Source organism: Neophocaena asiaeorientalis, unplaced genomic scaffold, assembly GCF_003031525.2.
Source record: "Neophocaena asiaeorientalis asiaeorientalis breed wild unplaced genomic scaffold, Neophocaena_asiaeorientalis_V1.1 scaffold432, whole genome shotgun sequence".
Lineage (NCBI taxonomy): Eukaryota > Metazoa > Chordata > Mammalia > Artiodactyla > Phocoenidae > Neophocaena > Neophocaena asiaeorientalis.
The window spans coordinates 147,656-219,494 of NW_020174549.1; the positions used below are offsets into that span (position 1 = coordinate 147,656).

The window sequence follows — 71,839 nt, forward strand, 5'->3', positions numbered from 1 at the left end:
CTGATAGTTTTAGAGATCTGGACAGAGTCCCCTGAAGTAAAGGCATGATTTGAGAAGACAGTTACTTGGGGGGTTTCAAGATTTTAATGAACAAGAGAAACAGGGAAGTTACAAAGTGACAGCAAAGAAGGCAGTGGAAGGTCTGTAATGGACATCTGTGAAACAACAGACGCTGGTCCAACGTTCATTCGTTCCTCCTCCTTCTAGGAGGAGCATCCCGACTTTGCTTTGGAAACCACCTCCTTCCTCCCCAGGCACAGAGAGGGCTTCCAAAATACTGGTAAGAGTCTATGCCTTAACTGTATGTGTGTTCATTTTATTATTCTTTAAACTGTATAGATACATTTTATTAATACAGATGCATTTCTATACTTCACATATTTATATTTCACAGTTAAAACATACACACAAAAACTTCCCTTCTCCACCCTCCAAAGATAAGGACCTGGTCCAGGCCTTTGGGCAGTCAGTTACAAAGACTGGCTTCAGCACCTGACCCAATTTAGGCCCAGGAGACACTAGCCCAGCGCTTTTGCTGGAATTATCAAGAAAGAGGTGCTCTCTTTCTGCTGGAGTTGCAAAGCTATATCCCTTCACCGGCTTGAGAACAGAGCTAACACAGAGAGGAGAAAGAGTCAAGAGATGAAAAGTGACAGACTCCCAGCATCATTTGAATACCTAGTTCCAGCCATTCCGGAAACCAAAATACCTGGGGCTTTTCAACATGAGCCAATAGATTTTTTTCTTTTCTTCAGCCAGGTTGCATTGGATTTATGTGTTTTTGACGGAAAAGAAACCTAATTCAGTGGAATAGTCAAATAAAGGATTCTCAATTCAACAGCCTGTGTGATCCTTTCAACACATAAATCACACAGTCCTTCTGCTCAAGTCCCTGCAATGGCACTCAAAGTAAAGGCCGAAGTTCCCAGAGTGGCCCCAGACCATCTGGCCCCCTTCCTCCCAGCCCTTGGCCAAGGACTCCCCATTGCTCACTCTGCCCCAACCACACTGGCTTCTAGGGTAGTCCCCGTCACAGCGGGCAGGAGCTGCCAGGCCTCTGCTTTGGCCATTTCTTCCACCAGGACACTCCTCCAGACATCCACTCGCCAATTGCCTCACCTCCTTCAAGTCTTTGCTCAAATCTCAAGTTCTCAGTAGGGTCTAACTGAAGCTGCCTCCCTTCAGCCAGTGATCCTGAACACTCCCTCCCCCCCCCCAACTTTTTCTTCCTTTCACAGCATTTATTACATAAAATAGTACGTACTCACTAAAATATACCCAATGAGGGCAGGGGTTTTCAACTGGTGCATTTGAGTTCCTAAAACAGTGCCTGGCTCGTAGGAGGCCCTCAAATATTTGCTGAGTGAGTAAATACAATGACATGAGCCTCAAAGGGGCAGCACTTGATCATTAAAAGGCAGTGGAGAGGACTTCCCTGGTGGCGCAGTGGTTCAGAATTCGCCTGCCAATGCAGGGGACACGGGTTCAAGCCCTGGTCCGGGAAGATCCCACATGCCACAGAGCAACTAAGCCCATATGCGCCACAACTACTGAGCCTGCGCTCTAGAGCCCGCGAGCCACAACTACTGAGCCCACGTGCCACAACTACTGAAGCCTGTGCACCTAGAGCCCGTGCTCTGCAACAAGAGAAGCCACCGCAATGAGAAGCACGCACACCGCAACGAAGAGTAGCCCCTGCTCGCCGCAAATGCAAATAGAGAAAGCCCGCGAACAGCAACAAAGACCCAACATGGCCAAAAAAAAAAAAAAAAAAAAAAAAGGCAGTGGAGAGAAAGGACACTAACCCGCATCTCCTGAACCTGAAATAAGTGGAGTGTAGGAGGAAAAGGCACCTCCATTTTGAAGACTTCAGGGGAAGCAGTGACTTAAGGGGGCAGGAAGTAGGTGGAAGAGTTCAGTGAAGAGACTGAGGATGTGGGTAGAGGTGTTAACCACAGGTGGGGCTTGAGAGGGCTTGGTGTTAAGCTTTGGGAGGTACACAGGAGTTAGAGGCTGAGTCAGGGGAGAAGCAAGCCCAAAGTGGTTTGCAGATGAAAGTAAAAAAAGACAGAAAGGGCCAAGTGGTGTATTTACATTTCAGGTGGAGATGAAAGATACAGGGCTAGAAGGCCTGGGGAGTATAGCCAGCATCAAAAGAATTCCTAGCAACCCTTGGTGGATAGAAAAGATTCTTCTCTTCACACCATGGTTTGAATGATTTTCAATTTTGTGGATGAAGAGGCCATGACATTTGGTCTTTTCCTCCTTCCCAGAACCCCAGAGGCCACTGAGAAGTGTCCGCTGGACCGAGACGAAAGGCTTTCCTGTTCCTGGCACCTCAGCAATTCCCCTCTGCATAATACAATAACCCTGTACTATGAGCAGCCTGTCAAACCCTCAGAACTGACTCTGAATCAGGCATCCAGGATCACAACCCCAAGGTCCATTATAAAAGTCAAGAAGACACAGGCTTCTTTTCAAAGACAGACCATAGCACTCAACGCTCCTACCTCCCCTCCAGTGAACCCCACACTGCCTGGGCAAGAGAAGGAGCAAAGGGAAGGCTTCCTTCCACTGGTCCTGACTCACCTCTGTTGCTTGGTAGCTTCTCTCTGCAGAAATTTCTCCAGAGTTACGAGAACATATGTGTATGCCAAGTTTCAAGGAAAATGTTACTCCCAGTCAGAGGAAGAAATTATACTGCCCTCTAAGGAAAAGTGGCTAACTATAAATCAGGCCTTTGGGAGTCATGTCATTTTGATGCTCCTCACAGCTCTAAGGATACTTATTAAATATTCAATAATTAATAATAATGCCTTCAAGACCATCTCTCTCATGGAACTGTCCCTGTGAAGGAAGCCAGAAGTAATTAGACTTAGGCTCGACTTCCTGTCCAACAACTAGATCTCAGGGATACAGGGCATCTGTCCTCCCAGTACTTAGTAGCAAAATGCCCACACTTCTGCATCAGGTGTCCTCCAAGAATGGATCATTAAGCAGATACTTAAAAGAGCCATCTGTAGCAGGCAGCTTCCAAGATACCTCGATGATTCCCACTTCCTGGTATTATTCATACCTTCTTCCCAGGTTGTACCAGTGATGGCCAGTGTGACCAACAGAATACGGCAGAGATATGTCGCTTCCAAGACTAGATTACACAGGGCTGTGGTTTGAGTCTTGGGATCTCTCCATCTCTTGGATCACTTGCTCTGGGGGAAAGCAGTTGCCACATCAAGAAGCCCTATGGAGAGGAACTAAGGCCTGCCAACAGCCAAGAGAGTGAGCTTGGAAGAGGACGTACCCCCAACCCAGTCTTCAGTGACTGCAGCCCTAGTCAAAGTTTGAATGCAAGCTCATTAAAGACCTGAGTCAGAACCACCCAGATTTAAGCTGCTTGCAGATTTCTGGCCCACAGACACTATTTTCAGATGATAAATGTTGCAGTAATTGGTTACACAGCAATATATAATTAATTCACTATCCTACACAGAGCTGAGAAAAAAATTATAAGTTTAACCTCAATTCCTATCCTACATGCACATAGGACCAAGTTCTCTGTACATAAGAAAGCAAATTGGGCTTCCCTGGTGGCGCAGTGGTTGAGAGTCCACCTGCCGATGCAGGGGACACGGGTTCGTGCCCTGGTCCGGGAAGATATCACATGCTGCGGAGCGGCTGGGCCCCGTGAGCCATGGCCGCTGAGCCTGCACGTCCGGAGCCTGTGCTCCGCAACAGGAGAGACCACAACAGTGAGAGGCCCGCGTACCGCAAAACAAAAACAAAAACAAAAAAAAAGAAAGCAAATTATTCATTCAACAATTACTTATTGAGTGTCAAATATGGGCAAGGTATTTCCAAGCGACTCAAGCCTTCATATAGTCTATAATCGTCTATAAAATAAAGAGACTTACAAAGACACACACACACACACACACACACACACACACACACACACACACACACACACACACACACACACACACACACACACACACACCCACACTCTCACACACACACACACACACACACACCCAGCTGCTCAATCCATTGGTTTTATTAGCTTTTTAAAGTTTACTTGCTACTAATGCTTTGCCTCCCCCCCCACAACTTGCCCCACTCTTTGCTTTCACAAACCCTCTTGGGAAGGTACATCAAATCCCACTTCCTGGCTAATTTGACTGCTCAGTGCACTCACACTCATTTTTACTGTACCACATGCCCTCCCATCTAAGGGGGAAAGAAATTTGGGTCCCCTGATTCCATTCAGTATTGGGACAAGGAGGCCTTCACTTAGTATTTTACTAAGAGGCATTCACTTAGTATTTACACCTGATCACAGGTGTGGATAACAATTCTAATTTCTGCAATTATTGACTAAGTGGCAACAGCAGCGCTGATACAATCAGCTCAAGTCCTGATCACAGCTGAAGTGGCAACGGGGCGGCGGGGAGGAAGGGAGATGCCGCCCCTAACCCCTCACTGTCTCTCAAAGCAGCAGGAGGGTCATATGCTGCTCTAAGAAAATCAGGAGCCCCCCTCTACGCAAAAAAGGTCAAAGGGCGACCTTTCTTCCCTTCAGCCACAAAACCAGCCTCTGCCAAACCTAAACAGCGTGGGAGACAGTGAGAGGTAAATGGAGCCCCAGACAGAAAACCCCAGGGCCACTCTCCTCCCGCTGCCGGCTGGGGTCGGAGTCAGGTGACTCCTCAGGGCACAAAGCAAACCTAAACAAAGATCACTGCCCCCATGACAGACAGGGGTAAGAAGCCTCTGGCAGTAAGACCATGGAAAACCTTTAACTCTTGCTTCTTTGCAGTCGCAGCAAACTGGAGGAGCTACAAGTGACTCGGCAGCTCAGCCTTCAGAGATGCACCTGGAGGAACCGGGACCCCATCCCAGGACACAGGCTCTGAGCACTGCACGCACGCCTCCAGCCACAACGGGCAGGCGGGACCCCTCCCCACCAGCTGTCACTGGCCTCGCGACCAGTCACAGCCGGGCAAGCCCGTCCCCTCTGGCCGCTCCGCCGGAGGCTGCGACCCCGCGGGGGCGGTAGGGAGGAGACGCTTTTTCCCCAAGGCTCTGGGGCAAGGGCACGCCTGTCCCCCGGAAAGGGGCGCCAGAGTGGGCGCGGCCCGGTGCCCAGCGGGGCTCCAGATCCCTCATCCCGCTCGGGAGCGAAACGAGCCTCCCAGTCCCCAGCCCCGCGCGCCCCACCTTGTCGCCGAAGCTGCGGGCCGTCAGCAGGTCTGGGCTGGGCGTGCTGTCGCCGCCCACGGCCTCCTCGCTGCTGGAGCCGGCCAGCGGGTGCGGCATGTCGCGCAGGGACTGGGGCCCAGTGGACGGCAGGGCCTTGGGGGGGCCGCCCGCCGTGCGCTCTCGGCCCTCCGCCGCTGTCCACCGAGAGTCCAAGCTCGCCTCCTGGCCCGTAGGGGGCTGCGCGCAGACCCCGGAGCTAATGTTTAACGGAAATCAGAGGTGGAAAAAGACGTTGGAGGATCCTGTTCCATTCCACCCGCGTTTACTGCTGCGCCCAGGTGCAGCCACGCTTGGGGCTGGGGGCTTTAGGACACGCACGTGAGTCGGGATCTTCTGGCCTTTGAAATAACCCAGGATAAGAGGAGTTATGACACATTTTATAAGAATGGCGTAAAAAGGTTATGAGGCTCCCAGGAGATAGAGACATCAGGCGGGGAACCTAGAAGGAAACTCAAAAGACGCAGTGTGGAGTTTCTTCAAATGCACGCTGAGATCCCATGCCATCTTGCTTCTGCAGTTCACCGGGTTTATGTAAGGTTAAACCTCGGAAGAGTGAGCATCAGTAAATAAAGAGGGAGTGCTACACATGATCTATGACTCTTTAACTCACACCTTGACCAAACTGCCGTTTGAAAGAGTCGTGAGGTTCCCGTTTTTATTTTTCATGCTTCTGTGCTTCCTTTCCAGGTCTTTGGCTGGGCTGGATTCTGAGCTTTATTTGCTAGCAGAATGGAGATAGTCAAGGCGTTACTTGGCTATTTGAGGGTGGAAGTTCACCTCTTTTTTCCACCTTACCTGGCTTCACAGCTTCTGTGCCCAGGGCCAAGTCAGTAGAGGCCATCAGCCCATGTAAGAACAAGTTGATACTAGAAGAGTAATGGGGAGGAGGCCCGCTGTAAGGGAGCACATTTTCCCAATCTATTCCCAAACTCTTTAGGTTCGTCCAGTTTTACCTGACTAATCTTGAAGTCGGGATTCACTGTGGTCTCCACCACCCTTTTCTTCTAAAGAAACAAGTGATACTTCAGCAGGAGGAGAATGCCAAGAGTTGAAGCTGACCCAAAATATCATCCAGGGATTCACTGAACTTCAGAGACCTTCCCTTATTTCCCCTGGTCTAAGTCATCCGGCCTCAGTCCTCAAGTTATCTTTTCTCTCCCCCACGTGGGTCTGCCCTGGTTGGGGAAAATAGAACTCAGAGGACACTGGGAACAGTTTTTTAAATGCTGCATCTACCTCACAGGAATGCCAGTGTCCGGTCCTCTTGGAGTTGAGTAAAATTAATACTTTTATATTCAAGGGCTGCTTACAACTACAACAGACCCTATTATCTGTTCTTCTGATTAAAACAAATAGCATGAATATAACTAGAAATGAGTGTTCTATAGATGTATAACATAGGTATTTTTTTATTGAATGATGTTGTTTATTTTAATAGCCAGGCCACCTTCCCACAACTGAGATCTCATTTTATTAAGACTCCACACAGCTTTCTCCTCAAGATGCCAGGGAAGAGTGAAAAGAGAGCCACATCTGAATTCCTGATTGCTAAATATAAGTGGGTGATTAGCAAGTTACCTAAACGAACCTGCTTCCTGACCCAAAAAGAAGGACAGAGAGCAGGTAATAATATTTACCTTACTTGGTGGTTGTGAGAACGAAACAGCCTTCGGTATGTAATATTCCCAGCCAAATGCTGCCATGGAATAGATGCTCCCTGGATGTTAATTCCCTTCCTTTCCCTCTCTCTCATGCTTTCTCTACTATTCTTATGAAATGATAATCATAAAGTTTTCATAAATAAACATGCTCCCTCCAAACTCCTCATTTTGGGTCAGAGTATCATTTTTCTATGCTCCCACCGTTTAAAAAACAAAAACAAAACAGAGTTCCTGAAAGGCCATATGAAAGTTCATTTTCCAGTTTCCTCGTTGGTCAATGGCATGTGGCCACAATGATCCAGTGGGTAGTCATCAAAACTAAAGAAAGTGAATTTCTATGGAAAACATTTTAGGATAAAGTTTCCACCAGTCAAATTTAGCCCAGGACTGCCTATTCATATTCACTATTTCCTGTTGTATTTCAGTGTTCCTTGTGGTGGGAACTTGTCACTGAAACAGAGCAAGCGTCCCAGACTATGTGACTGTGCTTTTACTAAAAGTTTTCAAAGCAACACGGTGGTGAGGAGGAAACGTGAAGTTTCTGTATCAGAGCAAAATGTTGTAGTGTTTATTGGAAGGTATGGAGGGAAGCTTGGGTTTCTAGGGCTCATCTCTGAGGAAAATGCACCAGTTGTGTGTATATGGGGTACAGGGAGATGCCACCAGAACCCAGGAACACAGCATGGGCCCTTCCCCCACCTCCCAACCCCCCATTCCTGTCCACAAGGAACCTTAGGCACTTAGGCTGGAACCTTTAAGAAGACAGGGCCTTGGGCCCCAGAATTCAGTAAGTATGCCAAGCCAGAATCCCAAAACCTCATAGCGAGTCTATCAGGGCTTTGCATGAGACCCAGACCTTAAAAACAAAGCAGAGTCACAACGAAGCATTCTTTCTTTCTCTCTCCTGGTACAGCATGTGTCTAGGCCTTATTCATGTTTGTGTTAGCTGCTTATCCTCTTCTGGTTTTTAATACAATCATAGCTTTATTTTATGTGGCATCCCAAACCCTGCCTCAAAATAACACCACCACTTCTGAAGTGGACGGCTGATGAGGACAAAGGAGGTTTTCAAAGAGCATTCAGAGTGACATGTAGAAGGCCACAGAGGGCTGCCTCAAACAAGAGGGGCAACTGAGACGGCACTATCGCCAACAGAGGCAAAATTGTGTGCACAGTTTAATTCAGCCAGTGACGTTCCGGGAAAAAGCAAAAGCCAGCAGTTCCACTTGAGGCCAGGATCTGAGGAGTTTTGCAAACAAGAAATTAGAATTTGCCCCAGAACCGGCAGAGAGGCTTGTGGGTAAGTGATAGGATCGTTTTACCTTTCCATGTAGAAGCTCCTCCCCTGAAAGCATAGAGACCCTCTAAGGTGGGGAATGCGATACAGATCATGGAGTTGGTGCCGAAGAACCACCTGTGTGCTTGTTAAAATGCAAATTTCTAGGCCCACCTAAGAGATTCTGATTCAGGGATGGGAATCTGGAATCTGCCTTTTCTTAAACAACGTCCTAGCTGATGCTCATGATGATTCTGGTCTACAGACTATAAGAAATACTGTTCTCCACTCTACGACATAAATCACAGCAAGATCCTTTTTGACCCAGCTCCTAGAGAAATGGAAATAAAAACAAAAATAAAAGGAGGAGGAGATATGGGGATATATGTATATGTATAACCGATGCACTTTGTTATAAAGCAGAAACTAACACACCATTGTAAAGCAATTATACTGCAATAAAAATGTTAAAAAAAAGAGGACTAAACAAACCTTAAAAAACAAAATACTGTACTCATAGCTCCACCCATTTCTCTAAATCATAAATTGACATGCCCCTTATTGTCAATAGCACTTTTAAGTTCTTACTTTGGAAAATTTTCCTGTTTGCTGAAAAGTTGCTTAGATAGGCAGATTTCTCTTACAAAATTCTATTACTGGGTCCTTTTGCCCTAAACTTTTAGTGTTATTTTTATTGAGCAGTTACCAGGTGCTTACAGTTTGGGAGAAGATCTCAGATGAACTAAACGATCTTTTGACAGATTCACGTCATAGGTCTGGCTGTAAAGAGCCTCACAGTGGAGTAGATATTTTCCCAAGCCCCCCAGACTTCTTTGGCTGGCCCTGCAGGCTCCTAGGAGCTGAGCCTCACCTGGCCACAGAAATATAATTTGCTGCCAGCACCGAGGACTACCTGTTAACCTGGCTTTCTTCACAAGCCGCCTCTGGAGTGTGTGGCTGTGTGTATACTGCTTTGTGGTCACTATCCATTACAGAGGTTGGGCTGGAGAAGATACTGAGCTGACAAGTACTGGAAGCCTTGGCACTGAGTCTAATTAGTGAATCTTTGGATAGGATGGAAAGCCTGTTTATTGGCTGTGTGCCCCATGAGCGTGTTTGGTTCCATCACTTAGGAATGATCTTTAAAGGCATCTAGAAGATGAACATTCAGACATCATATGACCCAACATTTCCCACTCTCAGAACACAACAGAAATGCATATTATATTCATCAAAAGGTAGATTCAAGAATCTCCACAGCGGGCTTCCCTGGTGGCACAGTGGTTAAGAATCTGCCTGCCCATGCAGGGGACACCGGCTTGGAGCCCTGGTCCAGGAAGATCCCATATGCCACAGAGCAACTAAGCCCGGGAGCCACAACTACTGAGCCTGTGCTCTAGAGCCCACGAGCCACAACTACTGGGCCCACGTGCCACAACTACTGAAGCCCGTGTGCCTAGAGCCCATGTTCTGCAACGAGAAGCCACTGTGATGAGAAGCCCACGCACCGCAACAAGAGTAGCCCCTGCTCGCCATGACTAGAGAAAGCCTGCGTGCAGCAACGAAGACCCAACACAGCCAAAAATAAATGAAATAAATTTTTTAAAAAAATCTCCACAGCAGCAGAGATTTATAGTAACCAAAACTAGAAAAAACTCACATGACTGTCAACAGTGGTGTGGTCACACAGTAGAACATTATACAGCAAGACGAATGAAGAAACAACGTGCTGGGGAGTTCCCTGGTGGTCCAGTGGTTAGGATTCCGGGCTTTCAAGGCCGTGGCCCAGGTTCATTCCCTGGTTGGGGAACTGAGATGCCACAAGCTGCGTGTTGCCGCCAAAATAAAAACAAACAAACAAAACCAAAACGTGGTGAATGAATTACACAAATATAGTGTTGAGTGAAAAAAGGCTAGATACGACGAAAGAATGTCTCCCGCTGATTCTATTTGTATAAAATTCAAAAACAGGCAAAACTAATGTATTGAGCTAAAAGTCGACTAATGTTACCTTTGTGGGCGTTTCTGGGGTACTGATAATATTCTGTTTCTTAATGTGGGGCTGGTTCTTTGTAAAAATTCAGCAAGCAGTACATTTCTGATCTGTGAGCCTTTATGTGATACTTCAATAAGAAGTTTACATACATAAGGCATCTAGTCTGCGACCCTCACTTCTTAAGTGAGGAAGCTGAGGCCCAGCTGTGTTAAGTAACTTGCTCGAGGTTGGCCAGTTAGTTCTAATGCTGTGCTCCCTCCCACTCGGATGCGTACTGATGCAATGTGGGTTTGGGGAACGCTGGTTTGGGGGAAGCCAAAAGGTAAAGAAGTGAGGAAATAAGAGGGAGAGAAAGATGTGTGAGCAACTGTTAGTTGCCACCACTCCTTTGCCCCTCATGACTGCTAGTCGTCCCGTCTCTCTTCCTCCCTCACCCTTCAAATGTATCCTTGCGAGGCCCTGATGCCTGGAGCTGCTACAGCCATCTTGTGGCCACAAGAGAGACATTCCCAACTCCCTGAGTATAGCTGAGTGCATAAATGGAACGTGACCATGTCACTGATGGCGTCATTGAGCCACTGCACCTGACTCCAGACTTCTTAAATAAAAAATACACATCCCGGGCTTTCCGGGTGGTGCAGTGGTTGAGAGTCCGCCTGCCGATTCATGCCCCAGTCCGGGAACATCCCACATGCCGCGGAGCGGCTGGGCCCGTGAGCCATGGCCGCTGAGCCTGCGCGTCCGGAGCCTGTGCGCCACAACGGGAGAGGCCCGCGAACCGCAAAAAAAAAAAAAAAAAAAAACCACATCCCTATGGTCTCAGGCACTTTAATGGGGATCTCTGTTAACATGCAGCTGAACTCATCCATAGGGATTCAGAAGATGAGGAATACAAGCAGACAAAAGAAAGTCTAAGAAGAGAGTGCCCCTTTGTGGGAAGCAATGTTCCCAGCAGTGGCAGCATCCTTCAATAATGGGCATTCTCAGAAGGGGCAAGGTGAAACTGGTACTTGGGGTGGAGGTGAGGGGAGCAAAAAGGTCTTAGATATTACAGTGGCTGTCTGAAAAGTTCAGCTCCACCCAACAAAATCTGATTCGTTAGTATTTAATTTTTCTTGTTAGGGAAAATTTAAACCTAATTAACCTTTCCCACGTAGGAGCAGTAATATTGGGAAAGAAGAAGAAAAGGATGGAGAAACATTACTCTCTAAAGATGCTGGAAAACTCTAAAACCAAAGAGGAGCAGAGTTCCTGAGCCTTCCCAAGGCCTCTGAATTCCACCAGCTCTTCCCAGATCCTTGCCACTGTGGTAGCTCCGGGCAGCCCTGCTCTGCCCAGCCCCTTCTGTGCTTTGTAAATGGGGTGATACATGATCATGCAGGCCCACAGACTCATCCTCACTATACAGAGGTAGTGAGACCACACGGGCACAAGGCCTTGTCTTTCTGGGGTGGGCAGGGTAGCAAGATGGTGCTGGGGGCACAGCAAGAAAGTTCTACTCAGTACCCAGATTATAGGTACAGGTGAGGTGACTTGCTAAAGACAGGGCTTCTGCCCACCCCAGCTAGATAAGGCCCTTCATTGTGCTGGCATTTCGGGATTCTGTGATTGGCACAGCAGCTCGGGTCTTCCTGCGATGTGGCTGGCAGAACACCATTCCCACACTCATGAAGAAAACGGGAGATGCCTGAAGCGGCACTCACCACACAGCCATTAATCTGATTCTCTCGGCTTGCAGGAATAGCAGACTTTGAGCTGGGGCCCATACATGGACGCTTCTAGAAGTCTTATCTGTAGGAATATTCATTTTCTCTAAAATCAAACCCAGTCCTCTGTGAGACTTTTTTTTTTTTTTTTTGCGGTACGCGGGCCTCTCACTGTTGTGGCCTCTCCCGCTGCGGAGCACAGGCTCCGGACGCGCAGGCTCAGCGGCCATGACTCACGGGCCTAGCCGCTCCGCGGCATGTGGGGTCTTCCCAGACCGGGGCACGAACCTGTGTCCCCTGCATCGGCAGGTGGACTCTCAACCACTGGGCCACCAGGGAAGCCCTCTGTGAGACTTCTTAAACCACCCTGTCCTACAGTAGAATGGGGTTTGTTCAGCTCCCAGTTTCTAGTGCAAATGGGCTATCTTGGCTCCTCCACATTCACAACCTTGTCAAGTCTTCCAAATTAACTCATTCAACAGCTTCTTGTTATCAAGGCAAACCTAAGTGCCCTCTGGGAAAAGCCACACATTTAGTCACTCAGGATAGGATCTTTGGAGGTTATTGATGACACAAGTAATTTTTTTAAATTTTTTATTTATTTATTTATTTTTGGCTGTGTTGGGTCTTCGTTTCTATGCGAGGGCTTTCTCTAGTTGTGGCGAGCGGGAGCCACTCTTCATCGCGGTGCGTGGGCCTCTCACTATCGCGGCCTCTCTTGCTGCGGAGCACAGGCTCCAGACGCGCAGGCTCAGTAGTTGTGGCTCACGGGCCTAGTTGCTCCGCGGCATGTGGGATCCTCCCAGACCAGCGCTCGAACCCGTGTCCCCTGCATTGGCAGGCAGATTCTCAACCACTGCGCCACCAGGGAAGCCCCAAGTAAAGTAATTTAACACAAATGAGAGCAGAGCTCTAGCCTCACCTTGACTGCTGGATTTCCATACAGCCTCAGAATTAAGGTCTGCTTTGCTGACTTCAGTCCATCCATCAGCAACACTACTGCCCAGAACCCCCTGGAGTGTTGGTACCCAGGTACATGGCCAGGGATCAGGAAACTTAAGGGGACACCAGAAACTAAATCATGTCACTACTCGCTTAAAAATGATCCTGAACAGCATCTTGGGGGTTAGGGTTCGGGGGGCCTGTTGTCACTGTAAACCATGTGCTTTCTGGGATGGGATGCATGGAGTGTGGCCAGGACATCCAGAATCGACTGCTCTAGAAGGCTTCTCTCAGCTGACTGTGGGAATTTGGACAGGGAAATGACTTCTGAAATATTCCTTTCTGACCCGCGCACGTAATTTGTTCAAATTAAGCACTAGAGATACCAACTCTGTTGCTGAAGGCAGGATGCTTTCTTGGCCTTAGATATACTCCCTCAGGAAGGATGTGGCTAGCAAAAATATTTCCCCTCCACTTTAATTTAAACATTTTATTTTAGAATACTTTTTAGATTTATGGAAAAGTTGCAAACATAGTACAGAGAATTCTCACATACCCCTTACCCAAAGCCTCCTTTTGTTAACATCTTATATCATTATGGTACATTTGTCACAACTAAGGAGTTCAACGTTGGTACATTACTATTAACTGTACGCTTTATTGTATTTCACTAGTTTTCTCCTGGTGTTCTTTTTCTGTTACAGAATCCCATCCAGAATACCCACGATACATTTTATAGTCATATCTCTCAGCCTCCACTATTTTGTGGCACTTTCTCAGACTTTCCTTATATATAATGACCTTGAAAGGTTTGAAAAGTATTGATCGGGCATTTTATAGAATGCCCTTCATTTGGGTTTGTCTGGTATGTTTCTCATGGTCACACCGGGGTTATGGGTTTGGGGGAGGAAGATCACAGAGGTAAAGCGCCCTTCTCAGCATATCGTATCAAGGCTACATAGTATCAACATGACTTGTCACTGATGATGTTAACTTTGATCACCTGGTCCAGGTGCTCTTTGCCAGGTTTCTTCGCTGTTGTTACTCCTCCCCTGGCACCCCCTCCTCTCATACTGTAGTCTTTGGAAGCCTGTTGCTTAGGGCAGTTTGGCTCCTTTTTGACCATTGCTTTTAGGATCCCATTTTCAACGATTTATTTGAAAGAGAAAGCCCTGTGGTCAAGGCAGGTATCAAAAGCACCCCGTGAGCAGGCATGATGTGCCCCGCAGCAACCACCTGGCCTGATTGGGACCCTGCCTTGTACGGACGCTCCTCCTCCTTGCTCCTGCCCTTTGGGCCTGGCCCTCGAGGGTTTACCTCCCCCAAGTCTGTTGAAAGAGAAACTTCTCTCTCGTTAGGTACAGTAATTTTGTCCTGAAATCTAGTCAAGAAGTGGGGGTCAGGCTTCCCTGGTGGCGCAGTGGTTGAGAGTCCACCTGCCGATGCAGGGGACACGGGTTCGTGCCCTGGTCCGGGAGGATCCCACATGCCGCGGAGCGGCTGGGCCCGTGAGCCATGGCCGCTGAGCCTGCGCTTCCGGAGCCTGTGCTCCACAACAGGAGAGGCCACAACAGTGAGAGGCCCACATACCGCAAAAAAAAACCCAAAACAAATTATAGTACATCCACACCATATTATGCAGCAATAACAAATGAATTAGAGCTCTCTATACGTTGGGAGGTCTATGATACATTAAATTTAAAAAGGCAAGTTGTATACATCAGAAATTAACACAACATTGTAAATCAACTATACTTCAATAAAATAAATTTAAAAAATAAAAAAGGCAAGTGGTAAAGTAATATGTATAGTGGGATCACTACATATGAACATATATATGTGTATATGTTTATATGAGAGTAGGAAAATGCATGATAGTATATGAACTGGACTATTTAGGTTTATATCTTCGGGTGATGGGACAGCAGGGCAAGGGCAGGCCAGATTAACATTATCTTTCTACAACTTCGTTTGTTTCCTTTCACGCATTACAGTGAGCATTTATTTCTTTTGTAATTTAAAAATTCTAATCAGGAAAAATTTTAAATCAAAACATATGAAACATCCGAGTTAAATATATTTACAATGTTTCCTACTTCTTTTCCAAGACTAAGCAACATTCTGTTATAAGCCAATGTTTTGCTTACCTTTCTCCACTCCTAAAGTGATACAATTACAAGAAGAATTTTAAGAAATCTCCATTATGGGACTTCCCTGGTGGCGCAGTGGTTAAAGACTCTGCACTCCCAGTGCAGGGGGCCCGGGTTCAATATCTGGTCAGGAAACTAGAGCCTGTGAGCCGAAACTAAGGAGCCCACGTGCTGCAACTAAGACCTGGTGCAACCAAATAAATAAATAAACATTTAAAAAAAAACCCTCCATTATACCCCAATTAACAGGCCTTAGCACTTAAAAAAAAAAAGACTTTATCACGTATCACTTTCTATTTCAAATTATATTTATATGCTATACAACAGCAACAAAGACATTTTTCAGGCACAATCCTAGACGTCTACCTTACGGCTATGCTCCCCCCACTCCTTTTTGTCCTAGCTTCACTTTTGTCAGATGTGTCTTGAGACACGTGTTAACAAGCAAAGTTGAATTCATGTCATATATTCTGAGGCACACTACAGAAGCATTTATAATTTTAGAAAAAATTTCAATATTACTTCTTATTAGAATTTTTTTTTACACTTCAGAATTACGTGTCCCTTTGCTAATAACTGTATATATAATGTGTAATTTTACTGGAACTTATATGTTCCCAGCATTTTCATTTTGATGATGATCTTAAGTTTTTTTAATATTCTGAATACATTCTGAATATAAAACAGAACATAGCATATTCTGAGTTGTCTGGATGACCACCATTTAATTGACTAACGAAATAGATATCAGTTCCCTATATTTACATTTGTTTAAGCTCAAGAAACTACCAAATATTTCAACATCAGTTTCCTTACGTGAATGACAAATGAATAGCAACGGTCTTAATACATGGAAACTTGTGCCCAGTCAGGCCCATCTGAGCATCTGTAGGGCCTGAACCAGAGTACAGATGCGGGCTTACATTCCATACATCTAAATATTTAAAAGTTATACATCCAGCTAACAAATATGTGTAAAGCTATGGCTTTGAAATGACTGAAAGCTGGCTAAATATCAAAGACAACTAACTTTATTTTTCATGTCTGGGTGGTCTGTTGATATTTGGTATGAGTGATAAAATAAATATTGACACATAAACAGTTCATAAAATTTATTTTTCTTGCCTTGATAGCAGCAAAATAATTATTTACATTATAAGATTATAAGATTTTTCACATAAATGGTGTGTTCAAAGATAAACTAAGGCATATTAAAAATTGTAAGAGCTTATTTGAGGAAAAATCAATTTGAAGCAGGCAGTGACAAACCAGAAGTGGTTAGGAGCGCTCCACGGACAGGAGCTGGGGAGAGACTTTTGTAGAGAAAGGGTGGAAATAAAGTAAAGAAATGATGGATTGTCTATAGGATAAAGCCTACTTGGCTGTTAGTGACTGGTTGTTCAATTTCATAACCTTGAGTTATTTACAGGCTTAGGTTTGGGCTTGTCACAGCATCAGAGCCACCTCAGTCTAATGGCTTCCTTGATTAATTAAACAACAGTAATGTCAGACTGGACAAAGTTCTTAAGTGATTGTACTTCTTAGATAGTTTTTTATTACTTTTAATTTAGAGAAAATGTATTCTTTGGTAAGTAAACAACAACTGAAATTGCCAATTAAATTCTTAAAGTAATATTTAGATTCAGAAATAAATCACAAATTTTATATATCATATTAAAACACTGAAATAGGGATACATATGATAAATTATCATAGAATGTTAGAATATATTTTAATTTCATCATAAATTATCACTTATATTGCAATTTTTACCATCTCTTAAAGCAATATCTAGAGTCATACAGTAAAGAATCAGTATTATGCTTCACTCATGGTACATATAAACGGACATATATACAAATGAAAGGAAAATCAATTGTTTAATATTGCAGAAATGTTCCTCAGTCACCAGTCCAAATGTACTAATTCATGAGCAACTCCAGAATCACAGATGATAATAAGAAGAAAAGCAAGAAAATGGGCTTTCAGCACTAAAGAGAAAAATTGTTGGTTGTTCAAGAATTTATTGAATTCATCCGATCTGAGAGGTAGCATTTAGAATAATTAGTTTTTTCTCTTACCTAAGTACTTCTGCTGCTCAACTCTTCCTTGCACTAAAAAGCAGTGTCCATTTTTGACCTTGTGAGAAAATAGGAAAAATATATGTTGGTTTCTGCCTTCCATTCCCCACCTCATTCCTGGCACAGAGCCCCTGAAACTGTCATGAATTCCTAAGTGTTAAGAACATTAGGGGGCTTCCCTGGTGGCGCAGTGGCTAAGACTCCATGCTCCCAATGCAGGGGGCCCGGCTTCGATCTCTGGTCAGGGAACTAGATCCCACACGCATATCGCAACTAAGTTCACGTGCCACAACTAAGGAGCCCGCCTGCTGCAACTAAGACCCAGTGCAACCAAATAAATAAATATTTAAAAGAAAGAAAAAAGAACATTAGGAACCTCTTCTGTTCTAATAGTTGGGCTTTGAACCTGGCTTCTGAAACAGGGTTCCTAAATCCACTGGAACTTCCTGGGTAGCAGGAGTACTTTTTGTTCTAATGAGGCGATTCTGGGTGGGCTCCTGGATGGCAGCTAATCACCACCAGTAAGACCAAGTCATGATCAAAAGCTTGGAATTTTCAGCCCCATTCCCCAGTCTCCAGAGAGGGGAAAGGGGCTGGAAATGGAGTTCATGATCCATCCTGTCTACATGATGAAGTCTCACAAAAATCCCAAAGTATGGGGTTTGGAGAACTTCCAGGTTGGTGAACCTCCACATACCAGGACAGTGACACACCCCAACTCCACAGTGACAGAAGCTCCTGCACTTGGGGTCTCTTAGATCTCACCTCATGTGTGTCTTCATCTGGCTGTTCATCTGTATCCTTTATCCTATCCTTTAATGAACTGCTAAACATAGGTGTTTCCCTGAGTTCCGTGAGTCGTTCTAGCATATAATCGAATCCAAGTGGAAAGGAGGTCATGGGAACTTCCAATTTGTCGCCAAGTCAGATAGAAGTTGTGGGTGACCTGAGGATCTACTGCCTGCGGTTGACATGTGAAGTGGGGGTGGGCAGTCTCAGGGGCCTTAGCCCTCACCCTGTAGGATTTAACGCTATCTCCAGGTGGATGGTGTCAGAATTGAGTTAGATTGTAGGACGCTCAGCTGGTGCCTCAGAATTGTGTGGAACCATCCCCCACCTCTGGTGTCAGAGGGCTGTGTGATAGTAGTGTAAAGGAGACACACGGGAGGAAGACTGGGTTTCTACCCAACTCAGACCTCAATGGGTGCATAACCCCAAAACTTTTACAGCATTCCAACCCAGCTGCCTTTTGCTTTAAGAGCAGAGGGCGGGGCTTCCCTGGTGGCGCAGTGGTTGAGAGTCCGCCTGCCGATGCAGGGGACGCGGGTTCCTGCCCCGGTCCGGGAAGATCCCACATGCCGCGGAGCGGCTGGGCCCGTGAGCCATGGCCGCTGAGCCTGCGCGTCCGGAGCCTGTGCTCCGCAGCGGGAGAGGCCACAACAGTGAGAGGCCCAAGTACCGCAAAAACAAAAAACAAACAAACAAAAAAATAAAAAATAAAAAAAAATAAGACCAGTAAAGAATGACTTGCTTCATATGATTGAAGCATATCATGACCTCCTTACTGGCTTTGGTATGGGCTTAGAAAGAGACAAGTCAGAGAACAGATTAGAGAGCCCAAAAATAAAAGGGAGGGGCCCAAGTACCGCAAAAAAAAAAAAAAAAAAAAAAAAAAGAGCAGAGGGCAAGAGGTATGAAGTGTTTCCATCGGGCCTGAGTAGTGTTAGGAGCAGTTATTCAAGGTTCTAGGTTATGCTGGGCCAGTGCCAAGTGACAGAGGTTCTCATCTGTTCCTTAACAAGTGTGTGTGTGTGTGTGTGTGTGTGTGCGTGTACATGTGTTTTATGCAAGACACTCTAATATGTGGGGGAAGCAGCCCCTTTTGCTTGAGCCTAAGGGTAGTACTGGGCCGAATGAAAGCCAAATGACTTCACACAGCGCCATGCAGGTGAAAGTTTACAATTTTTAGTAGAGAAAACTGGTGGGAGAGGCAAGCAAGGTCAAAGAAATGCATGCTGTTGCTAAGGGCATCCTCTTCACACTGTGAATAGTGACCACGTTTGCCAAAACATCAGTGTCACATAAAATTTAACATTGATTTGAATGTATTAGTTTCGTGTTTTTTTGAGTGATTAAGTTGTAAACAATTCTTAATTTTGAGAAATATCGTATTTACCTTGAAAATCTTGTAAAGGTAAGTAGGACTTGTGTTGATTTACAGATGTTAGGAGTAAAATATAGAAAACGATCATTCCTATTGTTGCCAATTAAAAGATTTCTCAAAATAATAAAACAATGTTTTTAAAATGCCCTGGGAGAATCATATGCTTAAAATAAACCACAGTGTAACAAGAGAGACAGGCATGTTATTAATTCAAAGCTATAGTCACATATTTAGGTATTAGATGGTAGATACTGTGAAAGAAAAATCAAAATGGAGTCAGTATTGCTAAAAGACTTCTCTAAAATGCTGCCAGGGGAATTCCTTGGCTGTCCAGTGGTTAGGACTCCACACTTTCACTACCAGGGGCCCAGGTTTGATCCCTGGTCGGGGAACTAAAATCCCACAAGTCGCGTGGTTCGGCAAATAAATAAATAAATTAAATGCAGCTGGAAGGCCCCTGAGGAAATGTGACTTATGCACATCTCAGCCCAGAAGGAATCTGGCCTTTTGACCACTTATTGTCTTAACACAGACATCCAGAACATCTGCCCAATGTTCAGAAACTCAAGATACTTACTGCATCCTTACCCGAAAGCAACTTGCGACAGCCATCCCTTAAGGACTAATATTTCCTTTCTTCTATCAGAGTAGAGCCTCATGGCTTTTGCCTTTATAAGGCCCTGAACACTTCCCCAGAACACTCATTTGGTTTTACCCAAATCTGTGTCTCCAGAATTGCAATTCTTAAGACCCCAAATACACTCTTTTCTTATTTGCTACCTTCTGCGCTTATTGGGTTGACATTACTGAGTAGGAACCTTCCTTTAAAACAATGGGAAAATACTATAAGAGATTACATTTGTAGCTCTTTTAACAGGATTATGTTGGTGCAAAATCTTCCTGTCTGATTTGTCTTGTATCATCCACATTGCCCAATATGGTACTTTACATGTAGAAAGCACTCAAGGAAATAGCTCAGATAGTTAACAAAAAAGCAAATTGCAAAAGAATATATATACCAGATAGATAGAATATCAACATTTTTATAAAATTTTTAAACAATTTAATATATCTTAGGGATACAATGTAGCAAAACTTTAAAGATATGTACTGGAGCAATGACAACTAAATTCAGGAAAGTGGCTTACCTCTGAGGTGGAGCGAGAGGAACACGGTGGGGGAGGGGTGCCTGGGAGAACTCAAATGTACTTGAAATGTTTTGCTTTTTAGGCCAGGTAGTAAGTTCCACAGTGTCATTATATTATTAGTTATAGATTTTTGTAAGTCTGAACTATTTCATTAAAATGCAACCCAGACAAAAGTCTTTCCAGCATTTGTTTCTCAAGTACTCTCACACAAGCTCTGAGTGAGCTGTGAAATGTAATGTATTCAATATTAGTTTCTTATGGCAGCTGTAACAAATGACCACAGACTTGGTACCTTTAAACAACAGAAATTTATCCTCTCACAGTTTTGGAGACCAGAAGTCCAAAATCAGTTTGTGCTGAAATTAAGGAGGGGAGAATGTTCTTTCTTCTTCCAGCTCCTGGGAACTGCCAGCATTCCTTGGTTTGCAATTGCATCACTCCAGTCTCTGCCTCTGATCACACCATCTTCTCTTCTGCCTATGTCAAACCTCCCTCTTCCTCTCTCTTATAAGGACATTTGTGATTATCCAGGGCTCCCCTGGATAATCCAGGATAATCTCCCTACCTCAAGATCCTTAATCACATCTGCAAAGACCCTTTTCCCATATAAGGTAACATTTACAGATTCCAGGGTTCAGGATTAGGTCTTGATCACAAATGCCTTTGTCTCCAGTTACAATAGGAATACAATCCCTCCCTAAAGTCACAGTTGAATAAAATTGGCCCAAGGGTAGTAAATTAAAGGTACTAATGAATTTTACAGGAACTGGAAGAATGCTAGGGGATTCGGAGAAGCATAGGGCAGGCATTTCATCATTAATGATCTCAAATAAGAGTCTTTCAACAAATATGTTAAATTTAGAGATGGCACTGAACCTGGGGAGTAGTAACAGTGTTAGTGCAGTAGTTTAAGAAGAACAAACACCTTGAACTTTAATGGAACGGTACTGCTGAAGAGCATATTAGCGGCACACAGTGAGAGCCCACAAAGCATTATTTGACTAAAGGATTAGATCAGCTTTTAAAGCAGTGAAAAAACAAAAGTGAGATTCTGGCCTGCACACTTAAAAGCATCCTATAGACAAGGACAAATCATTCAGTTTGTATTTCCATTAAATGTCTATTGAATAAATGAATAAAAGGGCACATTTCAGCTTTCATAAGGGTTAAAAATCAATCAGCAGGTGTACCTACTTAGCACTCTTCTTGGTACTTTGAGGATACTGGCATGTAGTAGGAAGTTGGCCCTTTAGAGGTGACCAAATGAGAAGGAGCTGAGATGAAGCATTACATGGCACTCAGGTGGCCAGGGCCCCTGAGGGGTTTAATGCAGTGCAGTGAGTCCTCTTCATAGCCCACCAAAAAAGGTAGGGTTCAATCTATTTAATTAAAGGGACAAACCAGTGGCAAAATAAAAGTTACTTTTTTTTTTCTCTGTTGATTCAATTTTTTTTTACATCTTTATTGGAGTATAATTGCTTTACAATGGTGTGTTAATTTCTGCTTTATAACAAAGTGAATCAGTTATACGTACACATATGTTCCCATATCTCTTCCCTCTTGCGTCTCCCTCCCTCCCACCCTCCCTATCCTACCCCTCTAGGTGGTCACAAAGCACCGAGCTGATCTCCCTGTGCTATGTGGCTGCTTCCCACTAGCGATCTATTCTACGTTTGGTAGTGTATATATGTCCATGCCACTCTCTCGCTTTGTCACAGCTTACCCTTCCCCCTCCCCATATCATCAACTCCATTCTCTAGTAGATCTGTGTCTTTAATCCTGTCTTACCCCTGGGTTCTTCATGACATTTTTTTTCTTAAATTCCATATATATGTGTTAGCATACGGTATTTGTCTTTCTCTTTCTGACTTACTTCACTCTGTATGACAGACTCTAGGTCCACATCTGCATCTATTGAGATGATCATATGGTTTTTCTCCTTCAATTTGTTAATATGGTGTATCACGTTGATTGATTTGCGTATATTGAAGAATCCTTGAATTCCTGGAATAAACCCCACTTGATCATGGTGTATGATCCTTTTAATGTGCTGTTGGATTCTGTTTGCTAGTATTTTGTTGAGGATTTCTGCATCTATGTTCATCAGTGATATTGGCCTGTAGTTTCTTTCTTTGTGACATCCTTGTCTGGTTTTGGTATCAGGGTGATGGTGGCCTCGTAGAATGAGTTTGGGAGTGTTCCTCCCTCTGCTATATTTTGGAAGAGTTTGAGAAGGATAGGTGTTAGCTCTTTTCTAAATGTTTGACAGAATTCTCCTGTGAAGCCACCTGATCCTGGGCTTTTGTTTGTTGGAAGATTTTTAATCACAGTTTCAATTTCAGTGCTTGTGATTGGTCCGTTCATATTTTCTATTTCTTCCTGATTCAGTCTTGGCAGGTTGTGCATTTCTAAGAATTTGTCCATTGCTTCCAGGTTGTCCATCAATCTGTTAAACGAAACACTTCTAATCTAACCCTCACCCCTTCTTGCGGACCCCCTCTCCTTGCCCCACCTGAGAAGACACCTCTTTTCCTTCCCCCATGTATGAAGAAGCAGAGTGGCCTAATGCCTTGGTATCTGTGACACACAGACTTGGCTTGCAAACCATGGTCTAGACCTGACTCCACATGGGGAGTGGGTCTCAATCTGCACCAGGGAACCCCTCCCTCGCATTATTATCCTTGGCCATGGTTATAAATGCCAATGGCCAACTTCACCTAGTGGTTTAGTTCACTATTGTAATCAAAAAATGGTAGCATCTTGGACAAGTTTCAATGTATCCACATCTTTAAAATTGATAGATGATCATTGTATCCTTCTCAAAGGTGGGTCTTGAGATAATACATGCAGAGTCCTAGCATACAGCAAAGATTCAATGAAAAGATTCCCCTTAGGTTTCTAGAGGTTTCATTCCATGGTAAGCAAATTCTCCTTAACCAAACCATCGAATCACCTATGTCCTGACTTAATTGAAACCCACTTCTCCTTCAAGGGTAGCTTCCCTTGTATTTCTATAAGGTGGAAAATGCTCTTGTGTCCAACCAGACATATCATGGTAGAGGATGCTTTTATTACCCTGTTCCACAGATGAGGAAATTGAGGAACAGAGAAATAATTTGTCTAAGTGTTCACCCAGTAAGTGGCAAAGCAAGAATCTGAACCCAGAGAGTCTGGTTCTAGCGGCTGCTCTCTTAGCCAGTGGGCAATTCTGCCCCTTTTTGTAGGTAAAAGTCTCCTAGACTAAGTTCACTTCATTTTCTATTATAGGATCTGAAGTAAGAATACATTTTGTTTGAGCAATGTAGTTGTAGTAGCCAGCTTCTAGGATGGTCCCTGCTTTGGATTGAACGTTTGTATCCCTCCCACACCTACCTCAATCCTAATCCCCAATGTGATGGCCTTTGGAGGTGGGGCATTTGTGAGGTGATTAGGTCATGTAGGTGGGACTCCTCATAAATGGGATTAATGCCCTTGTAAATGAGACTCAGATCCCTCACCCCTGCAGCCATGTGAGGTTGCTGCAAAAAGACAGCCATCCATGAATGAGGAAGTGGGCCTTCACCAGAGCCCAACCAAGCTGGCACCTTGATCTTGGACTTCCCAGCCTCCAGAACTGTAAGAAATCAATTGCTGTTGTTTAGAAGCCATCACGTCTATGGTATTCTGCTGTAGCAGCCTGAATGCATAAAGCCAGCCCCAATGATCCCACCTCCTAGTAGGCACGGCCTTGTAATAGTTCCCTTCCACACTGTACCGAGGCTGGTCTGTGTGACACCCAGTATATGGCAGAAACAGTGGTATGTCACTTCCAAGATCAGGTTATAAAAGATACTGTTGCTTCTGACCTGATCACTGTCATATCACTTGCTCTGGCTGTGAGTTGCCATGTCATGAGCAACCCTATGGGAAGGGCTGCATGGTAAGGAATTGAAGCCTCCTACCCTTAGCCACATGAGTAAGCTTGCAAGTAAATCCTTCCACGTAGTTGACCTTCAGAATGACTATATCCCCTGCTAGCATCTTGACGCAACCTTAAAAAAGATCCTCGGCCAGAACTACCCCTCTGTGCTGCCTTGATTCCAGCTCCTCAGAAACTGTAAGAGAATAAATATTTGCTGTTTTAAACTGCCACGTTTGGGGATAATTTGTTACAAGCAATAGGTAAGTCATACACTAATTGTCTCAAATTCCTACCCAGTTTATTTTAAAGGCTGTCTGGCATAATGCATTTCCCATAAATATTTAATCATAAAATAGCACAAGAGGGTTAGGGTGGCTCTAGCTGGAACCTGAGGACTATTCTCAGCTCTCTACCTTGATACTGAAGGTCTGTAATAATCATGATGGCTTCAGGAGGAAGCACTTCACAGACTGCTACCTGGCATTTCCTTATCAGTTAACAGCGCCACAGGATGGTCACATGCATCCCTTTTGTCTTGGACTTTCCCCTAGTAGATATGTAGGCTCTGTCTACTTATCAGCTGACTTACTGATCAAGTAACAAGATATCCAGTAAAACACAGATCTTTCATAATTACCCCCATCATCACCATTCATCTCCAGAACTCTTTTCATTTTATAAAACTGAAACACTATTCCCATTAAATAACAACTCTTCATTGTCCCCTTCCCCCCAGCCCCTGGCAACCACCATTCTATTTCTGTCTCTATGATTGTGACTAAGTACTCTATATAAGTGAAATCACACAGTATTTGTCCTTTTGTGACTGGCTTATTTCACTTAGCATAATATCCTCAAGGTTCATGCATACTGTAGCATTATCAGAATTTCCTTCTTTTAAAAAGGTGAATAATATTTCATTGTATGTATATGCTACGTTTTGTTTATTCATTCATCTGTTCAAGGATATTTGTGTCGCTTCCACCCCTTAGCTATTGTGAATAGTTCTGCTATGAACACGGATGTTTACATACCTCTTGGAGGCCCTGCTTTCAGTTCTTTTGTGTATAAACCCCAAAAAAACCTTAATTTTTTGAGTAACTATTATACTGTTTTCCACTAGTGGCTGTATCATTTTACATTCACGAAGGTTCCAATTTCTCTGCCAACACTCATTATTTTCTGGTTTTTTTTTTTTTTTTCGATAGTAGCCATCTAATGGATATGAAGTGGTCACTCATTTATTTTTTTTTTCTTTTTACAGATGATAGAACTGAAGCATCAAACGATTAAGTGTCAGAGGTGGGATTTGAACCCAAGTAAATTGACCCACTATTAACTAATAGGTTAAAATTCTTGTGACACTGAAGTCCCGAAATCTCTCAAGGAGGAGACGGGGGTCCAAGAGCTAACACTCACCAAATAAAACAATCAGCAGCAAGTTAAATTTATCTTTCTCCTGATAATGTTCTGTGAATCCTGGGAGGTTGAATTTACTAGGAAATTACAAAATGTTGTTCCGGGGTAGAACTCTTCTTTTCAGCTTAAATAAGCTTGCTCAGGATGTCCATTTGGGACTTAGACTGGAGTTTTCTTATGCCCTAGTTTCTGTATTGTCTCGTCAGGCAACCTAAAACCAAAAAATTCTCCTAAGGTTCTGTCAGCCATATATATCCAAGTGATCATTTTCGTCAGGCCGGAACTCAGAAAGGTCTCTTAACTGAAAAGTTGTCCTGGCCAACTACCAAAATGCTCACTTTATATCTAGACTAAAGTAGTCAGCAGACTACTGAGCTCCCTGAGCTGGTCTCAGAGGAATTCCTTCCTCCAGAGCAGAGACAATGTGTGAGATTTAAGAACCTGGACCTTTGCATCTGACAGGATTTTAGTCGCTGAAATTCAACTAAAGACATAAAGTAAATGAACATTTCTGAGTCTGATATATAAATCATAAACACATATATAAATAAAGCATATGTAAGTATATAAATAAATACGAATCATATATAACTCAGGGAATGACAGGACCAGAGCTGATGCACAGGAAGCACCTCGTGCGTACAAGGCACTTAATAAATGCTTGGTAGTGTTACTATTTGTCATGGATCCATGCTCAACAAAATTGTGCATCATAAAAGTTTATTACTGAGCAAACATCGATTATTAAGAAGGACGTTAAGATGGTTAACGACCGCAGGACACGTGACACACATCAATACAAGGTTACTGTTCAACGTAGATACGTAGCTCTACTGTGCTGGAATCAGGCCTTCAGGCGATCCCACTAGGAGAGACAGTGTTCTGAGATGTGGCATATCCATTCCTTAAATACAGATTCTTGCACAGTAGTAAAAATTTCTACAAGTTTAGTGTATAATTATTTAAACTATAAAAGAAAATTATCACTGGGATTTGTGTACGTTAAGACGCGTAACCCGAGATGGTTGATAAAGCTCACTCTCCGGGTGCCAACCGCAGCTCTGCCTCACTCCCAACCGAAGTGGATTCACATCGTCGCAGAACCGGCTGAGTCGGTGACTTCGCCACTTGAAGAGCTAGGGACGCAGCCGGTCTCCGCCCCGCCCCTACCTAGCCGAGCCGGCAGGATACGTCACTGCGCAGCAGCCTGGACGAAAGAGCCAATTGCGGTGCCAGGGACCCAGCCGGTCTCTGCCCCGCACCGTTCGGGCTCCGCCCCCGATGGTGCGGCATGCAGGGTCCAGGAGCCTCTCTGGCTGCCACTCTTTGGAAGGGAAGTGGCGTATGCATTAGGTAGCAGTTAAAGTACGAATCGCCGTGAAGAGCAGCCGTTAGCAGGCGGGAATTCCGGTCCCTCGGGTGTAAGTCATCAGGAGGCGGAAGCGCAGCGGGGGCGGGAAGGTGGTAGAACGCGGCATTGAGCTTGGTTTGCCGGTCTTTAAGTGGTGCGCCCCCTTGGAGAACGCCACCAGAAGGCGAGGCGGTCCCGGGCTCTCTAGCCTCGCGGTAAGTAGGACAGCCTGGCGGTGCCGGGGATGAAGGTGTGTGGCCCCGGCGCCGACCCGCTGCCGCCGTTCCTTGTTACAGGGCAGTGGCCTCCCCGCCAGCCTTGCTTCCCAGCATTTCTCACTCCCCCTCCTCTCCTTGGTATCAGCCGCAGCCCCCGCCCTGCCTGCCCTCCACGCACGCCTCCCGCCCCGGGACCTTTCTGAGACGCAGGTCCAGGCCTATCACATCCCTGATTGACGTTCCCCGTCACAAGATGGCCCTCTTGTCCCTCCCGTCCTAAGCCGGCTTCGCTCGCTCTGTGCTTTGCTGCAGGAGACACCTAATATTATTTCGTTCCAAATCGACATCTGTTTGCTCGCTCTTGTACTTTCCCGCTTACCCCAGAAGGCATCCCTCGTCACGCCGGTAGAATCAGTTCATCTCTGCTTCCGGAGCACTGTTTACTCCTTGTAAAGAGCGCGTTTGTTAAACTTTTTTAGTACGGTTGCTTGAATGAGACTCTCTTTTTCCACCGGATTATATGTTTCTTGAGGGCGGGAGTAAGGTCTTCCTCATTTGGGATCCCCCCAGGGCCTAGTACAAAAGCACGAAGTTTGGAATCTAACAGTCCAAAGTTTTCGCACTAGCTTTGTGACCTTGGACACGATCTCCCTATCTATGAAGTGGTGATAAATAAAATAATTAATTTCAGTCATCTTACAGCTCTTGTATGGTGCAGAGTATGTACGCGATAAATATTCGGCTCTTTTTCCTTTCTAGCTTTCAGTATACACAGTAGTTGCTGGGTACGTTTTTAAAATGAATCGAGAGGCACTACAGATGAGTGATTTTTTTCCTAGCCCTGTGATTGTATTGATGCTATCAGTTAGTTGATACATTTGGTAGTATTTGGTAAACACAACCTAATGAAGTAATTAAAGACAGTAATGGTGAATGTTGGTATCAACATCTGCAAGAATAAGCATTTAACCTTCACTCTCTAATTAAATAACTTGAGGCGTTTGATTTAAGTCTGTGTGCCCTTCAGACAGATGTTTCTGAAGAGATGAAGGTATGTGTCTGCACATTATTTTTTACAGGTGATTGTAAAGTGCAGACCACTTGCCACGGAACATAGTTGAAACAGAAAATAGGAAGATGGCAGCAAACCCTTCAGGACAAGGTAAATGCTAGGAACTTTTTCCTCATACAGTAAAGTATTTTGATAGAAAATTTAGCATAGGGCTGTTACTAGAGCCAGAATTAAAAATGAATAGCCAAGTAAAACCCCATATTTGAAGCAAGTCCAACGTTTCATCAGATGTGTTTCATCAGATATGTAACATCCTTAATAGCTATTAATCCTATGTGTTAATCTTATTCACACTGTAAACCTTAAGTCCTCCTCGGACATTTGTGTTCTCATGCTCTTTTACTTGAGATTAGAACCACTTTTAAAGAAGTTATATTGTCACTAGGCAATATCCACTCCTTTATTTTCGTTGGCTCAAAAAACTTTTCATACACCTTTCACCTGTGTTAAGAGCTCTGTAAAGCAAGTCAAGTTAGATACATCCCAAATAAGGAGTTTTTATTTAAAAATAAGTTTCAAAAGTAAAATTTAATCTCTAGAAAGCATTAAATTCCACTTTGTAAGTTGTCTCCTGCTTAAGAACTTGAGGCAAACTTCTATTTCCTCTCCATATCAAGTCTAAACTCCTTATTTGATGCATCATAGTTTTTGATTAATCTTAGTCTTGTTTTATTTTAAACGTCATATAAACGTGTTTGTGTCCAGTTGTTTACACGCACTGCACTGTCTGTGAGAGTCATCCATGTTATGCCATGTACCAATAGTTCATTCTTTTTTATTGCAGACTAGCATTCCATTGTATGAATTTACCACAATTTATTTATTCATTCCTTTTTGGAGACTTTGGGGTTGTATCAGTTTTGGCCATTGTGAATGAAGCTGCTTTGAATATTCGTTTGTAAGTCTTTTTGCAGATATTTGGATGAATATCTAGGAATGGAGCAGCTGAGTGTACAGTTTACTTTATGGAAAACTGCCAAACCTTTTCCTAAAGTGAATGTACTTTACATTACCTCTAGTAAACTGTGAGAATTCTGGTTGCTCCATATATAGCATTGTTGGTCTTTTCAATTTTAGCCGTTTTAGAGGGTGTAAAGTGACATCTCATTGTAGTATTAATTTGGATTTCCCTGATGACAAATGTTGGACACTTTTTTATGTGCTTATTGGCCATTGCAGATCTTCCTTTGTGAAGTGTTTGTTCAAGCCTTTTTTAAAAATTTGGGTTATTTTTATTATCATTTTTTTTTAAGAGTCTAGATACTGGTCCTGTGTCACTGGTAATTGCATCATCTAGATCATCTTTCAGTTGGTTTCTGTTGACTGCATTTGTTTTTGAGAGTGAGTCACATTTTCCTTTTTCTTACTATATTTAGTGATTTGTAATTGAATACTGGATATTATGACTAATACATTGTAGAGACTCTGAATTCTGTTATATTCCTCTGAAATGTGATTTTCATTCTAGCAGATGGCTTGGCTAAACTCATACTCCAAACTCTTGTCTCCCTTATGTTGGGCAGCAGCTGAAATCTCTGCTCATTCTTTAAAGCTTCCAGTTGCTGCTTTAGTGCTTTATTTGTCTCCCCCATGTATGTGTAGTTTAGCAGAAAGCAAAAACCTTGGGTGGATTTTATAGGCATGTTTTAGGCTTTACTCCTTCTGCCTTTCCCTCTCAAGTCTCTCCCCTAATTTTCTGGTTACTCTGCCAGTCCTGAACTCTGTCCTCTGATACCTCAAGCCAGTAAGGTGAGGCTATACAAGCTGTTCGTGGATTGAGGAGTGCAAAAGGCCACCAATTCCCAAATTTCACCAGTTGCAGTTTCTGCCTGATTTTGGTCAGTCTCTAGTGCCTTCAAATAATGAATGTTTAGTATTTTTTCCAGAATTTATAATTATATTTGTGGCAGGATTACTCTAACCAAACTATTCTGCTAGTACTGGAAGTTGGAAGCCCACTGAATCTGTTTTAGTATATTAGTTGCATTTAGGACAGACTAAAGATTACATGAGTTTTATAGAAGTGTGGTATTGTAAAAAGCTAGCTCTGGTGATAGCTTTACTGGCTATAACCAGCTAATACAATTCTGTTCTCTCAAATAACCAAGTGTGATTTGTGTGCTCTATGGACTAATCACAGGTCAGTATTCCCCTATGGTCTTTGACCTCCTCTTTTCACCAAGTTATAAAGATTCAGATTAAAAATAATTTAATTCGGGGCTTCTCTGGTGGCACAGTGGTTGGGAGTCCGCCTGCCAATGCAGGGGACGTGGGTTCGTGCCCGGGTCCGGGAGGATCCCGCGTGCCGCGGAGCGGCTGGGCCCGTGAGCTGTGGCTGTGGCCACTGGGCCTGCGTGTCCGGAGCCTGTGCTCCGCAATGGGAGAGGCCGCAGCGGTGGGAGGCCCGCGTACCGCAAAAAAAAAAAAAAATCAATAAATAAAATAATAATAATTTAATTTGAACCGAAATGAAACTAAGAGAAATCTATTTTGGAGAGAAAATATGCTGCTAAAAATCACACAATGCAGTCCAAATGAAAACAAATTAAATATTTTTATCCCTCTGTTTTAATAGCACAAATATGCAAGATTTACAATTTGCTAGTTACTCTTTTTTTTTTTAAGCAGTTGCAATAAAGCACAATAATTTTTACCGTCACCTTTGATTGATCCATAGTCAAATCCACTATGAAACATCCCCTAATCTAAATAGAAGCGAGGACTTTCCTGGTGGCGCAGTGGTTAAGAATCTGCCTGCCAGTGCAGAGGACATGGGTTCAAGCCCTGGTCTGGGAAGATCCCACATGCTGTGGAGCAACTAAGCCCATGTGCCACAACTACTGAGCCTATGTGCCACAACTACTGAAGCCCACGCACCTAGAGCCCGTGCTCCGTAACAAGAGAAGCCACCTTAATGAGAGGCCTGCGCACCGCAATGAAAAGTAGCCCCCACTCGCTGCAACTAAAAAGAAAGCCCGCACACAGCAACGAAGACCCAACGTGGCCAAAAATAAATAAATAAATTTATAAAACAAACAAACAAAAAAACATAGAAGCGAATTTAGATTAGTCCTTTGGCTTTTGTTGCTCTTTTGTCCGTGATATTGTTGGTGTCATGGAGCTGCTGCTATTAGGCACCAGCAGAGGGAGTCCATATCATGTTCTGTAGACTCCTAGACTCTCAGTGAAAATTTAAAATTCTTATTGATTTGGATCTATTGCATTTTACTCTCTATATTATTTCTGTACTGTTTATGTGTATTGGAACTACTTATTGTGGAGATTGAATGCCAAGTTCCATAATTATCTTATAATGGTAACTGAAAGAACAATGACTTAAGAAATCTTCATCTGTGTGTTGTAATTTATTAATGTCTCTGGTGTAGGGGACAGGCCCTCTTTCAGATCTAGCTGTGAACCTGCGCGTCCACAGCCTGTGCTCCGCAACGGGAGAGGCCACAACAGTGAGAGGCCCACATACCGCAGAAAAATACAAAAAAAGCAACAAAAAAAGAATTTATCCTAGTGATGCATAAAAATCATCTCAAAATTCTTGCATCTGTACATTTTTAAAGATGAGAGTGGACACAAAGACACAATTTGGAGTTCGTTTTTCAAAACTAGATTTTTTGCCTCATTTTTCATTGCCAAGGCAAAGAGTGTACAGTAGTTTTCTGAGGCTAGGATTGATCTGTAGGCCCAGGTTCAAATAGGAATGAAACTGAGTTGAGGCAGAATATGACGTAAACTAGCATGAGATTGTTTGTATAGTAGAAGAGAGCTTGTGATCCCCAGATTCAGACTGGCCTGGGAGGCCTGTCATGTGAGTGTAATCTAGAAAGTTGTGCTAATCAGTTGTACCCTGTGTGATGAAAAACAGTTTACTGACAGAGAATTGTCAGAATGGGGCTGACAAGAATCTAGTGAGGTTGACAATCTAAATGATAGAGAACACTAGGTAATAATAACAGTAATAGCTAGTATTTATTAAGCAACTACCATGTGGCAGGCAGTGTGCTAGGTATTTTATTTTTATTTTCCATATTTCATATAACCACCCTTCAAAGTTGTCACTGTTATGTCCATCAGTCCTGCATAGTGAGGTAATTTTCCCAATATTAAATAGTAACTGGTAATACTGAGATGAGAACCCAAATTGAATCTGTGTCCAAGTCCCCTGTTCATTGATTTCCCATACTGCACGTTAACTGGAGGGTTAGAACATTCTAATTATAGTATCTAAAAGAAAATTGGGAGCTCTAGACTAGGGGCAAAAGACCTCATCTTAATTTTTGTATCTCTTCTCCATCTGTTTTTGAGCAGAAAATCCTTACAGGGAAATGGGCCTGTGAGTTTATCTGTAAGAGGAAAAGAAAAATGAGCAAGGAGGAAAGGGTGATTCAAGCAGAAGAGATTTCATCATCTTATTTAGCTAGTGCTGAAGACAAGAAACCTCAGTGGATAGAAAAAGTGGCAGGATAGAAAAATTGGCAGTAGCTTAAAAGGGTTAAGTCCTTGGGGTCTCAGTGAGAGAGAACTTGAACACAAGGAGATCACCTGAGCAGATATTAGGGCTTATTCCTTTCCTTGATCTGTATTTTCAGTAAACTCCAAAGGTGGCTAAGAGTTGAATACTTTTTTAATCTTGCAAGTTACAGGAAGTGTTTGCCATTAACTAGATAGCTAGAAGACTAGTTACTGGTACTAATTACTTCATGTTAATAATGTTGTTGTATTTTTTATTCTGCTAAGACTTAGACATCAGGCTGTCTCCCCTGAATAAGTTTGAGTTTTAACCACTGAATACATTTTATATATCATTAAGGAGTATGGTAGGCAGAATAGTATTCTCCCCGCATCCCTCCAAAAAATGCCGAGGTCATAATCCCCGGAATCTATGACTTTGTTACCTTACATAGCAAAAGGAACTTTGCTCGTGTGATTAAGGTTAAGGACCTTGAGATGGGAAGATTATCCTGGATTATCCAGGTGGGCCCATTTTAATCACATGAGTCTTTGTTTTTTATTTAAAAAAATCTTTTAAACAACTTTGGATATAATTTACATACTATAAGATTCACCTGTATTAAGATTACACTTCAAGAATCTTTAGTAACTTTGTAAAGTGTGTAACTTTCACTAATATCTAATTTTATAACATTTCCATTAACCCAGAAAGAAAACTCATGCCTGTTTGCAGTCACTTCCCATTCTTACAGGCCTGGGCAACCACTAATGTACTTTTTGGCTCTATAAATTTGCCTCTTCTGGACACCTTTCATATAAATGGACTCTTACAGTATATGGTCTCTTGTGTCTGGTTTCACTTAGCATGTTTTTGAGGTTCATCTGTGTAGTAGCATGTATTAGTAATTCTTTTTTGTTGTTGTTGTTAAACAACAGAAATTTATTTTCTCACAATTCTGAGATCAAGTTGTCAGCAGAGTTGATTTCTCCTTGGCTTGTAGATGGCCTGTGTCTTTTCTTCCTGTGTCTTCACATGGTCTTTCTTTTCTCTGTATGTGCATGTCCTGATCTCCTCTTCTTATAAGGACACAAGTCATATTGGCTTAGGGCCCACTCCCAATGACCTTATTCAACCTTAACTGCCTCTTTAAAAACTCTGTATCCAAATACAGTCACATTCTGAGGTACTAGGGCTTAGGACTTCAACCTATGTGTTTTGCAAGGATACAATTTAACCTATAACACTCCACCCTCTCAGCCTCCAAAATTCAAGTCTTCACATGTGAAATATATTTGCCCCATTCCAACAGTCACAAAAGTCTTAACCCATTCCAGCATCAACTCTAAGTCTAAAATTTCATCTAAATAGCATCTAAATCAGATATGAATGAGACTAGAGGTATGATTCATCCTGAGGCAAAATTCCTCTCCAATAGTGAACCTATGAAACCAAACAAGTTATCTGCTTCCAAAATACAATAGTGGGACAGGTATAGGATAGACATTCCCCTTCCAAAAGGAAGAAATTGGAAAGAAGAAGGCTGACAGGTCCTAAGCAAGTCCAAAACCTAGCAGGGCAAATTCCATTAGATATTTAATTTATTCAAAGATTTAGTTTATTATATCAACATCAGTACTAGAACTCACATCTTTTACTCTCCAGCCTGCAACATTTCTACAGTACACATTTGTGTGCTGAAATTATTTGTATGACATTAATATATGTGGCTAATTTTAAGAAACTTCTGTGGAAAATTCCATTAGATTTTAAGGCTTGAGAGTGAAATCCTATTTGGCTCAATTTTCTAACAAGGGTGGTGGCTCTGCCTTCTCCTCCCTGAATTTTGTCCCCAACCCCTCGGGAACCAATGAGGAAACAGTCCTGCTGCCTGGGCCTGTGCTCTCTGGACCCATGGTGGCAGTAGCAGCCCTGCTGACCCCTGACCCACCTTCAGAGTCATTCCTCCCTGTACTCAAAGGATGACGCTTGTTTGCATCCAGACATCTCTAACATCTAACTTCCTGCTTGTAGAACCCCAGAAGTCTGACAGCCTTTCTTAATTTCATCCCACCTCTGTTCTCTTCAGTCCAAGCTGACAGTGCTTCTGCTGAGATGGTTGATTGGATCCATGTCACACACCCATAATCTCTGTCCAGCCATGTCTTTGGTGTTCTCTCCTGAACACACTTTCTCATTTTTTGCAATAAGAATAAGCTGAGAATTTTCAGTCTTCAAGTTCTGGTTCCTTTTTCAGTTGTCTCCCTCTCACACTTTACTATAAGCAGCAAGGAGAAACCAGGTCACACCTTCAACATTTTGCTTAGAAATATCCTCAGTTAAATATCCAAGTTCATTACTGACAGCTTTTACTTTCCACAAAACACTAGAACACAATTTGGTCAAGTTCCCTGCCACTTTGTAACAAGGACTGCTTTTCCTACAGTTTCCAATAACATATTCCTCATATCCATCTGAGACTTCCCCAGAAGCACCTTTAACATTCATATTTGTGTCAACGTTCTGTTCATGATGAAATATATATAAACAGATACATATATAGCATATATATTAGTCCTGGTAGTTTTCTGGTAGTATCTTTAGGATTCTCTATGTATAGTATCATGTCATTCTGCAAACAGCGACAGCTTTACTTCTTCTTTTCCGATTTGGATTTCTTTTATTTATTTTTCTTCTCTGATTGCTGTGGCTAGAAATTCCAAAACTATGTTGAATAATAGTGGTGAGAGTGGGCAACCTTGTCTTGTTCCTGATCTTAGTAGAAACGGTTTCAGTTTTTCACCATTGAGAATGATGTTGGCTGTGGGTTTGTCGTATATGGCCTTTATTATGTTGAGGTTTTGGAGGGTTTTTATTGTAAATGGGTTTTGAATTTTGTTGAAAGCTTTTTCTGCATGTATCGAGATGATCATATGGTTTTTATCCTTCAATTTGTTAATATAGTTTATCACAATGATTGATTTGTATATATTGAAGAATCCTTGCATTCCTGGGATAAATCCCACTTGATCATGGTGTATGATCCTTTTAATGTGCTTTTAGATTTTGTTTGCTAGTAGTTTGTTGAGGATTTTTGCATCTGTGTTTATCAGTATATTGGCCTGTAGTTGTCTTTTTTTGTGACATCGTTGCTGGTTTTGGTATCAGGGTGATGGTGGCCTCATAGAATGAGTTTGGGAGTGTTCCTCCCTCTGCTATATTTTGGAAGAATTTGAGAAGGATAGGTGTTAGTTCTTCTCTAAATGTTTGATAGAATTCGCCTCTGAAGCCATCCGGTCCTGGGCTTTTTTTTTTTGGAAGATATTTCTTTTTCAATTTATTATTTTTGGCTGCATTGGGTCTTCATTGCTGCATGTGGGCTTTCTCTAGTTGCGGCAAGTGGGGGCTACAGTTCATTGCAGTGTGTGGGCCTCTTGTTGCAGTGCAGGGCTTTAGGTGTGTAGACTCAGTAGTTGTGGCTTACAGGCTCTAGAGCACAGGCTCAGTAGTTGTGGTGCATGGGCTTAGTTGTTCCATGGCATGTGAGATCTTCCCGGACCGGGGATCGGACCCGTGTATCCTGCATTGCCAGGCGGATTCTCAGTCACTGTGCTACCAGGGAAGTCCCTGTTGGAAGATTTTTAATCACAGTTTCAGTGCTTGGAACTGGTCTGTTTATATTTTCTATTTCTTCCTGATTCAGTCTTGGCAGGTTGTGCATTTCTAAGAATTTGTCCATTTCTTCCAGGTTGTCCATTTTAATGGCATATAGTTGCTTGTAGTAATCACTCATGATCCTTTGTATTTCTGCAGTGTCAGTTGTTACTTCTCTTTTTTTCATTTCTAATCCTATTGATTTGAGTCTTCTCCCTTTTCTTCTTGATGAGTCTGGCTAATGGTTTATTAATTTTGTTTCTCTTCTCAAAGAACCAGCTTTTAGTTTTATTGATCTTTGCTATTTTTTCCTTCATTTCTTTTTCATTTATTTCTGATCTGATCTTTATGATTTCTTTCCTCCTGCTAACTTTGGGGTTTTTTTTTTATTTGACAGTTTGATTAATATGTGTCTTGGTGTGTTTCTCCATTTATTCTGTATGGGACTCTCTGTGCTTCCTGGACTTGACTATTTCCTTTCCCATATTAGGGAAGTTTTCAACTATAATCTCTTCTAATATTTTCTCAGTCCTTTACTTTTTCTCTTCTTCTTCTGGGACCCCTATAATTCGAATGTTGGTGTGTTTAATGTTGTCCCAGAGGTCTCTGAGACTGTCCTCAATTCTTTTCATTCTTTTTCATTTATTCTGCTCTGTGGTAGTTATTTCCACTACTTTATCTTCCAGGTCACTTATCCGTTCTTCTGTCTCAGTTATTCTGCTGTTGATTCCTTGTAGAGAATTTTTAATTTCACTTATTTTGTTGTTCATCATTGTTTGTTTGCTCTTTAGTTCTTCTAGGTCCTTGTTAAACGTTTCTTGTATTTTCTCCATTCTATTTCCAAGATTTTGGATCATCTTTACTATCAGTACTCTGAATTCTTTTTCAGGTAGATTGCCTATTTCCTCTTCATTTGTTTGGTCTGGTGGGTTTTTACCTTGCTCCTTCATCTGCTGTGTATTTCTCTGTCTTCTCATTTTCCTTAACTTACTGTGTTTGGGGTCTCCTTTTCTCAGGATGCAGGTTCGTAGTTCCCATTGTTTTTGGTGTCTGACCCCAGTGGGTGAGGTTGGTTCAGTGGGTTGTGTAGGCTTCCTGTGGAGGGGACTGATGCCTGTGTTCTGGTGGATGAGGCTGGATCTTGTCTTTCTGTTGGGCAGGACCACGTCCGGTTGTGTGTTTTGGGGTGTCTATGACCGTATCCTGATTTTAGGCAGCCTCTCTGCTAATGGGTAGGGTTGTGTTCCTGTCTTGCTAGTTGTTTGGCATGGGGTGTCCAGCATGAGAGCTTGCTGGTTGTTGAGTGGATCTGGGTCTTAGCATTGAGATGGAGATCTCTGGGAGAGCTCTCACCAACTGATATTATGTGGGCCCAGGAGGTCTCTGGTGGACCACTGTCCTGAACTCGGCTCTCCCACCTCAGAGGCTCAGGCCTGACACCCGGCCAGAGCAACAAGACCTTGTCAGCCACACAGCTCAGAAAAAAAGGGAAAAAAGAAAGAAAGAAAGAAAAAAAGATAATAAAATAAATAAAGTTACTAAAATAAAAAATTAAAAAAATTCTTAAAATATAAAAAATAAAAAAAAAAAGAAGAGAGCACCAAACCAATCCACCAGTGATAACAAGCACTAAAAACTATACTAAAAAAACCCCAAAACAGACAGAGAGAGCCCTAGGACAAATGGTAAAAGCAAACCTATACAGACATAATCACACAAAGAAGCATACACATACACACTCAGAAAAGAAAAAAAGGAAAATATATATATTAAAAGAAAAAAAGAGAGCAACCAAATCAATAAACAAATCTACCAATGATAATAAGCTCTAAATACTAAACTAAGAAGGACAGAGAGAGCCCTAGGACAAATGGTAAAAGTAAACCTATACATACATAATCACACAAAGAAGCATACACAGACACACTCAGAAAAGAAAAAAAGGAAAATATATATATTAAAAGAAGTGTAGGTTACCCTCTGGCATCTGCTCTTCGCTCATACAGGAGGGGGTTAAAGGAGCAGCCGATTAGGGGGCTCTGGCTCACTCAGGCCGGGGGGAGGGAGGGGTGCGGATGCAGGGTGAGCCTGCGGCGGCAGAGGCCGGCGTGACATTGCACCAGCCTGAGGCGCCGTGCGTTCTCTGGGGAAGTTGTCCCTGGATTCCGGGACCCTGGCTGTGGCGGGCTGCACAGGCTCCCAGGAGGGGAGGTGTGGATAGGGATCTGTGCTTGCACACAGGCTTCTTGGTGGCTGCCGCAGCAACCTTAGCGTCTCATGCCCGTCTCTGGGGTCCACACTGATAGCCGCGGCTCGCGCCTGTCTCCGGAGCTCGTTTAGGCGGCACTCTGAATCCCCTCTCCTTGCGCACCCCGAAACAATGGTCTCTTGCCTCTTAGGCAGTTCCAGACGTTTTCACAGACTCCCTCCCAGCTAGCTGTGGCACACTAGCCCCCTTCAGGCTGTGTTCACGCAGCCAATCTGTCCTCTCCCTGGGGATGTGACCTCCGAAGCCGGAGCCTCAGCTCCCAGCCCCCACCAAGCCTCTCGGGCTGGTGAGTGCTGGTCAGCACTGATCCTCTGTGTGGGAATCTCTCCACTTTGCCCTCCGCACCCCTGTGGCTGTGCTCTCCTCCGTGGCTCCAAAGCTTCCCTCATGCCCACCCCCCGTTTCTGCCCGTGAAGGGGCTTCCTAGTGTTTGGAAACTTTTCCTCCTTCACAGCTCCCTCCCAGAGGTGCAGGTCCCATCCCTATTATTTTGCCTCTGTTTTTTCTTTTTACTTTTGCCCTACCCAAGTACATGGGGAGTTTCTTGCCTTTTGGGAAGTCTGAGTTTTTCTGCGAGGGTTCAGGAGGTGTTCTGTAGCAGTTGTTCCACATGTAGATGTATTTTTGATGTACTTGTGGGGAGGAAGGTGATTTCCATGTCTTACTCCTCCACCATCTTGAAGGTCCCCCTCCCACATGGGTCTTTAAAAGCAAAGAATTTTTTCCTGGCTGTGGTCAGGGAGAAATGACCACAGAAGGGTCAGAGACATGCAACGTTGTTGGCATTTAAGTTGGAGAAAGGGGACCACAAGCCAGGGAACTCAGGCATATCTATAAGATGGAAAAGGGAAGGAAACAGATTCTCTCCTAGAGCCTCCAGAAAGGAAAGCAGCACTTGATTTTAGCCCAGTGAGACTACTGACCTATAGAACTGTAAGATAATAGATTTGTGTTGTTTTAAGCCATTAAGTTTGTGGTAATTTGTTACAGCAGCAGTACGAATAATATACCATTTAACTATATGAGCCAAAAACCTCAGAACCATCCATGACACCTTCTTCCTCATTCTTGACTTCTTATTTATTCAGAACCATCCATGACACCTTCTTCCTCATTCTTGACTTCTTATTTATTCTGTCACTGTCCTGTTGATTTAACTTCCTAAAAAGCTCTTGGGTCTGTTCATCTCTCTCCATTTCCTTGGCCACTAACAACTTCTGTCATCTCCAGCTTGTTCTACTGTAATAGTCTCTTTTTCTCTTGTCTAGTGTATTCTCAACCTTGTAGCTACAGTGATCTTTCTAAAGGGGGAAGCGTTATTTTGTCCCCCACCCCTAATTAACCTAATTAATCTAACATTTTAGCTCTAGCATTACTTCCTGTAGGAGACTTCTCTGACACTGCTCCCCCTACTCCCAGTCTAGGTCAAGTTGATTCAACATTGATTCCTGTTGGTGGGGATGTAAACTGATACAGCCACTGTGGAGAACAGTGTGGAGGTTCCTTAAAAAACTAAAAATAGAACTACCATATGACCCAGCAATTCCACTACTGGGCATATACCCTGAGAAAGCCATAATTCAAAATAAGTCATGTACCACAATGTTCACTGCAGCATTATTCACAATAGCCGGGAGATGGAAGAAACCTAAATGTCCATTGACAGATGAATGGGTAAAGAAGATGTGGCACATATATACAGTAGAATATTATTCAGCCATGAAAAGGAACAAAATTGAGTTATTTATAGTGAGGCGGATGGACCTTGAGTCTGTCATACATAGTGAAGTAAGTCAGAAAGAGAAAAACAAATACCGTATGCTAACACATATATATATGGAATCTAGAAAAGTTGTATTGATGAACCTAGTGTCAGGGCAGGAATAAAGACACAGATGTAGAGATTGGACTTGAGGATGGGGGCGGAAGGGGAGGCTGGGACGAAGAGAGAGAATAGCATTAACGTATATACACTTCCAAATGTAAAATGGATAGCTAGTGGGAAGCTGCTGCACAGCACAGGGAGATCAGCTCGATGCTTTGTGACCACCTAGCGGGGTGGGATAGGGAGGGTGGGAGGGAGGGGATATGGGGATATATGTATACATATAGCTGATTCACTTTGTTATACAGCAGAAACTAACACAACAGTATGAAGCAATTATATTCCAATAAAGATGTAAAAAAAAACCAACAAAAACCTTGATTCCTACAATGATTGTTTTTAATACTTATAGAATGTTATTTCTTTATTTCAGACTACTCATCTTAGACTCTAATTATACATTCATTTGTGTAATTATTTGATAATCTCTATCTTCACGGGAATGTTTAAGAACCATGAGAACTAGCATCAAATCAAGTTGTGGCTCGTCATTGCATCCTTAGACTCTACCTTAGTGCCTGTATGTATGTCATGGATACACAATAAATATATGTTGAATCAATAAATAACTTAAAACATGTTAAACTAATAGTGCCACAGTGACTTTCCTCCAATACTGAACAGCTGTCTTTTTTTTTTTTTTTTTTTGCTGCACCACATGGCTTGTGGGATCTCAGTTACCCAATCGAGGATTGAACCTGGGCACTAGTCCACCAGGGAACTCCCCCTAAACAGCTGTCTTAGGATGATAGTTTATTTACTGTATAGTTGTGAAGAGTATATAGCTTGCAAGATAATCTTTTGAAAGGATTTGAATATTTTAAAATATCTTTTTAAAAATTGTTATGAAAGCAATATAACAACTGTAATTGGAAAGTAGATTATCCACTAATCAAACAATAATTTTCATTCTTTAGTTTTAGATTTTTTTCAATAAAAGGAATTCCTATTAGTCCTTGTTTAAGTGTCATAGAGCTATTCACGCAAAGTGAATATCAGCTGTTAGGTTTTAAATGCAATTTGCTGTAATGCTAGTTACTCCAGAATATTTTTAGTGACACAGAAATGTGTGGGAGTTAAATGTTTCTATAAATGAATATGGAAATGAGAATATATATGATTGTGAATGGAGATAGAGTTATAGTTCTAAGTGGAACTTTTCGAGTGTGCTGCTTTATTCTAAGATAATTTTATTAGGAAAAAGTTTAGTTATAAAGGAATATTAAGTAATTCCTACTGTACATGAGATAATATTTTAACACTCTCATGCTTTTAAGAATGTAAAAGTTACATGTAACTTTAAGATACATGTAAGATAATGTAAAAGTAAAATGTTGAATTATGGTGAGAGACAGTTTGTGTTTAAAAAAACAATTCATGTAGTGATTAGAATAAAAGTTAAATTTTATATATTGATGCCTTAGAGTAAGTTTGTATACAAACTCTGAAGGTGGGAGAATCTTGCTCTAGAAAATTACACTTAACTACTTCACATAACCAAATTGACTACCTAGTTTTTTGCCTTATGTTTCAAATGTGAAATAAGCTATTATTATTACCTAACTGCTATCTGTTGACTTTTATATATTTCTGTAATACAGCAAATGTTTTGTACAAAACTGACATGTAAATTAGTACTAGATTATTTTTGAACGCTCAAGGGGGAAGCATAGGTTTCAGGGCATAAGACAAGCTCAGAAAGTAAAAGTCTAATAGACCTGACCATACCCTTTCCCTGTAAAATAGTTTTTGTGGCTCTCAGCTGCCTACATGTAGACATTAAGTTCTTGAATGTTATGCAGGAGATAACCTTGCCTGGTTAGACTGTGGAATAGCAGTTGAAAGGGGAAGATATTTTAGAGACATCAAGGATATAAAATTGATTGGACTAGGTGATTGGTTGGATGTGGGTAGGAAGAAGGAGGTATTATAAGGATAAAACTCAGGCTTCTGGGTGGGAGCGTGGGGCATTAAGTGAGATACAGAGAGAGGCATTATCCTTTACCAGGGAAGGAAGGCTATGCGCTACCCCTGTCTAATGACAGCTTATTTAACTGTTTTAACAAGTTCTTTAATGTCTAAGGGGATTTTGTGCATGGAGAAAAATCCTCATCACTGCTCATAATTCATGCTCAGTTTTTAAACCTACTTATAAACTAAGTTCCAAAATAAAATGTTTTAAGCATTTAGAATTGATTACAAGCTTATTTAGTTAAATTCTCTTTAATAACAGTTTTAATTACAATTAATTTGACTTCTATAATACTTCACTTTATATAGTGATGGCAAAACTTACTATACTTAGGGCTTCCCTGGTGGCACAGTGGTTGAGAGTCCACCTGCCGATGCAGGGGATGGGGGTTCGTGCCCTGGTCCGGGAGGATCCCACGTGCCGCAGAGTGGCTGGGCCCGTGGGCCATGGCCGCTGAGCCTGTGCGTCCGGAGCCTGTGCTCTGCAGCGGGAGAGGCCGCAACAGTGGGAGGCCCGCGTAGCCCCCCGAAAGACACAAACAAACTTACTTACTATACTTAAAATTAAACCTATTTTAAAATACTAACCCACGGGTTTAATTAATTCATTTACTCTCTCTGTAGTACTTTGTTTTTTTAATCTTCCTTGGATTATAATAATCTTCCCAGATTCTTATTTCTGTACTTTCCCAGGACTTTAGTAATTTTTTTTATACCTTCCTATGGTTATGGTTGTCTTACCACTACCAAAACAAAACAAAATTTCAGATTAGTCAAGGTTTAGGGTTTGTTGATGGATTGGATTCTTAGGTAAATCATAAGATTTGCTTATGCCTTTAAAGATGATTTAAAAGTTGCATTGGTGTGCACTTGGTCACTTCTGTAACTAAACTTGCCAAGTTAATGAGATTTTTTTTTTTTTAACTCATGCCTTTTCGCATAGATTTTTAGTTTCTTGCAACCTGGGGTTACTCCCTGAATGAAATCTTCTTCTTCTTCTTCTTTTTTTTTTTAAATGTGATTAGCATTTTATAACCCACTGTTCTGTTGTCATTATGAATTGCCCTTTTCTGGTAGCATTCCTGCCAGGAATATGGACGTTTCATCTCCCAGGAAATCAGGGATCAGGTCTGTACCATTAGCTCTCTTTAGGATATTCCGCTAATTCATCCAGTTAGAGCTCAGGGTTTCTCCTTGGTCACTGTGTGTGACCATGGGTGCTCATCTACCACTGCGTTTCCTTTCAAATGGTGTGTGTGTGTGTGAGGACCTGCTCTGATCTGACCCTCCTGTTCTTGGTATATAACTTGCTTTTTCTGGGACTAGTTGGCTTATCCACAGTTCCCTATATCTACCCCATCCTCCTGTAACTAAACAAAAAAGTAAACAGCTATGCTTTATAAACAGACATAAACTTAATAGGAGAAACAAAACATCTAGATGTTAACACTCACCATAATGACTATTATTTTACCTTTCTTTACAATCTTTTTATATACTTTAACTTTTCTTTGGCCGCACCACACGGGTCGTGAGATCTTAGTTCCCCGACCAGGGATTGAATCCGGCCCCTTGGCAGTGAAAGCGCAGAGTCCTAACCACTGGGCTCCCAGGGAATTCCCTAACTTTCTTTTTTGTATCTTTTTATGAATTCATGGTTTATCATGGATTCAGTTTGTTCCATTTAGTTATAATTATTATTCTCTTTTTTTTTTTTTTTTTTTTTTTTTTTGGGTACGCGGATCCTCGGCATGTGGGATCTTCCCGGACCGGGGCACGAACCCGTGTCCCCTGCATCGGCAGGCAGACTCTCAACCACTGCGCCACCAGGGAAGCCCTATTATTCTCTTTTTAATGTTCCAGTTGTTGCCTGGCCAACCTCAAGCTGGAAAGCATTCTTCACTTTACAAAGAACTCACTTCTGCATTCCTCTAAATAACACATTACAGTATACTTATCCTTCCATAATAATCTTACTTTAATTTGTATGACATTACTTTTAGGGAAGTTTCTATTATATAAAATCAATAATACCCATATTCTATACTTCCCATCCGATCCATATAATACTGACTGATTTGTTTATTTGGGTAACAGGCTCACCATGAGTAGTAAAATAGATTGAGAATAACATAGCTCTCCTTAGTGGGCAAAGGTCATGGACAAAGAAACTAGTGTATTAATATTAATTTAGAGCCTATAGTTACTAATTTTCACACTTAATTTCCATGGTAACAGGGAGTTCACTATAGCTACCTGTGCTCCAATTGTCAAACATGCATGAAATTCTTTTAAAGGAGGCTGTTACTGATCAAGCCAAGAAAGACATGTGATCTATTTTTAAAGTTAGTGAATCATATGAAATTATTGTTTCTGTAGGTAGAAAATGGTGAAATACAGGCAATTTAATAAGTGTAACTTACCAGTGTGCTGCATTACTTTCGACGATGTCATATTTTTGTGAAGTGGGTTTTTGGCAATTGCTTTGATAAAAAACAAGTACTGTGTGGAACAGGGAATGAGGATGGTAGTGTCTGAACTGATTCCCAGGTTTGCAAAGTTATACAGTGCCCAGGTACACACACTGCATTAGTGGTTATTTTAAAATGAAATAAATATTTTTCTTTCAATTTATGGGTATTATTTTTTTTAAAAACTACAAGATGTTAGGACATCATACTTATTAGGTTGTTTGGACTTGACATTCTATATTACTTTGGTAATGGTGTTTCTTTAACAGTATTTCGACAAAGTTTCAATTATTTTTACACATGGCACCCTTTACCACAGCATTAGCGCTCACAGGCATAAGTATCGTACATTCTTGGGAGTTCTGTATTAAATCCTTCCTTAGGTAGAAGACTTCTCCTGAGGCAGTCCTGTCTATGAGGTTGGGTGGAGCCTGTAATGACATGTGGCATGTAAAGGCCTTATAGAGTTTCTTCCCTGGAAGATTAACTAAGAGGTCGGCAGGAAGGAAGATTAGAATTAGGATTAGAATAGATGAAGAATCACCTGGAAGGCTTGCAAAATCATCTCCTCAGAAGTACCAGAATGTGTTAGTGTGAATTATCTGTTCCAGAAAGGAGTCTGCTATTACTAGAATTTGATGACAGGTTGATAGCATAAGCGTGAGGGGGCAGAGAAGGAAAATGGAGATGATAAATTCCTAAAATGGCTGTGGCAGAGACAGGTTTTGCCCATTTCTGGCCTGGCCTGAGTCAGTTTACTGTTGCTAGATTTAAGAGCAGGTTTAGGGGAAAGTGCCGCAAGCCTCAGCTGCTTCTGGTTCAGCCCGATCTCAGTGTGAATCTCAGTGAATGCTCCTGTTCTTGTACGTCCTGCGCTGTCCCTGACCTAACTCCTCTCCCCAGGAGAGGAGGAAATATGCATCCTACCACCCAATTCCCCTTTATGATCAATATAAAGTGCTTATAATCCCTCATGTGAGTACCCTTAGGAGTGCTTACTTCTGCTCTGCTTGAAAGCTCCCTCCTTCTCCATTCTTCATTCTTTCTTCTAGCGCAGAGATGCTAACCCAGTGATTCTAGTCCCCTGGGCTTTTTTTGCCTCTGTAGTTTTTTCCCTAATCCTTTAACCTTTCCATTTGTTTTCTTCTAAATTAGGGATCAGAAACTTAAATGCCTACAGGTATAAACAAATCTGATAAGGACTGTAACAAGCTGGAGAGTGCCCAGCTAAAGGGGACAACTGTTTCTTTGTTCTACATAGTTGTTGCCATGGAGGCATCCAGACCCCTGTGCCAGACCTTGAGATGTTTCAAGAGGAGCAAGTAATCTGAGAATTTTGTATACAGTGTTTACATGTTGGCATTTAATTCAGATTTTAAAAACATAGTTGGATGCTGCTCCTGGGCCAGGACTTAGAACCTCTGCTCTAGATCTTACGTTAAAATTGAAGCTCAAAATTGATAAGGGACCTATCTGTTTGTACCCTGTCAGTTATGCTCCATTTCTCTCTCAGAATTGCTTTCTAGTCAGTTGCAGTTCTCTGACTTGTTCCTTGAAAGACTGTGTGTCTCTGAATGAAAGCATTTCATTACATCTCTGAATGAAAGCAGTTGAGAAAAATACTGTTGTGACCTGAGTGTATCTAATGCTTTCCCCTCATGAAAGAGGCATTCACAGAGAGGCCTAAAACTGAGAACTAAGAAAATCTTCACTCCCAGAGATTCAGCAGGATAGAGCTTGGTCCCTGTAGCATTTGGGGCTGCAGAGATTTTGTTATAAAACAAATGCGGTTACCCATACTTTGATGATTAAAATTCTTTAGAACTAAGTCTTAAAAAAAGTCCTCAGTCAGTATTATCCTTTGCATTTATCTGCGTATTATCCTATTAAAGTTGCTGGAAAATAGGCAGTAGGGAGATAGTAACCATCTAGGGAAACTGCCTACTAGTGGGTTCGTTATCATGTTAGAGAACAGAATTTTGCTTTCTGGGTTTCTAGGTAGCCTAGGTTTATAAAAAAGCTCTAAAACATTTTATTTCTCTTTCTCGTCCCCAACACTCTCTCTTTTTTTAGGTTTTCAAAACAAAAATAGAGTTGCAATCTTGGCAGAACTGGACAAAGAAAAAAGAAAATTACTAATGCAGAACCAATCTTCAACAAATCATCCTGGAGCTAGGTATTGAAGAATAATGTGGTTTTTATATTCAGTGATATAAAAAATATCTTGGACAGTATAACTGAAATTGGTTGGCAATGGTTTGTTTCTTTAACATTGGAATTTAACATGTTTTATTTCCTAGTTAGACTTGAAAAGTTATTTAATTGCTTAGATTTTAAATATTTTAATTCTCATCAGACTTAAAATTTCCCTACAGCCTACTTTCAAAAAAAGAAAAGAGTTTTGTATAGTTGTTTTGTTACTGAAATTATTGTTAATGTCCCACTTTTTAAGCATTATGCAAAATAGGTAAAGTTGCGGTAGCTTAATGATCTTTATTGTATTCTGTTTCTGCCATCTTAAATCTCTTCCCTGACATCCGTTATCCCATTCAGCCACCACCCTAACTTTCCCCTCTCTTTTTTTTATCTGTTTCTGTTATTTTATTTGCTTGTTAGATTGATTTCTAGTAAAAGTATAATATATAATATAGTACAAAATATTCTTCTGTTTCTTTAGGGGACTGTCCCTGGTGAATTCAGTATACAGGAAAGGACTCTCGTGAAAGCTAGAGCTAATGTATATTTTTAGGTGTGCAGAGTCAGCCAGACCTCTTAAAGGAGTTGTCTGTACATACTCATCTCTGCTTTCTCACTTATTTACTCCCCAACCCACTACAATCTGACTTCCGCGCCTCCCCACCTCCAACCCAAAGAACAGGTTTGAGCCTAGGTCGCTTGCAGCCTCCTTGTGGCTAAATCTGGTGGACCAAAGTCCTTTTCTTGTTAGACTTCCTAGCATTGTTTGACACCACTGATTGCGCCCTTTTTTTTTTTTTTAATTGAAATGGAGTTGTGTTAGCTTCAGGTGTACTACACAGTGATTTGACATGAGCATACATTGTGAAATGATCGCCACAGTGCCTAGGAACTATTGTCTCCACACAAAATTAATACGGTATCATGAATCATATTCCTTGTGCTGTATATTACATTCCTGTGACTTCTTTATTTTCTCACTGAAGGTTTGTGCCTCTTAATCCCCTTCACCTATTTTGCCCACCCCCAACCTGCTCCCCTCTGGTAACCACCTGTTTGTTCTATCTATGAGTCTATGAGTCTGTTTTCTTTTCTTTATTGGTTAATATATATTTTGGAGTATAGTTGATTTACGATGTTGTGTTAGTTTCAGGTGTATATGAATCTGTTTTCATTTTGTTTTGTGTGTTTTGTTTTTTAGATTCCATATATAAGTGAGATCATATGGTATTTGTTGTCATCAATGGCAAGATTTCTTTCTTTTTTTTAATGGCTGAGTGGTATTCCATTGTATACAGCGCCTTCCTTAAAATACTCTCTTTCCTTGGCTTCCATTCATCCACTGTTATACTATCTTGGTTTCTTTTGCAGACATTTCTCCACTGCCTCTCTCTCTTTTTTAAAAAATTAATTATTTTTTGGCTGTGTTGGGTCTTTGTTGCGATGCGTGGGCTTCTCATTGCGGTAGCTTCTCGTTGCGGAGCATGGGCTCTAGGCGCACAGGGCTTCAGTAGTTGTGGCACAGAGGCTCAGGAGTTGTGGCTCGTGGGCTCTAGAGTGCAGGCTCAGTAGTTGTGGCACACGGGCTTAGTTTCTGTGCAGTATGTGGGGTCTTCCTGGACCAGGGCTTGAACCTGTGTCCCCTGCATTGGCAGGCAGCTTCTTAACCACTGCGCCACCAAGGAAGTCCCACTTCCTGTCTCTTGAATGTTGATATTCCTCAGAGTTCTGTTCTAGGTCCAGTCTCCCAGCCTACGTCTTTTCACTGGACAGTTGCATTCACTTTCACAGCCTGTAGTTTATGTGCTGATAACTTTTATACATTTGCATCTCCAGCCTCGTCCTCTGTCTGAAGCACCAGACTGCCTCCTGGACATCTGCACTTTGATGTCTTCCAGGCATTTCAAACTGAGTATGTCCCGCACCGAACTCATCTTCCCTCCCTCCCTACCTACTTAACATTGTTGGCTTGCTTGTCTCCATGAGTGGTACAGATCTACTAGTAATCAGAGTCAGAAATGTGGACTTTAATTGTTTATTATTCCCTCTTACTTCCATCTCTAAACGTTTGTCATTCTCTTATGTTTATATTTTGAAATGTGTCTCAGACTTGTCCATTTTTCTTTATTGCAACTGATGCTGCCCTGGTCCTGGCCACTCTCAGTTTTTGCCTCTTTGTGTAAAGACTGAATTTCCTGGCCACTCTCATTTTTTGCCTCTTTGTGTAAAGACTGAATTTCCCACAGTCTTAAGTTCTCTCGAATACATTTATCAGTTGTGTCAGTTAGGATGTTTTAATCTGGAAGTAACAGAAAACCAAAAAGTTGGCCTAAACGTTAGGGTATAGGTTAACCAGAAGCGTGAAGATAAGGTGATTCCAGAATGGCTCACTATCGCTTCTCGGCCTTTTGGCTAAGATCAAGTGCAGAATGGCTCATTGCAGCGGCACACCAGTGTCAGCACTGATCGAGCTTCCTTTCTTCTCTCCTTTCTGCCCTTCTCCGTGGGTCAGCACCTCCTTACCGGTCAAAATATGACTGCAGTAGCCTAGGCATCACTGTACACCGAGCCCCCATAGAGGCAAAAGCCAGAAAGGTTCCTCTCCTGGGTCCATTTTGTACGAGTGAGGAAAACGTTCTCAAAGCCTTCAAGCAGACTACCCGTGAAGTCTAGCTGCCCAGAATTGCGAACCTTTCTCTTGCCTAAACAGGAAACCAGCAAGGGAAATGGTATTGTCTTATACCAGTCAAAGTTCACCCCCTGGGGGATAACCTGGCCCACCATGAAGAATGGGACCAACGATAATTGAACTAAGTGTGGGTTCCATTAGCAGCGAGGAAGAAGGGAGAGCAACAGTTGTTGGGGAGATGACCAGCACTGTCTGTCACAGTGGCGGTCTTTCTGAACTGTAGTGTGGTAATTCTGATCAAGTCACTCTTCTGCTTATAACGCTCTTTGGGAGTCTCCCTTCACTGTTAGGAGAAGGTCTTCATTTCTTATTTCACAAGGCTCTACATATCCCGGCACCTGCCTTCCTCCCTAGCCTCATTTTTTGCCAACCCATTTCTCCCCTCCCGAGCCCTGACCTTCAGTCCTACCTTTGCATGTTCTACCTTGTGCTTGAAACATTCAACTCTTTAGTTTTCATCATAAATGTAACTTTATGATAGACCAGAGTACCTCAAATCTGTCTGAAAGCAGAGGACCATAAATCATCAATTAAAAGGAGATAATCTGAAGCCCTAGTAAATAATATAGGCTTTCTTCATATAAATTAACGTAGACAGTGGGAGAAGGAAAGAAGACTGATTCAGGAAGTTCTTTTTTGTAACCCCTATTTAGAATATCTAAAGAAAAATGTGATTCAGAAGTAAGGGAGTCTCTAAACAGTCAGTAACTAAGATTCCCGTTTTAGCATTGCGCTCTCGAGACCCGCTCTTAACAAGGACTTCCGGGACCACGCTGAGCAGCAGCACATTGCAGCCCAGCAGAAGGCGGCTTTGCAGGTGAGGGGAGTGCGGCTGCCATTCTTGTCTCATTGGAGATTCCCGGGGCTTGGCAACCAGCACTGTTCTTATTTTGTATTTCAGTGGAGCAGTATCAATAAAAACGTTCCACACGTAATTGCAGTTGTTTGCTGACATTCAGGCATGCCCGGAGGATTTAAGGACCCGATACGGCAGTAATGAAAGTATCTTTCATGGTGTTGACATGGTCCTGATTGATTCTGTGCCACACCTGGCAAGGGACTGCTGCACACAGAAGAGTTTAGGGTACTTGGATGGACCCTGAAAAGCTGAACTGGCCACTTTAATAGCACATATCTAGTTTTTCAAATTTGTCGTGTGCCGCTATGTCCTGTGATAGTCTGGATTCTGTTTTTAATGGTCAGCATGTCTGTTGTGCAGGAAATGTTTAAAGACTATAGGAATGTGATAATCTATCAGTTAAAAAGATTGTTCTTATTATGATAACCAATTTTAGTATTTCATTGATCTTGGATAATTTAACTAAGATTCCTAGAAACCTTGCACTAGACATCGTTACCTATGCTTTTAAACCTTAGAATCTCAGGATTGGAAGGGATATTAAAGATCACCTCACTTTAGACAACCTATGAACAGTCCTTTGTTTAGTGACAAGGGACGTCACTGGTGGTTTTCTGTTATTTATATGCCAACATTCTCTACAAAATGTTGGTATCTTAATCACCAGTAATCAGCTGTTTTTCCCCCTTCTCCTTCCAACTACTGCCCTTCTTTCTCACTCTCCTGCTTTACTGACCAAGAGCAGAGTACTTTGGGACCTTTGTTGCTAGTTTTCCTCCCCACTCCAAGGAACAAAGTAATTCATGTCTTCGACTCAATTACTGACTGAAGAGAATCACAGGGGAGACAGTGGGGATGATAAATTAGTACCTGGTGCAAATTGTTAATATGAATTCTTTATTATTATCCATCTCCTGTGTATTTAAACAAAATTAACAGCATAAGAACTGATTTTTAAAACAAATTTGGTCTCAAGCACTCAGAGAGGATAAGTAATTTTACTGCCTTGGTTGAAGAATTGTGACTCTTAACAGCTGAATTGCCTTTTTCTTTCTTTCTTTTTCACTCTTTCCCAGCATGCCCACGCACATTCATCGGGATACTTCATAACTCAAGACTCTGCATTTGGGAATCTTATTCTTCCTGTTTTACCTCGCCTTGACCCAGAATGAAGAAAATATTTGTAACAAAAGTAACTTTGTAATATCAAATGCCAAAGCTACTATCAGTCAGTGCTATACAAACTGTGACTTGCCGAATTTTGGTGAACTTTTACATATTTTGTTTCTTTAAAAGAAAGATATGTGTAAGTGAAAGCAAAAAAGAAGGGTGACCAGGATGATGATAGCTCTGGAAGCTGTATTATCTGAGGAACCGATTATGCTACCCATGACGGTAACTTTTGTGTAATGCAGTTTGATTTTTAATTCTGAGTCAGACTCTGAATTGGATGTGGTCATATAAACCCACCCCACCACCAGCTAGTTGGACTGAGTATATTATGTCTACAGTAGACTTTCAAGAACCATTTAAAGTACTTAACTTTAAACAAATGAGGGTGCTTTTAAAAAATGTGAACCAATAGGCTTAAATAAGTTACATTCACATTTACTGTTTATAGAATTGATATCAGTGTACCTTTTGAGTTTATAATCAACGTATCCTGAAATATCCTTTAACTTGTGACTCGTTCCCCTATTCTCAATTTTAAAGGAAAACCCAAGATAAGACTAAGTTCCCAGCCAGTCTTAAACATCTTTTATAAACCTATGCCACTACAAATTATGCGACTAAATGCTACTAAAAACAATTAATAAGAAATGTAGTTTTAAGTTTTGTATATGCTCTTATTTAGTGTTACTGCATGAATGGTGTGCCTGTACAGTTTTACTGCCCATTTTTGCTCTAATTAGAAACATTAACTAAAGTTGAGCCCCTTTTTAGTTATTGTAAAAAGGAAAGAATTAGGTTAAGCAAGTTTCTCAGCGTGATACATCTTTAACAGAATCCAGGGTGCTTATTTAAATATGCAGTCCCTACAGCTGACCCTAGTCCCACGGAATTAGTGTCTGTAATTCAAAATAAAGTCTGAAAACCATGGGTTAGAGAATTCAGTTGTAGGTCCCTGAAACTTAGAGGTCGTTTAGCTAACCGACATTTTTTTACTTTTAATAGGACTGAAATTAAGTTTTCTACTATATCACAGATACAGTATTTTTTATAACTGACCTCATCTTGGCCTTGAGTCCCCATCCTCTCTGGTGGTAGCCTGAAATTTAAACTTTATATTCCAGTTTGGGTCAATAATTAGAATAAGTCCATCTCCCTTTTTGAAGAGTTTCTTCTCTCTCCTTCCCTTAGATATTTGTACCAACCACACAGCCCCATCTTACCCCAACTATATGAGAAGGAGTGGACAGTTCTAGATGTGGCTGTGCCATTTAGATTCTTTCTGTTGAGACCTGCGACTGCTTTTCTTCATTTGGGTGAGTTGGCAGCTGTCCCCATCGTAATGGTCACCATTGCAGCAAAGGTGCCCTTTCTTCTGCTGCTGAGGATCGCCTGGGGCCTTCGCCTCTGCCCTGCCTCAGGTCCACACAGCTAGCCTTGGCCTTTCTTATCATGGTCCTCATTTCCTTGAATTGATTTGACTAAGTTTCTGTTCTGTGCGATCCAGGCTGGCATCGTTCTAAATCTACCGATGCTAAGGAGATACATTTTTTGGATTTTATAGTTTTTTATTGTTGAAGCCTCTGCCAAATGTGTGACTTTTATAACCTCGGTAAAGAGATCTTCTTTCCAGTGGTATCTTTTCTGGTCTCAGCCTTTCAAACAGAGTAAGCATTTCCTTCACCCCTCTCCTTTGAGTCACTTACAAATTCAGTTCAGTTCCATGTGTATTTTTTAATACCTACTCTGTAAAGCTGTGCCCTGGGGGGAAAAGGAGAGTAAGACTTGCTCTTAAAGAGGTCACGGTGGAGAGGATCCTACTGTGGTACAGCAGTGAGGAAGCCAGCGCCCAGTGAGTGGCACAGGAGCCGGAGACGGGCAGTCTACACAGGCCTAGGAGTATCGATGGGATTTTACCTGGCAGGGCAGGGAAGAGCTGCTCCAGGTAGAGGTCAGGATTTCATAGTCAAAGAGAAGGAGGGACTACGACAGTTGTGAGGACCGCAGAGGATAATGGCGAGGGCAGCAGTGGGCTCCGTCAGGAGCCCTGAGGACACGTGCCAGCGTTGCTTCCCTCGGAGCGCGCGTGTGTGCAGCTAACCCACTTAACCTTGAGATTTACGTGTCACTCTGTCTCATCTGTATAACGGGCACAGAACACACTCTGCCTACTCCATAAAGTGTCTAGATCAGTATTTTTCAAAGTGTAGGTCTCAGCACGTTACCGAATTGAGAGGCCAACTTCATAGCTGAATGGGGTGTGACCTGCTTTTTTTTTCGTATAAAATAGAAAATATCAGAGTACATGGCACGTAGTAATAGGAGGTTTTGTTCATGAGTCTTCCTTTTCTGTGTGTTTTACTTATGTTGTTTATCGTATGCTCCACTAGCATGTAAGGTCTTTGAAGGCAAGGGCTTTTGTTCCCTCCTTCCTTTTTGTTTACTCCTGTATTCTGCTGAGAATAGTATTTGGCATATTGTAGGTAGTTAATACTTACTTAATTGAAGGAATGAATAAATATGACCTGAATCATGATATAAAGGTTTTTTGTTTGTTTGTTTTGTTTTTACTGTGAAATGGCAAAAATGTTTTGAAAGCCACTGCTAAATAATACAGATGATAGTGCTTTGTATGACTCTGGAATAAAAACTGAAATGACTTAATAATTTCAAAGGCAGATTTTTTTTTTTCCTGAACAATCTATAAGCTGTCTCATTATTTGTCTCAGTTCTTTGCTTTACTTTGGCAATAAAAACTCAGCTCTTATATGCACTTAAGGCCCACTGAGGCAAGGGTTTTGGCAAATATGGTTACACTCAGAATAGAAGATCGACAGAGAGGACGTCGGTTCGTTAGTGCAGTTGGTCCCCCCACTGGAATCCTACCAGCTGGCACTAGCCCAATTCAGTAGCATTAAGTTCAACCAGTATTTACTGAGTGCTACTTCCTCACCTCTGTCTGCACAGTGACTAGCACACAGTAGACACCCACAGCTTTTTTTAATGAGCAAATAAAGAATGAACATGTATGGAGGAGAACTTCGCTGTCCTCAAGAATCTGACAGTCTAGAGTAGGTGACAGTAGTAGCTAATGCTAATAGCACACCAGTAGTGAGGAAGGAATGAGTACATGAGCGTGGAAGGACCAGCGAAGGCTCCATCGGAGAACAATCATTTGAACTTGGCTTTCAAGATGAGAGATTCCAGCCGGGAAAGATAGGAGAGCAACATTCAGAGCAAAAGAAAAACCTGCACAAAGGTAGGCAGGAGAGCCAGTGTAGGGGCCATTGTGAAGCAACCAAAAGTCCAGTTTGGTTGGACTTGTATGGACCTTGTGGGTCAATTTGTATATGGCAGTAATTAGAATGAGGCCAAATGTAGGCTGGACTCATATTCTAGAGAGTCTGGAATTCCAGGGTGAGGCAAGTGTCTGTAGCCCAGTATAGAGCTGGGAGTGACTGAACATTTTTGAGCACAGGCAGGTATAGAGATGAACCAATTAGGCCCTCATGAGCTCTTGGGAAAGGGGGACTTGCAAGGCACCAGAAGAATTTTCACTCTCAGTTTCTACTGAGAATTCAGACAGGCGTGTTCTGTTTACATCCACGCCTCAGCTCCAGCCCCATCTACCTCTGCTGTCTCTTCCGCTTAGTTCTTGGATTCTTAACCCAAATTTCTGTTTCTTCACCTCCCCCCTTATCTGCCTTTCGCTCTCACAGCTTTCCTCTAGAGCTCTACCTCCAAGAACCTTTTAAGAGAGAAAAAGCAAGGCATCCTTGCAAATATTCATTTAACCTTCACGACAGCTCAGTGAGTGGACGTTCTTAGTAGTCTACTCAGCACAAATTCTTCCTTTCCCCTTCCTAACAATACTCAGATCTTTATTGAGCATGACCCTTCCCCAATACAGCCAGTGTGCCGACTGTCTCAGCAACAGGGGTGGGCCTTACGTGCTCCAAACCGATCAGGATAACTCCCTTTTGCCACAGCCAGTCAGCACGTGGTATATCACAGGCCACGGGAACTGGTTCAAGAGTGGACACGTTACCCAAGTTCAGCCCAAATGAGACTGCAGGAGAGGTTTGCTGCACGTATGGAGAAGATATTTTTTCACCTTTCTGACACTGCTACCAAAAGGGAGTCTTTCTAGATGTGTAAAAGGGAATTATATATATATTTTTCCTGAGTGTTGTTGGCAGCCGTCATGTGACCATGAGGTGGAACAGCCTTAGGATGAAGCCACCACGATAAAAGGTGCAACAGAGAAATATAAAGAAACTGGGTCCTTGAGGACATCATCGCACAGCTGAGTCAATTCCTACAGTGCCGCCCTTCCTCTATGGAAGGGTATGTATGGGGGTAGTAAACCCTCATTATTGTTTAAGCCAGATTAAAGTAGGTTTTCTGTCACTTGCCATCTAAACACAAGATGTACTAACTTGCTAAGTGATCTCTTAGCCACACAGCTAGGAGGTGGGAGAGCAGAACTCAAAACTCCCATCTCGCCTCGGGTGCCGCCTCCACCGCCTGCCTTTCGCTCTTGGTTGCCACCAGAGTGAGCTGCCCGCTCTTCCCTCCCTTGCGGTTCAGCCTCCTGCCCTGCACCTGCGGCCCCCAACCCTCCCATGACGTCCTTTCCTGATGATGCCCTGCTGTGATGTCTGGAATTCCTTTGGTTCAATCACCAAAATATATCTACACATACGTTCGAACTCTTTCTAGTCCCTGGCTTCCTCGAGGTCTACAGGTCTCCGGTGCCTCTCAGGAGGAGGCAGATCAGGGGTTACATCCCGGCTGCAGGTTCAGCTAGTGTCTGGCTCACTCACCATTGCCCCTCCAGAATATTCATTTCCTTTCAAAATTCACTCCTTAAAAATGCGTGCCCCCTCCCCCCCTTAAAAACGCCAGCATCACCGTTGCCCAGTACGCTGCCTGGGTGCTCCCTCCCCTTCTTTAAGGACTCGACTACTACTTCACAGTCGTCCTCTCACCTGCGTTACCCCTGCTGCTGTCCTGGAGGTATCGGCAGCCACTGTCGTGTGACCTAATACCCTAGCCTCCCAGGTCCTTGACATCCTGGGCTCTAAAGACTGCCTTCCCCGTCCTCGAGTCACCAGGCCATTCTCTGAAGCCGGAGTCAATGGCCCTCTTCTGCCCAAGTTCTGCGTCCCCTCCTGCAGCCACATGCTCTCAGGTTCCACGTTGTCAGTTATTTCTTTGCATTCCTAGCTTTCCCCACAGAATCATGCTTTTTGCCTATAAATGTGCACCTACTTAAAGATAGTCTGATGATCTTACATTTTGTCCAAGGCTGGACTAACCGTCCCTTCACCGCTAGACAGCATTTGCTTCTACAGCACCTCCCACTAGCACATCTAATCACCCTACCTGCATTTGTGACCATATGATACTCTGCCTTACTTGCTGTAATGGATGAATGGTTCACGTTCTTTTGAAAGCTGGTTTCTTCATTTGTCTTCCATTGATCTACATCCTTTTATTTACTGTCCCATTTCTCTGCTTCCCTGTGTAACTCCTGAAAAGAGCTGTCTATGCCAACTGCCTTTAATTTCTGTCTGCATATTGTCTCTGGAACTCACCCTAATCAAGCTTATGTCTCCACAAATTCACTGAAATTATTCTTGTAAAACCACCAGTCGTCTCCACGTGGCCAAATCCAGTTGTCAATCTTCATCCCTTGTCTCGCTCGAACTTTCAGCAGCATTTTCCACAACGAATCACTCCCTCTTTCTTTTCTTTTTCTTTTTTTTTTTTTTGGCCACGCCGAACAGCACGTGGGATCTAACCTGTGACCCCTGCCGTGGAAGCGCAGAGTCCTAACCACTGGACTGCCAGGGAAGTCCCCCCCTCACTCCCTCTTTCTTGAAACGCTCTCTGCACCTGTCTTCAGCAGCCCTGCACTCTCCTGGTTTTCCTCCTTCCCTATTGGTTGTTTCTTCTCAGTCTCATTTACTGGCTTCTCCTCCTTCCAAATGCAAAATGTTGGAATACCCTGGAGATCAGCCTTTCCATCTCCTTTCTATCTACAGTCATTCCCTGGGTAATCTTCATCCAGTAGCATGGCTTAAGTACAATCTTCTGATTGCTTTCAAACTTAAGTCCCCAACCCTGAGCTCTCTTTGTGTTGGTCAGTCTCCTGAGATGGCTGCCACCCAATCCCTCTAGGTACGTGCCACTCTTCTCATCAAAAGGTGGAGTCTGTGTTCCCTCCGCTCACGTGTGCTGGCCCTGTGACAAGTTTTGACAGATAGGATATGGCAGAAGAGGTGCTATGTCATTTTGGACCTATCCTTTATGAAGCCTGACAACTTCTGATCTCGTCCTTTCTGGAGAAACCAGTCGCCACGTAAGAAGTCTGACTCCCTGAGGTGCCAGATATGTGAATGAAGATACTCTGGACCTTCCCACGTAGCCCACTACTGAATGCAGCCAAGTGAGTGATCCCAGCTGATGCCACGTAGAGCGGAACTGCACAGCTGAGCCAGTCAGTCAACCCACAGGATGATAAATAATAAATTGTTGCTGTTTTAAACTCCTAAATTTTGGGGTAGTTTATTTAGTATGCAGCAAAAGATAACTGAGATACCCTTGATCTCCAAACTCCCATATCCACCGTCAAACTGACATCTCCACTTGGAAGTCTAATAGGCAACCAAACTTAACATGTCCAGACTTGGACTCTTAATGCCTCACCTTCCCAGCATACTCTTCCCCTGGCATTCCCCGACTCAGTAAATGGCTATTTGCACAGCCATAAATTATAGGAGTTATTCTGGACTCCTTTCTCACACTCCTCTTTCAATCGTAGCAGCTCTAGCCTCAAAGTATATCCAGAATCCCATGAATTCTTACTACTTCCACTTCTAACATCTTGCTCCAAGCCACCGTCATCATGTACCTAGACTTCTGCAACAGACTTCTAACTGGCTTTCCTCCTTCCACATTTGTCCCCTGTCCTTCATCTCACCCCACAGTTGAGAATTTCAACACAACAGCCAGAGTGATATTTTAAAAATGTAAGTAAGGCATCTGAAAAGATGCTCAGCATCACTAATCATTAGGGAAATGCAAATAAAAAACCACAAAGATGGCTGCTGTCAAAAAAAAAACCCAAACGAATCAAAAAACAAATGTTGGTGAGAATGTGGAGAAATTGGAACCCTCGTGCACTGTTGGTAGGAATGTAAAATGGTGCAGCTGCTGTGGAAAACAGTATGTTGGTTCCTCAAAAAATTAAACAGAGTTATCCTTTGATCCAGTAATTCTGCTTCTGGGCATAAACCCAGAAGAAGTGAAAGCAGGGACTCAAACAGATATGTCTGCACCCATGTTCACAGCAGAATCATTCACAAAAGCCAAAAGGTGGAAACAACTTAAATATCCATCATCGGGCGAATACATAAACTATGGTATATACATACGACAGAATATTATTCAGCTTTAAAAGGGAATGAAATTCTGATACATGCTACAACACAGATGAACCCTGAAGCCATTATGCTAAGTGAAATAAGCCAGACACAGAAGGACAAATATGCCACTTATATGAGATGCCTAGAGTAGTCAAATTCATAGAAACAGAAAGGAGAATGGTGGTTTTACTCAGGGGCCGGGAGTAGGGGGAAATGAGTTATTATTTAATGGGTACTGAGTTACACTATGGGATGATGAAAAAGTTCTGGAAATGAACAGTCGTGATGGTTACACAACAATGTGAATGTACTTAACGCCACTGAACTGTAACATTTAAAAATGGTTAAAATGGTAAATTTTATGTACATTTTACCATAATAATTTTTTAACATAAGTTAAGATCATGTCTTCTCTCTAATGAGTTTCCATCTCACTAAGAATAAAAGCCAAAATCTTTACAATAGATTACAACTATACAAAATATTGTCAAATGAGTCTTTGTTGGAACAAAGAGAATTTAGCTGAAAACAGGCAACGTTTTTCCCCCCTTGAATCTTAATGTACTCTTTTCTCTTTCCCTCTTAAGAGTTATTAAGCTTTTCTACTGAGAGGCTGTTGATCTACTGAAAACTGCCAGTGACCAAAATGACAATTGGAATTTGAGCCAAAAGTATATGTGCTTCCACCTCGTGCTAGAACTAACAGGTCTGAATGATAATGAATGTCAGTCCCTGGTCCCGAGTGATATTCTTATTCTTTGCAGCTTTGGTCAGACAAACCAGTCTGGTCCATCAGACAGAAAGCAGTTTGACCTGAGATGCCCAGCCCTTCCACTCTACCGGAAGGTGATGATGTTTTCTTAGCCCCTGCTGTCTGCCTCAATGTCAGGCGAAAGCAACTTTGAAGAGCGAGGGACCTCCCCCCGCTTTTCCCTCTGCCTGGCACGGTCTTCCTCCCTTTACCCATGTAGCTTTGCTCCCTCGACAGTCTCAAGTCTTTACTTAAATGTCATCTTTTAAATGATGCCTTCTTGGACCACTGTATTCAAAATTTCATCTCCCTTTATCAGCAACCTTGCTTAATTTTTCTCTGGACACTTGGCACCCTCTAACATAGAATGTAACTGACTTTCTTATTTTGTTTATTGTCTGCCTTCTCCCACTAGAATATAAGGGCTGTAAGTGCAAATACTTTTGTGTGTGTGTGTGTGTGTGTGTGTGTGTGTGTGTGTGTGTGTGGTTTTCACTGATATATACCCCCAGTACTTAGGACAGTGCCTGGCACATTATAACAAGTGTCCAAACATTTTAATGAACAAATGAAATAAGTCTGACCATCTAAAGGGAAAACTGGCATCTTGGTCCTCAGCATGGACCCTCTCCCCAAGTGAATGTACACACAGACATACACACAAAAAAACCTACGCCTATAATCTTAGGGGTTCCTAGACTCCCTGAAACCCAGCCACGGGTGCCAGGTTAAAACTCTTCGGTCAGAAGGAATTTAGCTGTACCTCTTTGGGTGCTTCTCCAGTGCAGTCTTTTGGAAATCTTCTCCATGCCACAGATGTTATGACTGTTGGGAGTCTCCCAGGAGATTCCAGAGCCTTGTAATATTGTAGCCAATACAGTGAAGCTGGCAGCCACAATTCTGTTAAGAAAACAGGAGTGTGTGCCAGTCCCTCATTATTCATTACCGAGCTATTAATTCAAGTTCTCTTAGGAAAACGTCCAACAGTGAAAAGACAGGCTCTGAGCAGCCGCAAGCTAAAGCACAGCCAGCGCTCTGTCCTGGTGTCCCGGGTTAGCCACTTCTTGGGGCAAATGCTGAGCTGCCCCGCTTTGAATACACCTGGCTCCCTGGGGATGGGAGTTGCCCTGCAGGGGCGACAGTGACCGGATCCTGGTCCTGTTCAACGTTGCTAACTCCCGAGGCTGCAGAATCCAAGAGGACTGGCTGCTCCTTAGAGGAGGAGCTCACATGTCCAGCGTGCCGGGCAAGAACTGAAGGTTGAGTAAGACTTTCACAAAAGAAAGGGGTGATGGCAGAGGAGCGGGTGGAAGGAGAGGGCATCCTGGGCAGAGGGGAGGAGCAGGCCCAGTGCAGAGACGCGGGAGTGGGTTAACAGCACGAGCCAGACTCCACGTGAAGGGTATGGAGCTTTATCAGAAGGGCTTTGGAGAGCCATGGATGGGGTAATGATAGAATAAGGTGTGCATTTAGTGAGATTTTCCCAGGAAGCAGTGGAGGATAGACTAGTAGAGGCAAGAAGACCACTCAGGTTGCTTTTACGTGATCCTGGGGCAAGTGGTATGGGCTGACCAAGCTGGTGGCAGCGAGCAGAATGGGAAGGGGAGAGATTCAAGGGTTATTAAGGCGGGTAGAATTATCCAATGATGGAAACACAATGGAGGATGAGAGAGGAATGGGGGGAGAGGGAGGATGGAGGTCATGGAAAATGTCAGGTTTCTGGCTTGGGCAACACGGTGGATACAAGCGCCATTACCTTAGGAAGAAATACGGGTGGGACCTGGGTCGAGGAGCCCTTCTCAGCTGCGGCTCCACTAGAGAAGTGAGCACTGCTGCCCTAAGGCCTCCACCGTCGGGAAGGAATGAGCATCTCTCCCCTGATCTAGAATGGCACTAGTTCTCAGGAGAACTGAGAAAACAGGCACTCGGGTTGCATTCTGCATTCTGCGGTTCAGACAAAGAGCCCCGGTTGAAAAAGTTTTCGATAACGTAGGTCTGCTTATGCTCAGGCCGTGGGAGGGGATGAAATCGCCCTGACAAAGTGTATAACGTTGAATCAGTATAAATGACAGAGTCAAGGGGTGAGGCGCCTGAGAATCTAGAGACGCATCGAAAAAATCAGGAGACAGTGACACCTTAAGTCCCCATGGAAGCCCAGGAGAAGGTAACTTCAGACAGAAGAGGCTGGCCAAGCTGTTTCCCACAGGGGGTGGCTGCACCACTGGTGACGCTGGAGAGGATTCTTGCGGTACGTGTGGGCAAACACTTTTAACTTTAGTAGTTATGTATTGTTATCTCTATGTACTGCAAGTAATCCAGCATTTATGTAGTAATATAAATAACCATAGCTAACAGTTAATATTTTTTGACAGTTACTAGGTACTGGCCATTGTTCTAAGTGCTGTATATGTATTAATATTCTTACTTAATCCTCACCACAATCCTACAAGCTAGATATTGTTATCCCCTTTTTAAAGATGAAGAAATTGAGGCACAGAGGTAGGTCAAATAACTTGCCCAAGGTCACAGAACTAGTAAGAGGCAGAACTGGAATTTGAACCTGAGGGGTTTGACTCCAGGAACCCTGCTTTAAAAAAAAGGATTTATTTCTGGCTTACTCAAGTAAAAGAGAAGGATCAATTTCAAGAAAATAGCAAATAAATAATAGAACAAGTGGACTCAGCTATCACAAAATTGTTAAGGAGGGACACGAATGACTGACACTTGGGAAACAGTGCCCTGGCTGCATTGTTACATTGAGGAGAAATGCATGATAGTGAGCTGTACATAGTCTGCACATGTCCTGAGACTACAGGACAAAAGGAAACATCTAGATAATGCTGTTCCCTGCCTATGGGGAGGTCCAGTTGCATCCTTTCAATTCTGGGCCATTATCCTAGAGACAGACAACAACAAACCACAAATATCGTATTAACTGTTATCTGTCAAAAATGTTATTTGTTATTGGTGGCCGTTAGATTCTTTAATAATGTCTTGAAAGATTCACTGGGTTCTTTAAATGACCAAACTCTTACACATTATCACCATACTTAAGTGTATTAGAAATGTGCTAAATTACTTCCATGACTGCATTTTGAACATTTCAACAGCTGAGTACATTGTAAATACTCCTGCAGGAATTTTGATTTCTCATCCTTATTTCTTTGGGATCCCATGAGTAATACAAGAAGCTTGTTTATTGCTGAAATATATCTTGCTTAATGTCTTTCACGTCTGTCCCTGGTGTCTTACCAGCAAAAATGGTAGTGAAAATGATCCTAAGCAGAGGAAGGAATCAAACAGGGAAACCGAAAGAAGAAACAGAAAAGGGAATGTACTGGGGAAGGAAGATGGGCTGCACACCTTCTGGGGCTCCAGTCCTAATCTGGGAGAGGGCAAGAAAAAGGAGATGGAACAGACTGAAACAAGCCAAAAGGTATTATTCCTGAGAGATGCCCTCAGGCACTGGGAAAGAATGTCTTGACACCTAAGGGAGAGTGGGCAGGCACCAGGCCATTGACGCCTCTAGCTCCGTCTACCCTACCTAATACACCCTTGCTGGTCCTTGCCTGCAGGTTCTCTCATTCTTTCAAGGTTTCAGTAGCACGTAGTTTCCAGAGCAATGCCATGAGGAGTATTTGTCCTCAGGCCTAGAAGGCCATGTGCTACCCCAGGCCTTTTGGGGCCCTGGCTCAGTGTGCCCATCTTGGGTACTTTCAGCATGATGGATCGCATCTCAGTCTGTATGTTACAACTAAGGCTGCTGGGATCAACCATATTTCCACAGATCTACTCTCTGTATTAAAGGGAGAGACAAAATGTGTTGCTATCTAGTAGATGCAAACCAGGCCATGTTAACAATTAAAATTTCACTGGTTCTTGCCATTACTGTTACAACTCACCATTCTTGCCTGAAAATGTTCCTTGGGTATTATCTAGAGGGCCTTACTTGTATGTGTCAGCATCGTTACTCTCACCTCTCCTCAGGTCCTTCCTTTCAGCTTGAAGATTCTGTGATTCTAAAAGATTGGTAAGGAGGGTTGTGGAGTCTCTAGTACAAGAGCTTTTTGTGTGTTTATTTTAAAGTCTGCCTTATAGAAAATTTCAAACATCTACAAAAAAAGAGAGAAGAGTATAATGAATTCTCATGTATCCACTGATCTGCTTTAACAATTTATATACCATCTACACCTCCATCTTCTGTACCCCTCTGGATTATTTTGAAGAAGATTCTTAAATATTTTAGCATAGATCTCAAAAAGACAACTAATTTTTTAAAAATCTAGTGCAGGAGTTTTTAAACTTGGGTTTATGTATGTAATGTTGCATGCAAATACGCATCTTCTTGAGAAAATGACCTACAGCTCTCATCATTTTTTAACTGGTTCAGGAGTCTAAGATTTTAAAAATCATTGCTCTAAGCAAAACAATGAGAAGAGATTAAATTTGCTTTAGGGTCAATATTTGTGAATGAAACCTCTCATCTTTTCACCATTACCACCATTACACTCATTCTTAAGTATTTTTCAGAAACTTGTTTCCTAGGAATGGTTTTAGCTGTTGTATATATAGAACAGTAAATTTCAACTTTAAAAGGTTTTAGGATTAAATGCACTCTCCAAAAGCCATAAATACTAATTTAAAGAGCAGAAAAACATTAGAGGCATGTATACAATGGTCAATATACAGTCACCATGAGAGCTTTCCAAATGGGCCCTCAGCCTGCCAAGTGAAGAAATCTACATCAGAGAACCAGAGGGAGAGTCAGTCAGAACTGATTTCACCAGAAGCATTAGCTCAGAGGCAGAGAATACAGGCACAGAACTGCTCAAAATGTCCCTACGTTTTGCAAAATACAAAGGACAACATACTTCCAGGAATGTGATGCTAAAATAAAAAAATTCAGAAACCATACATACTGCTGATTAAGTTAAAATTACTCAGTTATTTTAATAAAACAGACATAAAATATACATTAACATTTTCTTTATTTTCAAAAATCTGGGTTAAACAGGCAAGCTGCATGTACATAAACCAAACCAAACAACACACCAACAACTTAAAAAAAACAAAACAAAAAACCCCCAGAACCTTGCAAATTGTTAAGACTACTGGACTATCAACTAGAGGGCTGGACTAAATGAACAAGAAACCCTGACGCTCTATGACAGAAAACTGATGCCACACGTGCTTTCCCACTCGGGTGATCCCACGTGCACATACATGTGTGTACATGTGCAGGCATCACTGGAGGAAGAAAGAAAAAGTTGAAAATGGTACAATAAAATAATTCAAGTTACTGACCATTTCCTGTGTCCTTCAGAGTGATGTTTCCAGTGTTAAGAAATTATGGATGCCTCCTCTACATTAAAAAAAATCCAGAACAGTGAAAACACCAGGACACAGTTTTATTGCTATCTTTTGGAACGTACGGCTACACAGAAAATATTAAAAATTTCAATAAAAGCAACGTGTTTCTTGTCTAAGTAGTTAAAGTGAACAGACTTTTGTTAGTCACAGCCAAGCAGGAGGAGACCCTGGGAAAGGTTATAATTGGAGCTTATCCAGAAGAGGCTCCTACCATCTGCAAGAGGTTTGCTATGCTTCAGAAGGAAAAAACGAAGCAAACGCAAAGCAACCCATTCACTTTTGCATTTCTAAATTTAAAGTAAACATGCTGGTGTTGTTGAAATTTTAATTTCCAGTTTAAATTGTCATGACCACTTGGGGCACAGACAAAACCTTTATATGACCAGGAAGGAACTGAGCAAGGCCAATGACACTCAGTGTTCCTGTGTGTTTTCAAGTCTGTTCAGTGCGAGCAAATGAAAACCAAAAGAAAGCAACCCAGCTTTAGTTCTAACACTGATAACTGTAGACCCTGGAAGGAAGTAATTTAGTGGTTTTTTTGTGTTTTTGTTTGTTTGTTTTTACTGCTTTTATTCCCTTACTATCTGAATTTAAACACAGTTCCATAAAACTTCAAGTATAGCTAAGGAAAGCACCTCACTGCCCCCAGCCAGCTTCCTGCTGTTGAAACTGAACTTTTCTGGCATTTGTATTCTAAAACAAGTTTCATTTCTCCTGATCTCTTGTTAAAACACAGATTTTATCTTCTGTAATTTTCTAATTTTGCACCTGTTGTTAGTTCCGAGTTTGGGAAGAGTGGAGAAGCACACAGGATGGCCTCCACAGGCTCTGGTCTAGGCTATCAGACACCAGGACGAATGTGGGGACCCCTTGCCTTTTCTCACTTGGAAGCAAGGGACTCTTTCAGGATAGTGTTTTAAATGGTAGTGGGGAAAACAGCAATTTAAATTTTATTTGTAGAAAAAAGTATCTGAATTTTCTATTTTTACTATGCATCACTTCAGTAATAAAAATAAAGAAACACAATGCTGTGAGGTGGCAGTTGTTTTTAGGTACATTTTCTTGTATTAGTTCAGCCCATTTTAAGTGAGGACTTTGGGCATTTTGGGAGATTTTTGTCTTCTCGCCATATTATCTATTTAAAAGCATACATCTTTCTTCCAGTGGGTAATGATCTGACACCCCACAGTCCCTTGAAATTATGATATATTCAACAACAACAAAATTTAACCAAGCTTTGTAGGTTGCAGTATAATTTATCTTTTTAAGAATAGTACATAGATGGTTTATTTCAATGCTTGTCATAACTAAAAATATTTTCCATATCTTTACACATAAAATGTGTATCAAATACCAAAGTCACAACTTTTCCCCTCAGAATTCCCTATCATTTCCTGGCACTTGGTGCTATAGAGTAGAAGTCTGGAGCCAGAATGTTCTTTTGTTTTCTGATAGGCAACTTATTACTGTCTGACTGAATGCCTACAGGATTTTTCATTCTTTATCCTTGGTAGTTTAAAATTTTGCCAGGAGGTGATTAGGTACAAGTCTCTTTCACCTGTTTTTTTGGCCTGGAATGCAGTGAGACCTTTCAATCTAAATACACAGATTTTCGTTTTGTTCAGGAAAGATTTCATTTTTATAGTCTAATGATATTTTTCTTAATATACTCCTTCCATCAGGAAAGCAAATGTCAGTAATGTTAGCTAATGTTCTGTCTTCCAAATCCATTATCTTTCCCCTATTTTCATCTCCTGTTTCGTTTGAAAGAATGATAGGAAGAAAATCTCATTTGTCCTTCACACTGATATATATATATATTTTTGGCCACATCCCGCAGCATGCGGGATTACTTCCCTGACCAGGGATCGAACCCATGCCCCCTGAAGTGGAAGCGCGGAGTCTTAACCACTGGACCGCCAGGGAAGTCCCACACTGAGTTTTTTATAAGCATCTGTATTATTCTATTCTACTTCCAATGTGGATTTTAATCTGCTATTGTGTTTTTAGCTTCCTTGAAATCCTTCTTTCTAGTTTATCTTCTTTTTCATTTTATTCCGTTGCCTTTTTCTCTTAATCCATTCCCATTTTAAGATAACATACTATTGCTGCATAGAAGCAATTCTTCTGTTCCTTCAATTATGACAAAGAGAATCCTAAAATTTTCTTGTTTCTTGCAGTAGACTACTTTCAACTGTTCTGGAAGTAGTTCATTTTCCTTCATTCAGTCACATTTTTTTTTTTTTAATGCCGCATTTGTTTTCTCTATACTCATCCTTAAATGGTCCTTTCTCCTCAAACCCAGTATTTGCCTTTCATTTTGCTATCTGTCCACTTGAGTGTTTGTCAAATCCCTTTTTTGGATGCACAGGTTGAGGGTAAGAAGATGTACATATTTCCATGTCCAGTTTCTAGTTTAACACTTTTCTATTGAAGTGGCATCCTTTTCCTTTCTATTGTCTGGTTTTCTGGATCTCTGATCCAACACCATACATGAAAAATCACAATATTTGCATTTTCTGCTACTTGCTTATTTATTGTTTTTGTCCTCACCTAAAGGGCGTTTTTCTCAGAATGCACTATGCCTCCAACAGATCCTCTCTGCTTGCTGCTCACATTTTAGCCCTAGAACTTGGAGCTGGACTGAATGAAGAGGAGGTGGGTGGGGAGATGGGAGAGAGGATGGGCTAGAGAAGCTTTTCACTTTATAGTGTGGCATCTGGTTAAGAGAAAGGATAAGCCAGTTATTTTTCTGGCACCAGAGCTCTGAGTAAGGAGACTGACATGGTTAATGAGAACAAGTATTAAATATCTTTCAGATTTTCTATTTCACAGAACCTGTTTCATGAAGCAAAGCGAAAGAAAACAGTGAGCTACAACCTGAAAGGTTTTGTCTCACTTTACTTCCAAATGCCTTGTAAATTGTATTGATTCCTTCTAGATTCTAGAATTGAGAGGTGGCCTTCTTCTGGGTCTATATGAGTGTTTTTCTTGGAAGGCAGGAAGTCAATGGGGCCTTCTGCCAGACAGCGCCATTAATTAATTTTTTAAAATCCAAATCTTCCAGCTATGGTATGGAGGAGAGATTCTGGATTAATTTTCTACTCCTGTATCTACTACTTATTGTCTTGCTGACCTTGGATGGGCCCTTTAATATCTCTGGGCTTCGATTTTCTTATTGGTAAAATGGGGGATTTTGATTAGGCTGTCTCAGAGTTACCTATAACCTTTTATTTTTTAAGCCTCAAAACAAAAAAATCCCCATGCCCTGATAAAGGAAAGAATAGAAAACAAATGACTAAATAAGTATATTTTGCTATGAGGTTGCTTTAGCCTAAAGATTATAAAAATCCTCTGACATCAAAATTAAAAAGTGAAAGCAAAAACCCTGAGCATGTAATTGTGATGTAGGCTAGGAAGTCCTTTACATTTTAAGCAATGATACCCATTCAAAACAGGTGCAGTTTGTAAACGACTTGACTTTTATTAGAATAAACTGGCATGAACATCTGCCCTTTAAGGTAGACAACAGATAATATGAGTTATTTATTGGATAAACACAGAAGGTTCTCAGTAGGCAGAAAATGTTATACTTATTCATAGAAAACCACCAGGCTTTCCAGGAACTATTGAATTATACCAATATATTGAATTAGTAAGAGAGTACATATAAGGTATGACACAGTATGGTTTGAGAAATGAAATATTTCCCAAACAAATAGAAACTGTTTAATTTTTTAAAAGCTCTGTGATAAATGGACCTCTCTGGGCCTGAAGAAGGCAGTTTAGTTTAATGCATTGAGCACTGTATTTGGAGTCAGAAGACCTGGGTTCAAACTTAGGTTCTCCAACTTATTAGCTCTGTGAGACTTTGGGAAATTTACTTAACTTCTCTGAGCCTTGGTTTCTCAGTAAGTAAAATGGGAATAATTAGACCTACCTTGCAGAGCTGTTGTGAGAATTAAATGAGAATACGAGGAAGCTGTGCGAAAGCACTTACCACAGTTAGTGTTAGTCAAATCTGAATCTTCCAGAAACTTATTTGAACAAATCAGTAAAAATAACTACAGTTAAATGTAAATTAATTAAATCAGTTATTCTGACCATAAAATATTTAGGAGCCCATTCTCGGTGGGGGAGAGGGATCTATCTAATTGCTTTTAATAGTAATGGAAGCAATATGCATCTACATATAATCCAGTGATTTTTCTTTTTGGTCTTAATAAGTATTTCCTGAAATTATTAATTTCCATATGAACTGCATTAGATAAACAATAAAGCACTTTAATTGAGCATAAAAATCTGATTCTGATCAACAGTTAAAACACAGGGAACCTCTCTGGATTTCTTGGGCTATAAAAAACTAGAAGTACTCAAAATAGGCAAACTTTGCCAGAAGGATGGGCAGCCTCCCTCAAAGGAGTTTTGGGAAATCCTATGATGTCAGGATACATGGATACAGAACACATAGGAACTTCCAGAGATAAGCTAGTTTTTCATTCCCCACAGCCTCCTCTTCTCTCAGAAAGGGAGTTCAGCCTTAGGTCATCACCAACCTCTCCCTTCACTCCTGTTTTTGCTTAGGTGATAATTTATATGGAAAAACACAACAAAGATTTTTACCTAAGAACTTTGCCTAAACAACTGAATGTTTTTCTCCTAAAACAGAGCATTAAAAATTCACCCCAAAAGTAAAAGCATTTAAAGGTATATGTGAATTTGAAACTTTTAATGCATTCTTCGGTACAGGGCTGTTTGTTAACAGTTTCTCAATATGTATGGGTCCTAACTTAGACTAAATTGGAGCGCCTGAGGGAAAATGAGGTAACTCTTCTTTGAGATCTTCATCGTTTGCATTTCTTGCTGCCTAAAGTTAACTGGTTACTGGCTCAAGAACCCACTGTTAGCAATCCAGATTTCAACAAAAGCAACAAAGTGATGCTTGTTTGATGAGTAATATTTAAACATAAATATTTGTTTATTTAAATGGTAACAATGTGGTTAGTGTTAGCCTAACCTGAGAAAAATAACATTCTGCTGCCTATAGAGATAGCAAAGTAATTTAAAGAGCTGTCAAACTTAAAATTTCAAGAAAATTGTTATTCCTAAAGCAAGCGTTCCAATATAGCGAGAAGCACTCACTTAGGAGATTCAGTATATGATCTTGAGGAATTAGGAATTTTGCCTCCTAGTTTTGCCACTTCCTAACTACATGGCCTTGAGGAACTGCAGAAATGTAACATTATTCACTTTGGAGGTGATCTTTTCCGATGATCTCCTGTCACAGCTGAGGAAAGTGAGACCAGCATTTACCTAGTGAGTAGAGAAGGCGCTGCCAGCCTGGTAATCTTCCTTCTATAGCCAGAGGCTTCCGCTTCTACAGGAGGATTATTTTGTCTAGATCTTCTCCACAGCTGGCTATGAACATGCTGATAGGGTAGGTATAGTGCGATGCTTTTAATGAGGTTGAATTAAAATAAAAATCAGAGTAACAGAGTTTCACATTTCTATAAACATTTATCAGTCAGGGCAGATTAATACAGCATATAATCCAAGGAAAGCTGGGAAATGCCACATGACCGAGGAGACCATTTCTTTCACAACTTTGGTTAGGTTTTCCCATAATACTTCCCTTTGCAAACACACTAAACCATGGGAAAACTTTCTCCTAACGCCTCTCAGGGCTTCTCTATACTTTAATTGTTTTTGCTTATATCTGAGGTATCAGGGCTTGGAGGTGCTGGAGGTAGAATTTATGGGTATAAATGTGACCACATTATCAGGTTTGCTTTCCTCTTCAAGTTTAACAGTTTAAAGGAGAGAGAATCTCCATAATGGAAGGAATAAGTGGTATAGTGCAGATTAGGTGAATAATATTATTACTCTTACCAAAGGTTGAAACTAAAATAACTAAGATTTATTGCATAAATAATACTATGTGCCTGGTGCTGTGCTAAAGCCTTTATACTTCATTGAATCATACCCTTCAAGCTGATGCCCCCATCATCTCTGCTGGAATAAACTTCCAAGGGGAGACTGGCTAAATTCTGGGGAGGAGGTACCAGGCGAGCGGGGCTTCCTTTAGAGCAGGTGCAGAAGGTGCTGGGGGCAAGAGCTCACCCAAAGGACTCCCTGGGTCGTCCCATAACACCTACAGCACCACCATTCCTGAGGCAGAGCCACGGCCACTTGAGCCTCGGTGAATGTGCAAGTTCCCGGTATTCATTCCCACTTTTGAATACAAAAAACACTAAAGGTAAGTAGAGAAAAAACTCTTAACCTCCCTCTTTCTTCTCTTGGGAATCTCCCTTC

At 42.1% G+C, this 71,839-nt stretch overlaps 3 protein-coding genes across 6 annotated transcripts in view; 1 reads left to right on the plus strand and 2 right to left on the minus strand.

The window, feature by feature from the left end:
- The window catches only part of SNX30 (sorting nexin family member 30), a 111,889-nt gene extending 99,931 nt beyond the window's left edge, over window positions 1-11,958 (minus strand). The window contains exons 1-2 of the mRNA XM_024757282.1: window positions 11,714-11,958; window positions 5,218-5,455 (exon numbers count right to left, since the gene is read on the minus strand). Of these exons, the coding sequence (XP_024613050.1) occupies window positions 5,218-5,455; window positions 11,714-11,958 (483 nt within the window). The remainder of the gene's footprint in view (window positions 1-5,217; window positions 5,456-11,713) is intronic.
- A 15,052-nt stretch (window positions 11,959-27,010) lies between these two features.
- Window positions 27,011-54,651, plus strand: INIP (INTS3 and NABP interacting protein). 4 transcript variants are annotated; one of them, XM_024757265.1, is made up of 6 exons: window positions 27,011-27,269; window positions 28,352-28,434; window positions 40,991-41,137; window positions 47,133-47,235; window positions 50,671-50,761; window positions 51,880-54,651. In XM_024757265.1, exons 4-6 carry the CDS (start codon window positions 47,198-47,200, stop codon window positions 51,973-51,975), a joined length of 225 nt encoding a protein of 74 aa, XP_024613033.1. In that variant the 5' UTR covers window positions 27,011-27,269; window positions 28,352-28,434; window positions 40,991-41,137; window positions 47,133-47,197; the 3' UTR covers window positions 51,976-54,651. The 4 variants fall into 4 exon arrangements, with proteins under 4 accessions (XP_024613033.1, XP_024613034.1, XP_024613032.1 ...); XM_024757264.1 differs by lacking the exon at window positions 40,991-41,137 and having other exon boundaries at window positions 27,012-27,269; window positions 51,880-52,056; XM_024757266.1 differs by lacking the exons at window positions 28,352-28,434; window positions 40,991-41,137.
- A 10,483-nt stretch (window positions 54,652-65,134) lies between these two features.
- KIAA1958 (KIAA1958 ortholog) overlaps window positions 65,135-71,839 on the minus strand; it is a 170,871-nt gene continuing 164,166 nt past the window's right edge. The window contains exon 5 of the mRNA XM_024757260.1: window positions 65,135-71,839. This exon is cut by the window's right edge and continues 3,353 nt beyond it. The gene's annotated coding sequence lies outside the window, so the exon portion shown is untranslated.

Coding starts and splice junctions, on each gene's coding strand:
- INIP (XM_024757263.1), top strand. CDS start 43,644: ATGAATTGCCCTTTTCTGGTAGCATTCCTGCCAGGAATATGGACGTTT. Junction 43,717..47,132: donor CCCAGGAAATCAGGGATCAG/GTCTGTACCATT, acceptor CTCTTTTTTTAG/GTTTTCAAAACAAAAATAGA. Junction 47,236..50,670: donor ACAAATCATCCTGGAGCTAG/GTATTGAAGAAT, acceptor TTCCCGTTTTAG/CATTGCGCTCTCGAGACCCG.